Raw genomic sequence first — 71,269 nt, 5'->3', positions numbered from 1 at the left:
TTAAAGCCTCAGCACCTAGGGCTTGCCGATTGAAAGGTCGGCGGTTCGAACCCCTGTGGTGGGGTGCACTCCCGCTGCTCGGTCCCAGCGCCTGCCAACCTAGCAGTTCGAAAGCACCTCCGGGTGCAAGTAGATAAATAGGGACCGCTTACCAGCGGGAAGGTAAACGGCGTTTCCGTGTGCGGCTCTGGCTCTGGCTCTGGCTCTGGCCAGAGCAGCGATGTCACGCTGGCCACGTGACCCGGAAGTGTCTCCGGACAGCGCTGGCCCCTGGCCTCTTAAGTGAGATGGGCGCACAACCCCAGAGTCTGTCAAGACTGGCCCGTACGGGCAGGGGTACCTTTACCTTTACCTTTAAGGTGAACTCAGGATCCTTGTCCTCTACCAGGGATTTTAGACATAGAAGTTCGGATTCATTTGGAGATTTTTTGCATAGCAGGGGTAATAAATACCGAGCGTATATCCCCGTAGAAACGGCAGCGTAACAAGGCATGAGAGACAGTTTCTACCTCCATCAAGCCGCAGGGCCAGACTCATTCCACGTATGGGTTACCCTCGAATTTGCCCTGCAATAAGGCAGATGGCAGCACGTTGAATCTAGCGAGGGTAAATAACAGACATTGAACAGTTGTCAAAGGGCTGGCACAGGCCAGAGCTTTGCTTTGTTTTTAAGCTAGGCTCCCCCTGCCCACACACACACAAAAAAACCCCTCCACAGAATGGACATTATCTGAATAAGCCAGTTCTGCATAGAGGCACAGACCGCCTGCTGTCTTACCATTTTCCTTCCTCCTTGGCAGGAGATTTGCAGACCTTTTGAAGTCAGGTTCCTTCCGACTGAAGCAACATGCTCAGCCTGGGTTCTGAGTCTCCCTCAGACCCAACCGCCTCTCCAGAAGAACCTATTAATTGGCATCTATTCATGGCAACAATTATAAGGATATTAAATGTGTATTTATATCCCGTCACCTCCGTTCTGCAGCCACAGGGGGTTCCTCATCAAGAGGTAATTGAAAGGGAAGAGAAGAGGCTCAGGGGCTCCCTCTTAGGAGGCCGACACGAGCGACAGGGAGATGGAAACATCGTTGGGTGTTTCTGCCATTTATAATCATAATGGATTTTACCCTTCTTCTCTCTTTGCTGCCGAACACAAGTGCAAATGGCAGATCTGGTAGCGAATGTGATGCAAAGCAGGGAGGGGAGCGATTCCATTAACTTTGTTACTGACACTTAACGGATGGCCTTATGATATGCCATCATAACATATCAATCCTCATCTTGCCTTTGGGAGCGACTGGAGAAGGTTGGCGACGGAGGAAGAGTTTAGAGGAACATCTCATACCTTCCAACATGACGCAGCCCAAATCAGGGACGCCATCTTCTGGGTCTGCACTACTGGCTAGAGTCACATGACCCGTGCGAAAACACGGCCCTCCAAAAAGTGCTTTTTCAGGCACAGCACCCAAAAACATGTGTTGGGGGGCACCGTTCATGATTGCTGCCTCATAAAATGCCTTTTCGGGGCAGCAATCTTGCATGGCACCCCAAAACACATGTTTTCAGGCACCATGCCCGAGAAGAGTGCAGCCCAGAATCATGTGAGATTGTGGTAGCCATTTTGGTCCCTGTCCTCTGGTGAGAAAAACTGGAATGTCCTGTTTTCTTCCAGGGGAGTTGACAGGTATGACTTTTCTGGGTGAAAACAACGATGAGAAAACATAGCTCCGTGGGATGAAGGTGCTCTTCCAGGCCTCTCCCTCTGCCCCTGGGACACTCCTTTGGAGAAGTGTACACTAATATGCTGGTGAATGTGTGTGTGTTCTGTGTGTGTGTGTGTGTGTGTATTCCACAAACCGATGTGGAAATGTGGTTTAAGAAGAAAACTGAAAGCAACCCAAATGGAGACATTAGTGCATCCCTAGTCTCACACACAACTTGGCCTTTGCTTGAATGTACAGAACTGCTCTTCAAAAACAACCACAGATCTGGTGTTGCTCCTTCAGGTACTGCCCTGCTTGAGGGAAGTTGCACTTTTGAGAAGAGATGAAGGACCTCTTTCTTGGTCAGCAGTACTCACCTGAGGCAGTCTTGAGCAGAAGAAGGGGGAAGGGGAAAATGAGATCAATTTAGCGGCACTCTAGATAGCTAGTAACTGAGATTTGTGCTGTAACAAGACACCTCTGAAGCGAGCATTAAAATTAAAAAATGAGAGGTACAAGAAGAGGCTGGAGAAGGGGGAAAGGAAGACTTAAACCTAGGTCCTACCTGTACTATAAATTTAAAGCAGTATTATACCACTTTGTCAGTCATGGATTCCTCCAAAGAATCCTAGGAACTTTAAACCACTCTGCAAATTGTAGCTCTATAGGGGGGGGGGGATAGGGGTCTCTTTACAACTCTCAGCACTCTTAACAAACCATAGTTCCCAGAACTCCTTGAGGGAAGCCATGCCTGTTTAAAGTGGTATGATACTGCCTTAAATGTATAGCGCAGATGAGGCCTTAAGCCTGTGTTGCCTGAAGAGGTAGAGGAAATTGTTACCATGGTTTTCTGCCTTAACTTTGGTTAAGATTCTATACCCTAAAACTACTATTTAACTTGCCAGTTCAAGTCTTTCCCCCAGAGGATGCGTTCCAGGGTGACAACACCAAAATCTGCTTGTCATATGGGAGAAGAAAGGTTCACAAAATGGAGAAAGGAGATTGACCATAGTTTCCTCTATAGAGGATCTATGCTTAACCATGGTTAACACAAATTACAATTTGCAACACACACACCCTTCTAATAAATTAATTTCATATCTTGATTTGTGTCCAGTCCCTATTCAGTGTGGAATAGTGGTTAGGGTGTGAGCTTAGGACTTGGGTGATCCAGATTCCAAATCGCACTTGGCCATGAAGCTGGCCAAGTGAACCAGGGCTGATCAATATCTCTCAGCCAAGCCTACTTCACAGGGTTGTTGTGGGAGAAAAAGGGAAGGGCAGAAAGAACTGCCTTGGCCTCTTTGAAAAAAGGCAGACATCAATGTGATAAAGAAAGAAATAAAACCATGGTTCAGTATTCATGTCCTACACCTACATCATGATGGGAAAGTTTAGGAAACCATGGTTGTATCATTAGGAAACCATGATTGTCTCATGCTATTTATGGACATAGAAAAGGAGCCTGGATGTTGTTACAAGGGGGTATTTCTATATGGAAAAATATCTCTGCCTAATAGTCTATTTGGTTTTAACACCACGTGCTGGTTTTCATAATTCAGCTCTAAGTGCCAAGCACTGTAAATGAGCCCATTAATGACCCTTTAATTTACTTCACCGGGGCTGAATTCATAAAACATTCATGTTCCATTTACGCAGGATTTTTCCCAATAACTCCTCAGGGCAAGTCACTGTCGAGGAACGGCCGAGATGGTTTCTTTCAGATACCATCCAGTTAAGACTCTTCCCTCCCTCTCTTCCCCTTTCCATAAACTCAGCACGCAGCTTTCCCCTCCCCCCACACACAGGAAGCTGTCTTCCTAACAAGGGTAGCAAAGAGTAGAGGAGGCTTTGCGGAGGTCAGTTGCTCAACAAATGATGTGAACAGACTGCTGCATCCTAAGCTGTAGCATAATTGAGGCTAAGCAACTGCAGACCTTTGGTCAGTACATAGGCGGGAGATCACAGGGAGCTCCACATGAGGTGCAGAGCTTTCAAAAAGAAGAAAGGAATGTACATCATAAATAATACCTAGAGCAGGATGGGAAATATTTTTCACCTTGAGGGCCACATTCCCTTCCAGGGTCCACATGTTAGTGGTGGGTGGGGCCAGAAGCAAAAGTGGGTGGAGCAACCAAGGTTAATTTGACCTTTGTACAGAAGAATATAGGGACACCAGTGGTGCTGTGGGTTAAACCACAGAGCCTAGGACTTGCCAATCAGAAGGTCGGCGGTTCGAATCCCCGCGATGGGGTGAGCTCCCATTGCTTGGTCCCTGCTCCTGCCAACCTAGCAGTTCAAAAGCACATCAAAGTGCAAGTAGATAAATAGGTACCGCTCCGGGGGGAAGGTAAACGGCGTTTCTGTGTGCTGCTCTGGTTCGCCAGAAGCGGCTTAGTCATGCTGGCCACATGACCCGGAAGCTGTACGCCGGCTCCCTCGGCCAGTAAAGTGAGATGAGTGCCGCAACTCCAGAGTCGGTCACTACTGGATCTAATGGTCAGGGGTCCCTTTACCTTTTTTACAGAAGAATATATTCTACACAAGCTCCTCTCTATCCTCTATCCAGGCAAACAAGAGGCATTGTCAGAGTTCAAGGATATCATCCAGGCAGGCAGAAACACACTTTTTTAAAATAATAGTTTATTAGTTTTCCAAAAATAACAAAAAATAAAACAACAACAATACAAATTCATAACCAAATATAGAAAAATTGACCTCCCCCTGGTCCCTTCCCTGGTTTCATTGTTTATCATCATACCGCATGTCTATTGTAAATTTAAAAACCTTTAAAATTACTTATTGTCCATTCATAATATCATTACAAGTAGTTCTAAAATCCTGCTAATGTGTTAACCTGTGTACATTGCTTCTGTATATATGCAATAAAGTCCTTCCGGTCTTCCTTAAATTCATTGTCATCTCTGCCTCGTAATTTAATTGTCAAATTTGCCATTTCAGCATATTCCATTAGTTTGACTTGCCAATCTTCTTTAACTGGGACACCTTCTTCTTTCCAATGTTGTGCTAGCAATATTTGTGTGACCGTAGTTGCATACATAAATACTGGTAAGTCCTTTTGTGATCGTGGTATATCCACTCCCATAATACCTAGTAGGAAAGCTTCTGGTTTTTTACAGAAGTTATTTTAAACATCTTCTTCATTTCACTATAAATCATTTCCCAATATTCCTTTACAATTTTACACTCCCACCACATATGGAGAAATGTCCCTTCTGCTAATTTTGGAGTGCCCCATTCAGACCTGTGCTTCCCCATCTCAAGCTCGCAGCCCAGAAAGCAGTTTCTTGTGTCGGATCAATAAAAGACAACTGGCTTTCCCAACCTCTACAAATCCTCTGCTCTCCCTTCTTAAGGTTGTAGCTCACTGGCAGAGTGTCTCTTTGCATGCAAAAAGTCCCAGGCTCAACACACACACACACACACACAGCATCTCCAGTTGGGACTGGGAATGTCCCCTGCCTAAAACCCTTGAAAAACATGTCCAATCAAGATTGCTGAACTAGATGGACCAACGGTCTGAGATGGTACAAGGTAGCTTCCTATGCTCCTATATTTAAAACACAGAGTCCACCAAATGGAGCAGCCTTTTCCAACCTTGGTTTCCCAGATGATGCTGGACTACAGCTACCAGCCAGGAGAGCCCAATGGTCAGGGATGATGGGTATTGTAGTACAGGAACACCTAAGGACCTAACGCTACAAAAAATGGAATAGGGGATTCCTTCAAATAGAGGACCAACACATGGTTGTCCTAGTTCTTAAGATAACTCAGCCACAGGGAGGCGGACATCATTTAGGCTTCCTATTCTCCCTGTGACAACTAGGCAAATGAGCCAATCACAACCAGAGGCTTCACAGCCCCCATACAACAACAACAACAACAACAAAAGTAGAACAAAAATGTAAGCTCACAGTAGCTCACAGGATGCTGCTGTGCAGAGTTAATTGATTTGAATGATATTACTATTCTGGTGAAGTAGTCACATGACCTCAAGGCAGGTGTACAGAATGAGTTGCTAGATGCCTGAGGTAGTTGTGCCTTGTGTGTGTTTATTGGGGGGGGCACTTTTGGATGCTCTTCAATGCTAAAAATAAAAATCTGTGTCCATTTCTGGGTGCTGCATTTTAAGAAGGATATTGACGAACTCAGGCATGTCCAGAAGGCAATCGGCATGGCAAAAGGTTTTTGCACGAGCTTCACGAAAACAAAGCAGAAGCAGAAATGAAGCTCACAATCAGGAATACTCTGTCAACACATCATTCCCCTTCAGGATGTCACACCCCGACCCCCTGGAAGAAAGAAATGCCGCCCCCCTGCGTAATTCCCCAGTTGTTTATTTATTTTATTTATTAAACCTACTAATTGCTTTTCTTTTTACAAAGCTACTTACAAGAATAATTAAATAAAATTTACACTGAAACCACTGGCCGGAATTGGTTGGTGGGATGTGGAGTCTAATTTGAGCTTGATAGTCTCAATATATAAGGGAGCTTCCTATATGCCTAGGACCTCCATCAGAGATTTTTACACAGGGGATGAGAACCTGTTGCGTTCCAGTCGTAGCTGGACTACAACTGCTGCCGCCACCTGACCACTGGCCATGCTGGCTGGAGCTGATGGGAGTCTAGCAACACTGGAGGGCCTCAATTTTTCCATGCCAGGGATAGACTAGGCCTCATGGAGGCACTTGTGGCCTGATAGGCACATAAGCAGGGGTCAGCAAGGCTTGCCGGGCATGGGCCAGATCACTCCCGCGGAGATCCTCTGTGGGTCAAGTTGGCATAGTGCAGTGACAGAAATTGCTTCTGCACATGCCCAGACGCCCAAAATCGCACCTGCGCAGAAGCAATTTTGGGTGTCTGGGCATGCGCAGAAGTGATTTCCGGGCCACAGACATACACAGATGCAATTTCCAGCATATGGGCATGCGCAGAAGTGATTTCCGGAGCCACGGAAGAGAGTCCCCGCTCCGCGCCGCATCGATTTAGCACAGCATGTGGGGACTCGCAGAGCAGACGACTCAGCTCGGGAGCCGGATAAATGGCCTCCATGGGCCGCTTCTGGCCCATGGGCCTTAGGTTGCCTAGCCCTGCACATAAGCGATTCCACAAAGAAGACAGGAAGGACACATATTTTGAAATCAATATCTAGCATCACTATGTCCAAATAAGGCTTTGGACCAGATCGAGGAATCTGTGGCCCTCCCGATGTTGCCGGATTCCCATTGTCCCTTCCCATTGCCCATTCTGGTTGGGGTGGATGGGCGTTAGAGTCCAACAACATCTAGAGGGTCACAGGTCCCCCATCCCTGCTTTGGAGGCAGCAGCTGGCAGCTCTGCAGGTTCAGAAGACCTCCTTGTTTTCCATGAGGTCTCTGTTTTGCTTCAGAGCATGTGCTTGGGAATGGAGGATACGGACCTTAAGAGCGATAAGAAGCCTAAACAAGCAGACTGGCTGCTAATCTGACAATCAGAGGAAGACCTGAATGCCAGAAAGAGAAATGGAGGGTGCCCTACACCGCGATGAGAGACTCGTTGGCTGCAAGGAAGGTAGCACTTTGCATTTCTTAAGTGCTGGGCAAGCACAAATTAACTGAGATTTATTGGGAGTGCCCGGCACTTTGCTGACACCAGCAAAGTTCTAAGGGAAGATAGTGGCACAAGTGGGTCTTCTCCAGACACAAGAGAGAGTGGAAGGTCTGGAGCTACTCCGTCTTGTCAACTCTCAGGATGCATCACTGCCTTAAGCTAAGGACATCCAAAATTGACAGCTTGGGCCTACACCCAACTTTCCAATGCTCTCCAGTCCAGATTTATGACTCTATTACCATGTGCTCTGGCCTTTCAATGCCATTTAATCCTAATGCCCTGTAGTCTTCCTCTGGCCTTCAAACAAACAGGTTTCCCCACAATGTGAAATGATGAATTTTACATCAGGAGAGCCATAGCTCAGTGGCAGGGCATCTGCTTTGCATACAGAAAGTCTCAGGTTCAACTCATGGCATCGCTAGGTAGGAAGATGCCTGAAACTCTGAAGAGCTGCTAACAGTCACTGCAGACAGTACAGAGCTAGAAGGACCAATGATCTGACTATGTTCCTTCTTGCTTAGGACAACCTGCAGTTCTGTGGCGCAGCATCTACTCTGCCTACAAAAGTTCCTAGGTTCAATCCCCAGCATCTCCAGGTAGGGTTGGGAGAGTACCCTCTCTGAAACCATGGAGAGCAGCTGCTGTTCAATGTAGGCAGTACTGAACCAGATGGACCAATGGGTTGACTCCGTATATGGCAGCTACCTATGTTCCTATGAATTACTTGTTTTCTCAGTAGGACTGTTGTTTCATGAATGTGGACCCAAAGGTCAGGTTACCAAAATTGTCTCAAGGGGAAGTTCAGGGAATATCTTCAGAGGGAAGGATAAGATGGCTTCTCTACCAGCTGAAGGTTCAATAAGCAGCATAGTCAGGAGGAAATGAATACATGGTTATATAATTGTTGAACAACAACAACAACAACACAAACAACAACAACTTATTAAGTCATGGATCATGGGAGATGGAGTCCAAAAACATCTGGCAGGCACTACATTAGCTACCCCTATTCCAAGGGGCCCATGACAGACAACTGCAAGGGGCAAGTTGCCTCCGATCAGCTCCCAGGGGAGAAAAAGCACATGTCTGTCTGGTCACATGTGGCTTGGCGTATGTCTTATATGGAAATGCAAGCCCATTCCAACAGGAACCCAGAATGATTTTCTTTTGGCTGCCTAGCTAGAAACACATGAGTGTTCTTTGTTACATAGAAGGAGGGGATGAAGCCCAATGGTTTGAATTAAGAAGGAAAATATTTATAGAAAACCCCACAATTTTTCTTTTACAATAAAGGTTCTCTACAGCTCCATGGTGACTGAAATCTACTCTGAGCTTTAGCAAGCTGCTAAATAAACTGGATTTGGGGTTGCCAAGCCTCAGCATCAAGCTTTGGCAGCCTGGTTCCCCCTAGTTGTTTTGGACTAGAACTCCGAAGCTGAGCTGGCTGGGGCAGATGGGAGTTGTAGTCCACAATATTTGGAAGATCCCAGATTGAAAAAGTCTCTCTACATGCACCACAGGCAGTACAAGGTATTGCTGCCTCAGTTTACCAGTCCAGTTTGCCCAGTGGTCCACTTAACCTTGTGGAAGCACATTTCCTAGCTGACGTATTTGGCTGTTGCGCCTGTACTCCAATGTGATTGGCAAAGCACCAACTGTTTTCTGTCTCAAGCCAGTTCTGATGCAATATTTTCCATGCAATTTTTATTGATTTTCTATGGGAACTGAGTGAGAAAGACCAAGCTAGACACGACGGCGACAGGCCCATGTTTTTCAGCGAATGTAGAAAGTTCCCAAAAGAGGACCAATTGGGGGAGGAAGTGTTGGAGTACAATAACAGAGATCATTCCTTGTGCAATTAAGGGGTTAATTCTGTTGGTGTTAAAGTTAACTAGCCAATAGGAGTGTGAGTGCAAGTGCTGCTTAGCAACCAGGCAGAGTGGCATGATCCTTGCTGAGGTAATACATGCCCGCATTGGCCCATTAGCTCCTAATGGGGAGGGAAGGGAGGACACTGAATGGTGAAAGAGAAGGCAGAACTGACTTCTCTCTTGAGGTTACCAGTGTGTGAATCACTATGGCCAGGTTACCCCTGTCCATCCCTGGCCATTGACACACATATATCCACGCAGAAACACGTCAAAGGCAGATTTATGGAACCAGCTGGGAGGAATAAAAAGCATGTCTTCACATTTTTGGATGTGACACCAAAGTCCTTTTCCGGCATCTCTTCTGGAATGTGTCCCTGTCATCGTGGAAGCATGAAAAATGAACAAAACAAAACATGATCTCACACAAGCCGTGAAGTTGAAGTTTAAGACGTTGGCGTCCAAAACAAGTTATGGAGCCATGGACAGTCTCCTTACTGCTCCAACAAGCACTCTGCTTCCCCATGTGCTGTTTATTGCTAAACTCTTTTATGGAAGGGCCATAGCTCAGTGGCAGAACATCTGCTTTGCATACCAAAGGTCTCAGGTTTGATCCCTGGCATCTCCAGCTAGGGCTGCACTTGTTCCCTGCTGGAAAACTTGGAGAGGTGCTAGATAGACCATTGGCCTGACTCCATATGAAGCAGCTTCCCGTGTTCCTATGGAAGCAAACATGTACATGTACCACCAGTTGTTCCACCATTTGGGGGCCCATTTGGGCAAATGGCTTGGGGGCTGGATGGATAGATAAAGGTAAAGGTAAAGGGACTCCTGACCATTAGATCCAATCATGACAGACTCTGGGGTTGCGGCGCTCATCTTGCTTTATTGGCCAAGGGAGCCGGCGTACAGCTTCCGGGTCATGTGGCCAGCATGACTAAGCCGCTTCTGGCGAACCAGAGCAACGCACGGAAACGCCGTTTACCTTCCCGCCGGAGCGGTACCTATTTATCTACTTGCATTTTGACGTGCTTTCGAACTGCTAGGTTGGCAGGAGCAGGGTAGGGACCAAGCAACGGGAACTCACCCTGTCACGGGGATTCGAACCGCTGACCTTCTGATCAGCAAGTCCTAGGCTCTGTGGTTTAACCCACAGCGCCACCCAAGTCCCCTATTATTGTGAAATAGGATGTCCTTATTTTCATTGGACGAATGTTGGAGGGTATGCCATAGCTCACTGGCAGATCTTCTGTTTTGCAGGTCCCATGTTCAATCCCCAGCATCTCCAGGTAAGGCTGGGAATGTCCTCATACCTGAAACCCTGGAGATCGACTGCCATTCAGTATCCATGATACTGAGCTATGGTCTGACTCAGTATAAGGTGGCCTCTTACCTTTGCCTGCCTGATTTTCCTTCCTGCTTTGTTCTACCAGCCTTTCTCAACCTTGGATCCCCAGATGTTTTGGGCCTACAACTCCCATCATCCCTGACCACTGGTCCTGTGAGCTAAGGATCATGGGAGTTGTAGGCCAAAACATCTGGGGCCCAAGGTTGAGAAAGGCTGTAACCCTGCAGGGAAGCATATGGCTCATCTCCCCAGCTGCCAGTGGGGTGACCAGGCATCTCAGCCAGTCCAAGAGTCCAACCGTCACGCCACCTGCCTGCCCCTCTCTGGAGACCTGGGCCCTGCACTGGTAGTGAGGATCGTTAAGCTGAAAATTGTTCAGGTTCAGCGATCTCTGCCCCACCCCAGAGCCCCCAAGGATCTGCCACCTGATAATAAGGTTAGCCCCCCTTTTAGAAGCCTCCTATGGGGGGAGGGGATGCCAGTGCGGTGTTGCTATGAAGAGGTCTCTGTGGAGTACAATGTTGAAGGCTAAAGCTGGAGTCCTAAACACAGTGTTGTTTTTTTTCCTTTTAAAAATGTTTAGGGGTACTCTCATTTTCCTACTCATATTGAAATACTGCCCCTCAAGGAGGCCAAACTTAGATTCACAAAATTTTTAGGGGTATGTGTACCCCTGTTTCTCCCCAGAAAAAAAGCACAGCCTAAACACAAAGATTAAGGTGTAGGGGATGTGTGTAACTGTCAATTTCGGCTTTTCTCCATTTCTCCTTTTTCCATTCTTAAATCCAGTCCTCCACATTTTCATCTTGGTCCTTTTTCATCTTAGTTGCAAATTGGTATTACTCTACAAAGTTTTTGCATACAATTTCCCCTTGCAGACACATTTTTTGCAAAGCCATTTCTGCCAATGTACTGCATTTTTTTGTATGTCGCTTTTCACAAGTGTATGCATTTTTATGCACACTCTGGGAACACATTACTGGGGTGGAGAACAGCATTGCAAAATTCGGAGGAGTGCCAGTTTTCAAAGGATGGCTATGTTTTAGTTTGTGCATTGTTTTTTTAAAAATGCAAATCAGAGAGATTCACCTTTGAACATGAACGTAACTGAATTTCTCCCTCGTCCCTTCTAGGGAGTCAGCTCCATCAGCGAGAACGGAGTAAACATGCAAGGAATTGCATTGCCAAAATACTGTCCTGTGCACATTTAATGGAGACTAACCAGGGTTGTGGGGGACACTTTGGAAAGATGCTTTCAGTGGCACCCCTCCCTGAGTGTGCCCACCAGCTCCTGCTGCCCCTCACCACTGTTGCTGCTGCTGCTGCTGCTGCTGTGTCTCCTGGCTCTATCTGCATCATCCCCCATAGCAGTGGTGATGAACTTTTGGTCCGTGGGTGTAATTTGGCCTACCAGACCTCCTAATCTGGGCTGCAGGGTTACTTCAGTCAAGCCACACTCAGCTGCCCTACGTCTCATGCCATATAGGTGTAGATCAGGTAAAGATGCATCTGGGCCACAAGGGGTTTTCAGGGGCCACTAATCAGCTGGTCCCCAGCACCAGCAAAGGGCTTTGCGAACCCTCAAAATCAGGCAGTGGTTTGGGCTTGCAAAGCACAGCAGTGTGCAAGCCAAAATAGGTTACCTGACATGTGGTGAGTAACAGCTGAGGAGCCCCACCCACCTGTCCAACTTGACCCATTGTTTGTGGGAGGAGATATCTGAATTTAGCCGATAAGTGTGGGCAAAACATACAGAAGGCTGTTGTTCTTTCTTCTTGTTCATCTCTCTCAAAGAGGCAAGGTCAACAGATGCAGCAGCAAGGAGGAGGATCAGGGCCAGGAGGCTCAAGAGATTGTGTGGGGTGGGCATGGGGGGGCTTTACTGAGGCATGAGGCTTGGACAGTGCCCTGCAATGACAACTTCTGGTGCCAACCTGGGGAGTAATTATACTGTTTCACATTTCACAGACGAAATGTGCTTGTAACATCCCTGTTCTATTCTCAAAAGTGATTGCCCGACCTGAGGCTCCCTGTTCTGCCTGGTGCATTTGATGACTCTGCAATACACCATCCCTCAATTATTTAAAGGCTAAGAGAGAGTGTTTCTTCTTTTGGCTAAAGTTTTTTTTCCTCCCCCCAAAAATAATTGCCTTACGGTTAGAGTGCATTAGCAACAATTCAAAATACACCTTGTGGAAGGGAATGTTGGAACTGTTGCTGCACGGCACCTAAGTGTCATGGGTCCATAAATTTACTTGTGTACACATTTACAGGGAAGGTTCACAGCTTAGTGACAGAGCAACTGCTTTGCATGCAGATGGTCCCTGGTTCAACTTCTGGCACCTCCAAATAGGCATATCAGTGACCTCTTTTGCCCTTGTTTTTGATCCTCCATCTCCTGCGTGGGGTGGCTTCCGTGGCCAACCTTATTATGACCAGGTGGGCCACCTGGAGTTTAGTAAGTCTCACTGAACTCATTGTGGACTTTTTTCCAAGTAAGAATGTGCAGTGAGTAAACATCTCGACCAAGCCAAGTTGGCGGGATGGAGGACATCAAACCCCTCCCCCACTTCACAGGTATGGTTCCAGGTTAGGGGCAAAGCCCTATATTGATGTCTCCAGTCTCTGACCTTTAGCATCTTACCCCAAACTGCCAGTACACTCAGCCATAAAACCAGCTTGCCAGACCTGGCTCCATAGGCTAAGGATACCCAACAAGTTGGAGTGTTGGCCTGAGTTCTGTCAGCTGACCTTGCATCCCTATGGAGAAGCACCACTTCCTATGCTACATTTGGGAACTTCAGGCCGCAAGACTGAATGCAGACCTTCAGACACATCTGCCTGGCCCTCTGAACTTTCTCCAGGCCACTTTTCTCACTGGCCACATCTCATTTGGGTGTTTTTGCCTGGCTGGGATGTGTCCTTGAGCTCCGATAAAGCCTCTTATTGTCAGGAGTGCATGCAGGAGCCAGGCCCTGTGACCGGTAGGGCTTCGCAGGACTGGGGTTTTCCTAAGTTTGTTCTGAAGAGGCAAGGTGCAGCCGTACAGCTGAGGCCGATTGGTAACTCACAGCACCTGGTGGCAAGAGCCAGGAAGGGATATAAGGTCAGCATTTCCCTTTGGCTTTTTGCCACAGCAACACGCTTGCTGAGTTTGGTTTCTTGACTCCTTGCTTCCTGATCCTTGGACCCTTGCCTCCTGGTTTCTCGGACCCTCGGACCCTTGGCTTCCCAACACCCATTCCTGCTCCACCCCACCATCTTGCCCCCGGTCCCAATGTCCTCAGCTGGGACTTTGACCGCCCGTAAACCAGGCCGTGACACTTATTTCCCTCCTAGAGTGCACAGTTGGGTGTGTGAGCGGGTGCAGAAACTAGTCCACTGTCCTAAGGTATTTTTATTTATTTCTATTATTATTTCTGTTCGATTTATAAACTGCCCTTCGTCAAAGATCTCAGGGTGGTTCACAGGATAAATACAAGTAAATAAGTGAAACAAAACAGCAACATAATAACCTCCCCTCCCCAAAGACACATTTAAAAGTCTGTAGAATATTAATCAACCCAAGGCCTGGTTGAAGAGGAACTTTTTCGCCTGGTGCCTAAAAATATATAATGAAGGCACCAGGCGAACCTTCCTGGGGAGAGAATTCCACAAATGGGGAGCCACTACAGAGAAGGCCCGTTCTCGTGTTGCCACCCTCCAGACCTTGTTAGGGTGTGAAACCTAAGACGCTGGCAAGTTAGCAATGTCATGTGACTTTAAGTAGTCAAGCTCGTTAAGTTGTTAAGTTGCTCATTATATAAAGAGTGTTTGTTTTCTCTGCCTGTGGGGGCGTGAAGCAAAAATGTCTGAAAGCTCCGGAGGTGTTTCTGTTATCTTTCTGCAATAAACCTGTCTTTGGAAAGACAGGCTTCCCTGTGTCGTTATTTCTTTGCTGCTGAGACTCTGAAGCTTGTACTGCAACAAGAATCTCTGCACTGGACTTAATCAATGCTCTGCAAAGAGAACTGTTGCTGGTTGCGCAGTGGAAGCGTTTACTGGACCAGTACACAGACTCTCTTAGACCTCACATGGAGGAGGCATATGAAGAAGGGCCTCAGAGTCTGGGGTGGTTTATATGGGGAGATATGGTGGTCCTGAGCTGTTTAAACTTTACTGTCATTGCTCTGCCCATTTTTGCCTCTAGCCCTGCCCACCACAGACATGTGGCCCTCAGAAGATTGCCCAGAAGGGAACGCAGCCCCTTGGCTGAACAAGATTCCCCACCAAGCCCTATATAACACTTTCATACATGCTGCTCTGACTTTCCCATCGGTTAACAACACAGACTCACTCTCTCTTCATGCTTCTCCCCAGCTCTGCCTGGAATCATCTCACTTCATCTCATCTATCTAATCTGCTGTCAACGTCCAGCTGGTCAATGGCAACATCTCCCACCTCCAGCCCTTGAGTCCTGTTTGCCAGAACTCCAACTCATTCACAACCACATCACCTACTTCTGACGTCTGCGCCGGTAGCCCCGCATCCAGAATCCAGAACCCAGGACAGCCCCAAGCCTGGCAGCACCTTGAAACATCCAGACAAAACAAGCCTATAAAAATTAAGGCTGACGGCCAATTAAATTTTGTTCAGTTAATGAATCATCATTTCCCTTTCAAGCGTTTAAGCTTAAATGTGAAATCAATTTGCTTATTACTAAAACCTCGATCCAGGTGTCTTTTTAGAGGCGTTGAATGGCATGTAAGTTAAAAGACAAAGGTCGCCTCCAGATTGTCAGTGTTTTGCAGGAGGGATTCAATCACGTAAATTTAGGTTTCTGCACTTAAAGTGTTCTGTCACTATTGTTGTTGTTGTTTTCTAAAACCACACACTAGACTTTCTGTGATCAGCTTAGTTGGTTAGAGCATGTTTCTGATAACGCCACAGTTGCAGTTTTGATCCCCGTATGGGACAGCTGCATATTCCTGCATTGGACTAGATGATCCTCAGGGTCCCTTCCAACACAACAATTCTATGATCTTTGATTAGGTAAAACATAAAAGGTAAAGGACCCACGGACAGTTCAGTCAAAGGTGACTATGGGGTTGCGGTGCTCATCTCGCTTTCAGGCCGAGGGAGCCGGCGTTTGTCCACAGACAGCTTTCTGGGTCATGTGGCCAGCATGACTAAACCGCTTCTGGCACAACGGGATACCGTGATGGAAACCAGAGCGCACGGAAATGCCATTTACCTTCCCGTCGCAGCAGTACCTATTTATCTACTTACACTGGTGTGCTTTCGACTTACTAGATTGGCAGAAGCTGGGACAGAGCCGCAGGAGCTCACCCCATCGCAGGGATTCGAACCACCGACCTTCCAACCACCAAACCCAAGAGGCTCGGTAGTTTAGACCACAGCGCCACCCACATCCAGACATATTTCTCCGCCTCTCGTTATGCTAGAACCCAGGACCATCCACTGAAGCTGAATGTTGGATGATTCAGGACAGGCAAAAGAAAGCACTTCTTCACATGCAGCAGCAGCACCTAGTGGAGCAAGGGGATTTGCTCCCACATCACGTAGCAACAGCCACCAACTCGAACTGCTTCAAAAGAGGATTGGCAAAGTGGTGAAGATAAGGCTTCCTGGGGTTACTAGCCATGATGGCTATGCTCTGCCCCCCACCCGTGTTGGAGGTGCTGTGCCTCTGAATACCAGTTGCCAGGATCCAATCGCAAGTGGGGAGAGCGCTGTTGTACTCTGGTGCTGCTAAAGGGCTTCCCAGAAGGCATCTGCCTGTCCACTGTGAGCACAGGATGCTGAACTAGACATTGGCCTGATCCCCCTGGGCTCTTCTTATCTTCAGAGGAGGGGGAGAATGGAAAGGAGACATTGCCCAGAGAGGTGAAAAGAGCATTTACTCAGCTGAGCAGGTTAGAACAGTGTGTCATTTCATCCAGCAAATTATCTTTCTTTTGCCACATTCTCTTATTGAAGCCGGACTAGCAGAGCCTCAGGTCTGCTTGCTGACCAGAATTTGAATGGGGCTCATTGAGGGTTTTCGTGGAAAATAGCCTAAGAACGCAAGAATCACCCTGCTCGATCAGGCCAAGATACAGCTTGCGCTGGAGATGCTCCCAGAGCTCTGTCTATTCCTTGCTCTCCCGCTGTCAGCTCCAAGCAGAACGGCAGCTAACTTCATGCTTGGGCACACCAGTGTGGTGTAGTGGTTAAGAGCAGTAGACTCGTAATCTGGTGAACCGGGTTCGCGTCTCCGCTCCTCCACAAGCAGCTGCTGGGTGACCTTGGGCTAATCACACTTCTCTGAAGTCTCTCAGCCCCACTCACCTCACAGAGTGTTTGTTGTGGAGGAAGAAGGGAAAGGAGAATGTTAGCTGCTTTGAGACACTTTAGGGTAGTGATAAAGCGGGATATCAAATCCAAACTCTTCTTCTTCTTCATAGGTGGGCACAGCCTAGCTATCCATGTGGAGAAGCAACAGAGCTCACACACACATTCCCACCTGGGCAAACTTCTGAGGGGTGCATGCCAGGGTTGCTCAGGGCCAGAGGCAAGAGTCAGCAGGACAATGGATGCAGTAACATAGCATGGAAAGCCCACAGGAACAGTTGCCCTGGGTACAAGGTTGTTAGGGGCACAAAAATTCAACACCTTGTGCTGCCTCAATACAGTTGCATGTTTCTATCGCTGGACTCCTTTGAAAACGGCTTCTCCATGAGAACCAGGAAATGACCTCTCCAGACAATGGAAGGACTCTTCTTTTCTTATCTCTGCAGCTACAATCTTCTGGGACTGGGTGGTGTATATGCCGTTAGGCAGTTGAATGTGCATGTGTACTCCATCTGTTTTGCTCCCTCCCAACCCAGCCTCCTTGCAGCCCCAGGCACTGGCAACACAAGCTACACCACTGAATGGATGTGGCTCTTACTTCCTTGCAGTAAGCTACATTACAGCCGCATAAAAGTCAGAGGTCTCTACACCTGCATCCCTCCATCTCCCATCCAGGGAGGCAAGAAGCATTATGACAATTCAATGTCACATTCCAGCCAGGCAAAAGCACTCAATGAGGGTGCTGAGCTGTGTCCGTTCAAGAATTCTGATGGAAATGGGAATAGAAATTGCCAGCATTTACTTATTTGTCCCATGTCCGGAACGGAAATCACTCCAGTGAATGTGATGGATATTCACTGTTGTGGCCTTTAGTCCACAGAGAACACACAGTTTGCATTGTGTTTCCATTGCACTGACCTGAATGGGGTGGAGTAACATGATGACAATATAATCATATTGATGGTCAAAGTTACATAATTTCACCACAGTGGACAGCAAGATGAATAATGCAGTTTGGGGCAGAAGATGAGCTGCAGCAGAATGGAAGCATGTGGCTAGTACAGGGCAGAACGGGAAATGATGCCTTTCTACAGCCCTGCTAGCTGCCCAACAGGCGGAAATATAGAGTTCCAGTCACCAGGCATCTCCAGTTGCTCTTATGTGTTTAATTGGTAAGTGTCTTGTTGAGGAAAAGAGATTCTTTGCTTCTCATTCTTCCTAGTTCTGCCAAGAGATTTCATGTCTATTTGCATTACCCAATGGTGTAGTTGGGGGGAGTGGTAGAGGGGCTGTTGCCTTGGGTGAAAAATTTGGGGGGCTCAAAATTTCAGGGGGGCCCGCTTTGAGCAGGCACCCCCAAACTCGGCCCTGCAGACGTTTCAGGACTACAACTCCCATCATCCCTAGCTAACAGGACCAGTGGTCAGGGATAATGGGAATTGTAGTCTCAAAACATCTGCAGGGCTGAGTTTGCCTATGCCTGGCTTTGAGGCTTTTTAAAAAAAACCAAGTGGTGAAATAATTAATAATTATAAAATAACAAGCCACTGCCACTGTTGTCTCCTCAGCTTCCCTCTCTCTCCTGAGAAGACCCTTCCCCACCACCATCACCCAACCCTGCCAGGAAACACAAGATAGGGAACACAATATTTGCCTTGCCCCAGGGTACTGGCAACCCACGCTGCACCACTGGCATTAAAGGTAAAGGTGCCCCTGCCCGTACGGGCCAGTCTTGACAGACTCAGGGGTTGTGCGCCCATCTCACTCAAGAGGCCAGGGGCCAGCGCTGTCCGGAGACACTTCCGGGTCACGTGGCCAGCATGACATCGCTGCTCTGGCCAGAGCCAGAGCCAGAGCCGCACACGGAAACGCCGTTTACCTTCCCGCTGGTAAGCGGTCCCTATTTATCTACTTGCACCCGGAGGTGCTTTCGAACTGCTAGGTTGGCAGGCGCTGGGACCGAGCAGCGGGAGCTCACCCCGCCGCAGGGATTCGAACCGCCGACCTTTCGATCGGCAAGCCCTAGGCGCTGAGACTTTAACCCACAGCGCCACCTGTGTCCCTACCACTGGCATTACCTGCAAGCAAAAATTCAATTTGTCACCAGCATCACCCTGATCCCAACTCTGAAGGAATCTCCAGTTTCCATGCTGAGCCTCGGTCTGCTTTGACAGTTCCAGATTAATATTCATAAGGAAAACACAAACTTGCGGAATCGCAAGTCAGCGTCTTTCCACAGGCTCAGACCTACTGGCCTCACCTGACCCCGTCTGGAAGATCATTTCAAATCCCATTAGTGCCACAGGAACAGTCCTTACGCATGAAGGATCTCATTCACATGGGTCAGACTGCACGGCCTCCACCTCCCCGTGACCTGTGGCTATAGACTTGCGGCCAAGGGAGTGCACAAACACAGGCATCTCGGTGCGAATTCCATTCAAGATAAACTTGCCTACGAAAAGCAGGGCTAACAACAAGTCTGGTGCTGTTGCATTTCAAAGAAGGCTGCCATTCCATTGCAATAACAATAATGAAGTTAAAGCACAGCCATAGATGGCAGATGATATTGTTTCATTAAGCTGCCTTATACTATTGGTCCCTCTACCTCAGTGTCATCTACTGGCAGCAGCCCTCTGTGGTTTCAGTCTCTCCCAGGTCTACCTGGAAATGCCACGGACAGAAGTTGGGACCTTCTATATATGCCAAGCAGATGCTCTACTACCACTGAGCAATGGACCTTGCCCCAAACAGGCTGATCAGACAGTCATTTCAGGCACAAATCCACTCCTGATTCTCCCCTACTCCCCCCCCCCCCGGAAAAAAAAATCCATTATTTGTTTCAGCACCATAATTTAGTAAAAATGAAGCCTTTTCAGCTGTTGCTTTAGTCAAACTCTTGCAAGTCAGAAATCACCCCTCTGCACTATACATTTGAAGCAATATTATGCCACTATAAACAGTCACAGCTTCCTCCAAAGACTCCTGGGAACTATAGTTTGTTAAGGGTGCTAAGAGTTGCTAGGAGACCCCCCTATTCCCCTCACAGAGTGACAATTCTCTTCCTAGGGAACACTGGGAACTGTAGCTCTGGGAAGGGTATAGGGGGCCTAATAATAATAATAATAATAATAATAATAATAATAATAATAAAGTTGTAGGTGAACATATCAGAGGACACAGCAATTCTTCAAACAGCTCTTGTTTATTCACAGACCAGAACAGAACTGAACTGAAGGGTTCAGTCAGCCTGCTTATATTGAGCTCCAGTACAACGTAACTGTAACAATTTTCTAAAACTATCCAATCACTGAACGTCACTTTCAATCCCTTATTTGCATAACTATCTACAGTATCCCCCTGCAGGCCCAGGGTGAGAACTTCAGTACATAACAATAATAAAAAGGGATGCAATCAGAAGGTCAGCGGTTTGAATCCCTGTGACGGGGTGAGCTCCCGTTGCTCGGTCCCAGCTCCTGCCAACCTAGCAGTTCGAAAGCACGCCAAAAAGTGCAAGTGGATTAATAGGTACCGCTCCGGCAGGAAAATAAACAGTGTTTCCGTGCACTGCTCTGGTTTCGGGGTTTCATTGTACCAGAAGCGGCTTAGTCATGCTGGCCACATGACCGGAAAAACTGTCTGCGGACAAACACGGGCTCCCTCGGCCTGTAAAGCGAGATGAGCGCAGCAACCCCAGAGTTGTCTGCAACTGGACTTAACTGTCAGGGGTCCCTTTACAATAACAATAACAACAACAATAACTCTCAATGCCCTTAACAAACCCCCAGCTCCCAGAAGTCTCTGGGGGAAGCTGTGAGTTCTTAAAGTGGTATCACAGTGCTTTAAGTGTACAGTGTAAAATCGGGACGAATGCTGATAAAACAGGTGGTTGGAGGAGACCTTGGTTTGACTATCACTCAAAATGTTTCCTTGTCTGTTGTTTAATAATAATAATAATAATAATAATAATAATAATAATAATAAAATTCCTGTTGTGTTTAACATTTAATATCATCTGTTCAGTGCTTTCTCAGATCGGGAAGGTCCAACCCCTTCCCATATAAAGCAATGATTTCAATATGCACTGGCAGCTGGTAAACATAAGGAAGCAAAATAAGCAAACCATCGCCATTAAATACGTGTGCTTGGAAGGCATGCAACTTCTGCACAGGGGAGTCATGGCAGGCTGTGGGCACAGAGCATCTGATGTGAGGGGAGAGGGAAACGCAGGAAGAGAGGCCGACCTTTTGACACCCAGCTTATTCAATGCCTCTGTTGGGAGACAACAGGGCCGCCCAGTCCGGGGTGCTGGTAGTGGTTTGCAAAGCCTCGCGCTGGCAGGCTGCTCACGACCATGGTGCCTTGGCCAGCTGCATTGCTGCAGGCTGCTTCACAGCGGCAGGAGGCAAGGATGGCAGCAGGCTGGCGACGGGCCGCTCCGCCAATGCCAGATGGCAGATGAGATTACGAGAAATTTGATTTTGAAGTAATCCATAAACCTGGCTGAGCTAACGTCGTTCCGTATGCATTATCTTGTAATCCCGCCGAAGAGAACATTTTCAAGCAAAGAGACTAATTCCCCCCCATCCCTGCGAGGGCTCCGACAAGCACCAGATAATCCCCACTTTTCTGTTGTTGCTGGAAGTGCTTAGAGGGAACCTGCAATGGCAAGAAGGGGCTCTGCCAGCTCCACAACCGAGGTGACGCCTGTCCCCAACACTTTGCAGATCAGGGGTGATGCACTACACAGTGGACAAACAGATACAAAAGAAGGCAGGGAGACATAGGAAGTTGGCCTTTGCAGAGTCAGGCCATTAGGCCTTCTAGCTTACTACTGTCTACACTGACTGGCAGCAGCTCTCCAGGGTTTCAGCGCTCCCAGTCCTACATGGCAGACTTTTCACAATGGCAGTGTCATTGCTAACTGGGTTGCCATCCCTCTACCACCACCAGCACCCAGGGAATAATGGGAAGGTTAGACCAGAGCACTTGATCACACAGAGAAGTAGTGGGCAGCCTCCTCTGCAAATGGATACACTGAGCTAAGTGGGGGATTGATTGTTATGAACCACATCAACAATCATCACCATCATCTTCATCCACAGACAGCTCTCTCATGTGACATGCAGGTGTAATCTGACATACAGTTTGGGAATGATTACTCAGACACCCCCCCCACAAGTGTCCCTATTTTCCAGGGACAGTCCTGGATTTACAGAAGCCATTCAGGTTTCTAATTTGATGTCCAACATTTTCTTAGGACATCCCTATTTTCATCAGAGAAACATAGGAGGATATGGAGTTATGCGACCCCTGAGCCAAGGAGATAAGTAACCATACAGCCTTTAGAAGTCACCAGAAGGCAGCCCTGTATAGGGAAGTTTTTTTAATGTTCAATGTTTCTTTATTATTCTTTTATATGATGGAAGCTCTACAGAGTGGCTGTGGCAGCCCAGTCAGATGGGTATAAATGAAAAATTGTTGCTGTTGCTGTTGCTGTTGCTGTTGTTATTTTATTTTATTTTTTTATTTATTGAATTTATATACAGCCCTATACCCAGGGGTCTCAGGGCAGTTCACAGAATAAAATCAAGATATAAAACCACAGAATACATAATGAAAATAAAAACAACCTAATAGCCCCCCCCCCTAAAAACATAAACACATTTTAAAAGGGCATAGGATGTAAATCGGATCAACCAAAGGCCTGGTTAAAAAGGAATATTTTTTGCCTGGCGCCTAAAGGTGTATAATGAAGGCGCCCGGCAAACTTCCCTGGAGAGAGCATTCCACAGACCAGGGGTAGGCAACTTAAGGCCCGGGGGCCGGATGCGGCCCAATCGCCTTCTCAATCCGGCCTGCGGACGGTCCGGGAATCAGCGTGTTCTTACATGAGTAGAATGTGTCCTTTTATTTAAAATACATCTCTGGGTTATTTGTGGGGGATAGGAATTTGTTCATTTTTTCCCCTCCCAAAATATAGTCCGGCCCACCACATGATCTGTGGGACAGTGGACCGGCCCATGGCTGAAAAAGGCTGCTGACCCCTGCCACAGATGGAGAGCCATGGCAGAGAAGGCCTGTTCTCGTGTTGCCACCCTCCGGACCTCTCGAGGAGGAGGCGCAGGAAGGAGGGCCTCGGAACATGATCTCAGGGTCTGGGTAGTTTCATATGGAAAGAGGTGGTCATTGAGGTACAATGGTACCTCGGGTTAAGTACTTAATTCGTTCTGGAGGTCCATTCTTAACCTGAAACTGTTCTTAACCTGAAGCACCACTTTAGCTAATGGGACCTCCTGCTGCCGCCATGCAGCCAGAGCACGATTTCTGTTCTCATCCTGAAGCAAAGTTCTTAACCCGAGGTACTATTTCTGGGTTAGCAGAGTCTGCAACCTGAAGCATGTAACCCGAGGTACCACTGTATTGTTGAAGAGGACATCCTTATTTTCATCAGAGCAATGTGTATGTATGACACGGAGCTGTCAGGGATTGAACCTGGGATATCCTGAATAGAATGTATGTGACAGCTCCCCAAAACCAATCGCCCAGTGCTGATGCCAGTCTAGATTTACAGAGTTACTATCAAGCTTGGTTAAGATCAGCCAGAAACAAAGGGCCTTGCTTTAATCTTCTGCAGATCCCTCAGATCTTCTTGACCTCACAGCTCATCTTACTACCTTTCAGAGCCTCCCAGCATCAGGGCAGGAATTGGCTCAGTGGCTTCCAGTTGCCAGTTTAAGGGGCTCACAGCTGGGAGAAAGAGCTCATAAAACTTGTTTATTGAGCATTTAGGGGGTTTTCTCAGCCTGAAATCAGTTCTGGCACCTCTCAGGTGGGCACCATTGCCATTATAAGAGAACAAGGGATGTGTTCGTGGTGAGTTCTAGCACCTCTTTTTCTAGAAAAAAAAATAGCACTGCGAGCATTCATCCTGATTTATTGGAGTGAGATTACACAACACAAGCTCTTGAATGAGCATTCTCTCCGATTTGTTTGCAGAGAGGTTAGGCATCAAAGCAAGCATTATCTTATACTTTCCATTTCTATTTTCCCACCACATACCATATTTTTCACTCTATAAGATGCACCAGACCACAAGACGCACCTAGTTTTTGGAGGAGGAAAACAAGAAAAAAAATATTCTGAATCTCAGAAGCCAGAACAGCAAGAAGGATCGCTGTGCAGTGAAAGCAGCAATCCCTCTTGCTGTTCTGGCTTCTGGGATAGCTGCGCAGCCTTCATTTGCTCCATAAGACGCACACACATTTCCCCTTACTTTTTAGGAGGAAAAAAGTGAGTCTTATACAGCAAAAAATATGGTATAACAATTGCAACAAGTCCGACATTTGGAGGAACTGTGGTTTCGCTGCATGAGACTTCCACATAATTTCCATATAACTGCATAGCCTGAATCTGCAGTGAATGTGATTGGACTCTATCCGAAATGGCAAGAGTCTGGAAGCACCCTTAGATGCTGGAGAGAAACTGAGCTCCAACCCAAAGGAAACAAAGAAAGAAAAAACACCAGAAAGCAGCGAGAGAGAGTCAAGCAGCTCTGACATTGCCGGAGCAATTCTCGCCTCCCAGCCATGTGAGATCTGAATTATTCCTCCGCCAATAGTTCCTCCTCCGAATGCCATGGAAACCACCCCGTTCCAAGCAGACTCTTGGCTTGATGAAAGGAATAAAACATGACACTGTTTTCTGCAGGCAGCTACCACAACACCAACACTCTTTGCATGTGTGAATTGGGCCTACGGTGGGTCTGTCTGTGCCACAGCTGAACTTCCAAACTCCCCATGAAGCAGCCGTGAAAAGGGTCTTCTTGAACCCGCACAAGCATTTGCAGATTTTTTTTTTTGCACAAAGGTCTTGGTTTTTTGCACAGAAACCTCTACCTGGCAGATAAATTCTCCCTAGGCAAAAATGCAGGCATGTTCCTTAGAGTTGAGGTACATGCATTAACAGCTAGCGGTTTTGTTTCATTTTATTGCTCCTAAATGTGAAAAGCGTCGCGCTACTGTTAAAGGCACATGAGCGAGCCAGGAAGGTTTTCTGGCCAGTTGGTAACTCCACTGGCTGAGCGTGACCGGGGCTATGGGGTGGTGGCCCCGGGTGCATGATTCTGAGGACAATAAAGGTCACAACCAGGAGCCCCTGTGACAGGTGCCCTGCAAGGAGGCAAGCCGCACCAGGCCCAGGCCTTTGGAGCTGGGATGGCACCTCCTTCTAGAAAGAGAGGAGAGCGTAGCTCCGCGTTGGTCAGCCAGGCAAACCCCTGCATGGGTGCCAGGCAGGTACGTAGCATGGTCCTGCTTTGGCTCTGGTGGGGGGAGCCTGGACAGCCGACATGGAGTTCTCTTGGAGAAGGAGGCTCTATCCCAGCCCCAAAGGCCCAGTCCTGGTGTGATTTGCCTCCCCGCGGGGCACCTGTCATGGGGGGGGGGGGTGTGCTGTCTCGCACCCTCTCAGAATCCGGTGGTGTCAGCATCGGAAGACACGGTTCACCCACGGTTCACTATGGCACTGGCCAACCCTAATGTAGCACCCTGCTTGTGGTTAACGCTTAGCTGGAATGAAATATTCAACGCAGCAATAGAGAAATTAAAATAGTAATTTATTTGTCAGACAAATAAATATGAGGCACAGTGGTATATGGTTACCAAGCTCTGGCCTGGCCTCTTGCCATTCTGGCCAGCACTTATATTTCCTTAATCCAGCCCCCTTGCTCCTCCTGTGGCTGCCTCTGTCCAATCAGCCTGGTTGAAATTCCTATTGGCTGTTTGCTAGAGCCAATCACAAAAGATACACCCATTTCCTTCTTGCCCTTTTATGGAAATCAAAAAGCTATATATTCTTCTATCTATAAATGACAAATAAGTAGTAATATATCTTACATGTGTCTCAACAAGGAATCTTAATTACCAGCTCACCTCTTGCCCTCCTTGCCCTATTGCCTTCCAAAACAGATAATTATCTTGAATTTTTATCTTATGCATGTCAAGGATTGAGTTCACATCAACATTGAGATCTCCTTCATTTGAAGGTTTCTAAACAAAAGGCCTGACAACCATATTTCAGGAGTGCTCGATGGCGTCTTCTGTCTGACAAGGGGGGTCTGGTGGCTGATGGCCCCTGTGATCTCTTCCAACTATATGAAATAAGAATCTAGCATTTCTTAAATCCTTTGCATAATTATATTTAAACTAATATATTTAATACATAAATAACCTTTTAAAAGGAAAAGAAATCTTAAAAGGATCTTAGTTTAAGAAACAAACAGCTTTTGAAAAGTCTTCCCAGAAAATGTTCTGTTTCTACCAGCTAGATGCTTTTTCACTGCTCTTGACCTTCTTTAACCTTAGGAAGAAGATATGGCTCATTTTACTATTTATCCACCCTTAATTTGTAGGGTCAGTGTAACCTTGGCTGTCAGCCTGTAATTCCCTTTTTACGACTTTGAGAATTGTTTTCTGCTATAAATCAGGGGGGCCCCTTGTCTAGGAGTAAAAATATCTTGTCAAGGTTTTTAGGCAACTGGTCTTCTAAGACTGGTCTTTTAAGATACAGGCCCTGATTAAACATATAAGCTTTAATAAAAATGCAGGCTTATGATTAGATGCCTCATTCCCCCCTTTCAAGCTCAAGGACCTTCATCCCAAGTGTCCTTGATAGCTTGACCTTCATCATATTCCTGAGGTAAAGCTCTGTATAGGGCCATGATATGAGGTAGAGTTTCATTTGAAATCATCTTGCTAATTGTACTTCTAAAACATGAAATGATACATGGCACCATACATAAAACCATTATTACTACTGTCAAGAAAAACAAGCAAGACAATAGTATCCCTTTGAGTCCTGCGACATTAGGTAACCAATTGGTGAGCCATCCCATATCCCATCCTTCCCATGTTTGTACTGGGACATGTGCTATATTCTCCATCTTTGTGGCCAACACACGGATTGCCTCACCATTATCAGAAATGTTAAAGCAACAGGCATTCCCTGTCAAGTTCAAGACTCCACATAGGCCTCCCTGCCTGGCAAGTACATAATCCATTCCCATTTTCAGCTGCAAAATGGCGGCTCTACTTTCATCCAACTGTTGTGCAATAAGTCTCAAACTCTGGGCCGTTGCATTGGTTACAAGTTCCACTACTGCTTGCAATCGAATTATTCTGTTTAGATTATAAATAGGATCCCGTGCCCCTTGTATGAGCTCACCAGGATTCCAGGAGGCAGGATCATAATAGGCTATAATGCGCTCTGGTGGCCAATCATCAGTACCGCTCCAACTTTGGGTACTTCCTCCTGCTATATGAGAAATGTCAGCGTTTCTTCGTGTACGCTTGGCCGAACTAGTGGGCATAATCCACATTGGTGGTAATACCCATCCCAAGAAACAAGTCCCACTCCATTTGGAAGGGAGTTTCTTGTATGCCCATTCTCCACATATCCACCACAACCATCGGGTCTGAGGTTTTTGGTACGTGGAGTGCAGAAGGCGAAATATCAAAAGGGGTAGAGAGTTCACAGTGCAGTATGTTAGATTGCCTTCTTCCGTCACAGTTATGTTCCATACCATTTTCCATGCATGAATAAAAGGAGGTGCACAGGGCAAGGTATTCCGAGTTCGATACGTAGTACCGTTTGCCCAGGTTTGACTATTCTTAATATAATCCCAAGTATAGTGGCAATGAGAAGAGCCTATCATGGTAGGATCAGCTGCATCTGATGATTTATGCACACAGAATTCCCCTTGCACAGGTATAACTCGTATTGGTTTAGTTGAGTTCCATCCGGGGAAATTCTGTACTTCTGTTTGGTGTGGCATTTCGCTTACCATACCAATGGCATTTAATGGTATCGGTAATAAGGGCATACCTCCCTCTGAATCATCTGGCCCAAGAGAGCAAACAAGGCAATTAGTCCTATTTGCAACATTGGCTACCATCTCAGCTAAGCCTACCCACATATTGTGGTCATGGCGGAATCCATATTTAGCAAATTTGGTCAGATTCAAGGACCCTTCCCCTTCCCAAGGGATCAGGATTAATAATAAAATCATGTTGATGTCTAGCATATGCATTCCTTCCACAAAAAATTACCTTATTGTGACAGCAAATAAATATTAGCCCCAATATAATTCCCCCAGTGACAGAAATGGGGAACCACCAAGACCAAAACATATATCCCGAGGATCCCCAATGAGTAATATCCCTTATAATTGTTCCACAAGGGGGCAGTCAATCAATTGTATAAGAGAATCTTCCCGTCCACAGTCACTGGTTCAGACGCTCCTCAAGCTTCAGGCGTGCGCAGGTCAGCCAGCTTCCAGGTTGTGGCTGCAGCAGGCCGGTCGTCTAAATGTTGCCCGTGACCTAGCCCGTTCCCGGTAGGGCTAGATACAGGGGTTTTTGGAGAGAGTCAGTTTTAAAGGATTAGAGGGGTCACCTTTGCACGTCCAACTGCCTTCAGACTTCTTCAAACGAGAGTGATGAATCCAGGGGGTCACCTCAGCTACCTTCACCGCTGTTGGAGTAGAGAGCAAGACGGTGTAAGGTCCACGCCACTTAGGTGCAAGTGGATCGCGTTTCCACTCTTTCACCCATACGCTATCGCCAGCCTGGAACTGATGAATCGGCTCGGCAATGCTGCACGGCGTGCGCTCGAGGGCCCACCTGTTAAGAGAAACAAAAACACGGGAGAGAGATTGCACTTGTTCCTGTGTCACATGGTCTCCTATTTGTTTAAGGTCAGCTGGAATATCCTGAACAAAGGAGGGTGGCCTCCCATACAGGAGCTCAAAAGGTGACAACTTAAGTCTTTTTGTGGGTGCACACCGAACACGAAACAGTGTTATGGGTAGCACATCTACCCTTCTGAGACTTTAGACATATTAGTGGGCTTCTGGCATGCCCTGCGGATACCTTGCACAAGTGTCTGGCGGTAGGTGGTAAGTCTGGCCAGGTGAATTGCATTGTTTGGATCCCAGTTAGGATCTTCCAAGGGAAAGTTGTCCTGAAGATGACGATCAATATTAAAAATATTTCCCACTCTGGCCTGCTCACGCAAATATATCTGTGCCTTTTCAATTATGTCTCTCCTTTCCTCAGTGGTGAAAAGAGTATTTAGGAGCTGGCGACAATCTGTCCAAGTAGGACTATGAGTATTTACTATTGAAGTCACCAAGTCCATCATAGCCTGAGGTTTTTCTGCGAAAGATGGGGTGTGTGTTTTCCAATTCATCAGATCCGTAGTCGTGAATGGAATATATTGCAGGGTCGAAGTTCGAGGTGGCCGTGGTCCGGGTTGCCCGTTAACCAGCACAGGCTCCTCAAGTGCATCAAATACTCTTCTAAGAGGGGCTACTACGTGACCTTTTTCTTCACTTTGCTCTAGGGGCCTCAAATCATAGGGGATAGTATTTGTCCCAAGGCGTTCTTTTAGCAGCTTTATACGCCTGGCTGTATTGCTTGCTGACCGATCAAGGTCTCCCTGTAACTTCTGTAATATTTCTCTAGGACTTGGATGTACAGGGGTTTGGGGTAGGCAATCAGTTGTTCCACTAAAGGAGACTGTAGATGGAGGTCTATTAGGAGTCACAGGTGGAATAACCACTTCTGCTTGGGCTTTATTATAGGACTCCAATGCCTCCTGAAGATATTTATCATAATCTATCAAGGAATCAAGCTCTGTGACTCCACCCCCATTATTCATTCCAGTTTCTTGCCTTGGGGTTACAACTGGTGGAGTGTTTGGATTAGGCTCCCTTCGATGTGGAGCATAGGGTGGAGGTGGAAGCACCTCTTCCTCTGGTCCCTCAAAAATGGGTTTGAGTTTATTTGGCAAGATTCCTTTCCTAGCTTCGGCTTTTACAGCCAATAATTTGCATCGTTTGACTTTGCATTCCCTTATCCATGGAGGATTTTTATTTAATGTGCTCAGCCAAGAATCTATATATGAAAATTGTTCTGGGCACCCTCCAGTTTCTTTGGTGATATCAGACCAAAGTTTGCTTACTAAATTTATATCAAAGGTTCCCTGAGATGGCCATCCAGTATTGTATTTCGGCCATTCTAATTCACATAACGTTCTCAAGCGCTCTGGCGTCATTTTGACTCCATATGCCCCTGAGAAGGCTTTCTTAAAATTATTTAACATACATTCAAGAGGTGTATTTCCCCCCTTTGAACCCCCAACTCCCATTGTATGGCCCTGTGAAGTATCCACTCAGTCACACACACACACGCTTTGTGAGATTCCTTGCCCAGATGGAGTCGCCTCACTGGGAACCGAAGTACTACTCACTCCACACTCAGGTCAGCTACAAATTGCTCTGTACTTTCTCACACATACAATGCGCTGGATACTTCACCACACTCTACCTCCCAACCTTTCCCTACACCAGATCACCATCTGATGTACCCAGCCACCTAGCGTACTCAGTTCCCCTTTACTGAGACGCAGAAGTTTGATCAAGACTTCTCTTCCTCCCAATTAATTGGAGGGCCAAAACCCCTTTGTGCACTTACCCTTGGCTGGTTCCCCCCGGTCCGTCGCCGCCAGTGAGCAGGGTATCAGACAGACGAGTCTTCTGCGTTCCCCTGGAAAAATTTCCCAGTGCGCGCTGGGTAAGCAGTTTAGAGGTCCTCTCTCTTGTACCCTGCCCAGTAGGGCGAAGGGGCTGCGTTCCAGCAGACCACTTATCCGAGTCACAGAGGCACCATAAAATGTAGCACCCTGCTTGTGGTTAACGCTTAGCTGGAATGAAATATTCAACGCAGCAATAGAGAAATTAAAATAGTAATTTATTTGTCAGACAAATAAATATGAGGCACAGTGGTATATGGTTACCAAGCTCTGGCCTGGCCTCTTGCCATTCTGGCCAGCACTTATATTTCCTTAATCCAGCCCCCTTGCTCCTCCTGTGGCTGCCTCTGTCCAATCAGCCTGGTTGAAATTCCTATTGGCTGTTTGCTAGAGCCAATCACAAAAGATACACCCATTTCCTTCTTGCCCTTTTATGGAAATCAAAAAGCTATATATTCTTCTATCTATAAATGACAAATAAGTAGTAATATATCTTACATGTGTCTCAACAAGGAATCTTAATTACCAGCTCACCTCTTGCCCTCCTTGCCCTATTGCCTTCCAAAACAGATAATTATCTTGAATTTTTATCTTATGCATGTCAAGGATTGAGTTCACATCAACATTGAGATCTCCTTCATTTGAAGGTTTCTAAACAAAAGGCCTGACAACCATATTTCAGGAGTGCTCGATGGCGTCTTCTGTCTGACAAGGGGGGTCTGGTGGCTGATGGCCCCTGTGATCTCTTCCAACTATATGAAATAAGAATCTAGCATTTCTTAAATCCTTTGCATAATTATATTTAAACTAATATATTTAATACATAAATAACCTTTTAAAAGGAAAAGAAATCTTAAAAGGATCTTAGTTTAAGAAACAAACAGCTTTTGAAAAGTCTTCCCAGAAAATGTTCTGTTTCTACCAGCTAGATGCTTTTTCACTGCTCTTGACCTTCTTTAACCTTAGGAAGAAGATATGGCTCATTTTACTATTTATCCACCCTTAATTTGTAGGGTCAGTGTAACCTTGGCTGTCAGCCTGTAATTCCCTTTTTACGACTTTGAGAATTGTTTTCTGCTATAAATCAGGGGGGCCCCTTGTCTAGGAGTAAAAATATCTTGTCAAGGTTTTTAGGCAACTGGTCTTCTAAGACTGGTCTTTTAAGATACAGGCCCTGATTAAACATATAAGCTTTAATAAAAATGCAGGCTTATGATTAGATGCCTCACTAATACTGTGGGAATGTTCAAGGAGGCAGAGGAGGATACACTCTTTAATTAAATCCTTCCCAACTTGTGTTAACAAGTTCTACAATTTAGCAGAATAACATTCCCCCTTTTAAACTTACACAGCAGATAGGTCCTGGAAAAAGAGGACGTAGACATACCCCTGACAGAGCCATCCAGACTCTGCTGAAAATCCTCTAGCCAAGGAAGAGTCCACCAGTCAGTTCCCAGTCAATCTCTTCCCCTGTTGAACAGCAGCTCGTACCATTAGGAAGTTCTTCCAGAAAATCTGATTCTGCCAGGCTCTGCTCATAACCTTCCAGGTACTATCCTGGCTCTTCTGTCCAGGGCTCACTAGATTCTGCCTCACCACCACCAAATTACCTGATGGTTCATAGACTGCCATTCTACTATTTTTCATTCCAGGACTTTATTCAGGAAGCTGGGCATACACATTCATGGGTTACATACCCTCCAGCATTTCTCCGATGACAATATGGATGTCCTATTCCATAATAAGAAAGATAATAATTTTATTATTTATACCCTGCCCATCTGACTGTGTTGCCCCAGCCACTCTGGGTGGCTTCCAACACGTATAAAAATATAATAAAACATTAAACATTTAAAAACATCCCTCTACAGAGCTGCCTTCAGATGTCTTCTAAAGGTTGTATCTTACCTTCTTAGCTCAGGGGTTGCATAACTCCATACCCCCCAACATTTCTCCAGTGAAAATAGGGATGTCCTAAGGAAAAGTTAGGGATGCGGGTGGCGCTGTGGGTTAAACCACAGAGCCTAGGATTTGCTGATCAGAAGGTCGGCGGTTCAAATCCCCGTGACAGGGTGAGCTCCCGTTGCTCGGTCCCTGCTCCTGCCAACCTAGCAGTTTGAAAGTATGTCAAAGTGCAAGTAGATAAATAGGTATTGCTCCAGCAGGAAGGTAAACGGCGTTTCCGTGCGCTGCTCTGGTTCGCCAGAAGCGCTTAGTCATGCTGGCCACATGACCCAGAAGCTGTAAACCAGCTCCCTCGGCCAATAAAGCGTGATGAGCGCAGCAACCCCAGAGTCGGCCACAACTGGACCTGATGGTCAGAGGTCCCTTTACCTTTAAGGAATTTGGACATTCAGGGATCAAATCAGAAACCAGGATGGCTTCTGTAAATCCAGGACTGTCCCTGGAAAATAAGGACACTTGGAGGGTCTGGGCTTATGGTTTATGTGTCACTACCCCCAACAGCATTGCAAGTTCCTGATGCACAGGAATGCATTTGTGCAGTGATTTAAACACTGCAAACAAAAAGCAATCCTGATTCAATGGATCGATCAGGTCCATATTTAATCAAGGTGCTTTAATGCATGTGCCAGTGTGCTCCTTCACATCAGCAACTTGAAAGTTGGGGGTGGGGGGGTTGAGATAAAATAAAAATGTTGACAAATGGTGCCAGTTCCAAAATATACTTTGCAAATTTTCCAGAGTTAAACCTAGAAAGGCAGGTGGAAAGAAATAAGGGACCCTGTCAATCCATGGAAAGGTTTAAAAATAGGGAATGCAGAACACTGGCTCATTCATAAACAACATACAGGCCGGTTTACAACCCAACCTCCAAATGGCAGCCAAGTTATATATGTGGCTCATGTCAAACCCTTTAGATGTCAGCTTAGCCATGCGCACGATGCATTCCAAGCCAGAGAAACAAAGCAGGATGATGGCATATGAGTGTTTGCATGTGCTTCTAATCCTGTTCTAATTGGGAACTGCAACCAGAGAGCTTGGCGCATATATATATATATATATATATATATATGGGGAATTTTACAAGCACACTCTTTGCCAGTCAGTGCTTGCCCTCTAGTGGCCTAGACAGATTTGGTGTGCATCTTTCAGTAGTAACCTTCAGCAGAACATTAGGTCAAACTCAAAAAGCACTTCTCGAATCAAGCCAAAAACGTGCTGGAACCAGACATCTAATTCCATACAGCAGCGGTCTAAAAATAGGCCCCTAAGAACCTTTTAAGACAGTGGTTTTCAGTATTCCTCACTCTCCGCTGTAATATTAGAACTCAGGAGTACCCAGGAAAATTGACAAGTGTTGATAGGGCCAGGACTGGGCAGCGAGAGAGCACTTCTTCACACGACAGCTAATTATCTTAAGGAATTCAGTAGCACAAGATGGGCCGATGGTGACTATTAGCCTTTGAACGGGATGATTACAGCGAGTAGGTCTGCTAATGGCTATATGGAGCCTCCGGCTTCAGCCGCAGTATACCTCTAAACACAAGGTAAAGGTAAAGGGACCCCTGACCAGTCGTGGCTGACTTTGGGGTTGCGGCGCTCATCTCGCTTTATTGGCCGAAGGAGCCGGCGTACAGCTTCCGGGTCATGTGGCCAGCATGACTAAGCTGCTTCTGGTGAACCAGAGCAGCACACGGAAACGCCGTTTACCCTCCCGCCGAAGCGGTACCTATTTATCTACTTGCACTTTGACGTACTTTCGAACTGCTAGGTTGGCAGGAGCAGGGACCGAGCAACGGGAGCTCACCCCGTCGTGGGGATTCAAACCGCCGACCTTCTGTTCGGCAAGTCCAAGGCTCTATGGTTTAACCCACAGCGCCACCCGCGTCCCTGTTGGGGACCAAAAATAGAGGAAGGTTGCCACCTGCATTCTTGCGAGATTCCTAGAAGCATTTGGCTGGCTATTTGTTTTCATTATTATTATTCATTTTCATAACAAATCTAACAAAGAAAGAAAAGAAAAATTTAAGGTTGACCGAAGGTGTGGGGACTCCATAGGCTCACCTTGTGAATAGATCAGCCATCAATACATCCATCTTTGTTTATATGAAATAATGGATATTAATTCACTACAGTTCCCAGGATTCTTGGGGTGGGAAGCCATGTGCTTTTAATGAATGATTTCCTCGGAATTCAAACATGAATGGGATTTGTGGCCCATTGTATTTCCCAGGGAATGGGGGGAAATGGATGTGGAATCCTCCCCCCCCCCCGCCCCTTCTCTTGGAAATGAGCAGCGCTGACAGGTCACCAAACCAATTATTCAGGGCTCACAGATCACTAAGCTGGCTAGAGAAAGACATCTCGATAAATTCCCATTTGCCCAGAAAGAGGAGGGCGCTGGCTGTCCTTCCGAAGCTGTCCTGCTTCTTTACGTGCCCATTAAATGTGGATTAAATCTAGTTACTTTCCCAGATATTTCACTCTCCCACCCACCCGCCGTTTTAATGTTCAGGAATAGAGTGGCTGGGAGGGTAAAACCCAGCCAGATAAATGTAATGTGCGCTATTACTTTGATAAATGAAAGCGAGCGAGCGCGTGGCAAGCCGGGAGCTGCAGAGCCACAAAGATACAGTCTTTGGGAAGCTGAGGCTCTGATTCCACTTTCCACACATTCAAGGTGCTGGATGCGGCCCTCCAGGCCTCCCTATCAAGTCCTCAGGCCTCCTCCCCCACCCACCCCCAGCGACTTCCCTTTGCCTCAAGCCACACTGCTGCTTCGCACCCCAAATGTTTTTGCCCGGCTGGAATGTGCCCTTGAACTAATGCCTCTCGCTGGTCAGGACGGAGGATACAAAGGTGTCTGACTGTGTAGAAACTAGCTTACTTTTTACATTCATTGCTCCGCCTTCAGCTGGACAGCTCAGTCAGTTGGAGCATGGTGCTGATAATGCCAAGGTTGCAGGTTCGATCCCCGTGTGGGACAGGGGAATATTCCTGCTTTGCAGGGGGTTGGACTAGACAACCCTTAGTGTCCCTCCCAACTCCATGATTCTGCTTCTAAGATGATGTATGCAGCCTGGAAGTTTCAGCCCAGCAGCAGCAGCAGGCTGCAAATTATAGCATAGACATGCCGGGGGGGTGTGTCTGCCCTCATTTGTTCCTCTCTCCCAATCAACCTCAGTCTCCAGGACACACCCCATGACATCATTTAATGCATGTATTAAAGAAAACATAACAGACGTCTCCACCCCCATCATTCAGCCCAGACTCTGAGGTCCTTCTGGCTGTTCCCTCCCTGCGAGAAGTGAGGTTACAGGAAACCAGGCAGAGCGCCTTCTCGGTGGTGGTGCCCGCCCTGTGAAACACCCTCCCATCAGATGCCACAGAGATAAACAACTGTCTAACTTTTAGAAGACATCTGAAAACAGCACTGTTTAGGGAATTTTTTAATGTTGATGTTTTATTGTGTTTTAAATATTCTGTTGGGAGCTGCCCAGAGCGGCTGGAGAAACCCAGCCAGATGGGCGGGGTATAAATAATAAATGATGATGATGATGTTTGGGTCCTGACCTGGCATCCATGTTGCCAAGTGTAAGGATATACATCAGACTTCACCAACCTGGGCTGGATCTACATTGATCTTCTAAACATTATTAAATATAAGTTCTATAACACTTAATGGCATTTTCACATTGCCGGTGGCTTGCTGCTCTGCAGCGCCCTCTGGTGTCACATTTTAATAACGCATTTTAACTTTATAAATGACAGGTGTAGATTCGACCCCTGGTGCCCTTCAGATACCTTGAACTAAAACTGCCATCAGCTCAAGCCATCACAGCTGTCCTACCTTATGCAGGAGTTCCACATCACTTTTCCTGACCTGTGTATGCCCCCGGAACACTTCCCAGAATCCCCTGCATCATGCAAGTGTTCCGCCATCTTTCACGGACCGTGTGCCTCCTGGAACGCTTCCCAGAATCCCCTGCCTTGTGCAGAAATTCCACGGCGGACAAGCCACGATTCCTCTGCAGAGAACTTGGTGCAGATTCCATGAGACTGGAAAGTTCAGGAAATCGCTGCCTTAAACTGTTGTGCCACCTGGCAGCTGTGAGTGGGATTTATTTTCTGACAGCATCACAGGCCCCCGTCTTCATCAGACCATGGATGCCAACTCATGGGAGAAACAGCCAGAACTCTTGGACATGGAGAGCAGCAAAGCCATTGCTGTCCAAAACTCCTCAGGCTTCTCACAGGGAAGAATTTCCAACACAAATAAACTAGCAATTTTTTATTTTATTTTATTTTTCACATGAGGGAATGCCTGCCAAGACAGCTCGAAATCTTTCTTCCACCCCACCCCCACCCCCCCATTTTTGTTCCAGCAGAATGCATGCATTAAAGAAAACAAAACAGACAGGGCTTGATTGAGCTTGATTTGCTTTTAATAAGGAGATAAGGGGAGAAGGGGAGAACAGCAAAAGCCTAGCTAAAGTGTTCCCAAAAGTGCAGGCTGCTTTCTCGGAAGAGTGGGAACCTGATTCTCCAAAGTAGCAGATGAGGAGATTAACCTGTTTCTGAAGCGTATCACTTCACTTTGTCCATATTCTCATATATTTTGAATTGCCTGAACATGGAGAAGCGTCAGAGAGAAGCGTTCTGCTCCTCTCCCTGAGAGGCTCCTTTTCTCCTGCAGGTAAATGATTTTGTTACCGTATTTTGAAGCAAGAGCTTCCTCCTTCCACCCCCTCCTACCTGTTTAGCCCTGACACAAGTTTACCAACTCAGGCCTCAAAGTACATGTTATAAAGAATATGGCAATATACTCCCTTGTGGTACCACTCCAGACTGCAGCTGGGGAGAAGCTCAAGGAATGCAAATTCCCTGCATGCAGAAGATAAGCAGGTCAAGGAGACAGGTGGCTCAACTGGAACCCCTTTCCAGGATAACTGGGGTATTGTGCATGTGTAAATAATAATAATAATAATAATAATAATAATAATAATAATAATACCCTGCCCATCTGTCTGAGTTGCCCCAGCCACTGTGGGTAGTATATAAAAACATAATAAAACATTGCACATTAAAAAGCTTCCTTATACAAATGTCTTCTAAAGGTTATATAGCTACTCCTTGACATCTGATGGGAGGACCAAGTTTGTTAAAGGTGCTGGAAACTCTAGTTCTCTAAGGGTAAACTACAGCTCCCATGGTTCTTTGGGAGAAATAATGTCCTTTAATGGACGGGTGCAGCCATCAGGATTCAATATTAGACCGTGGAGAAAGGGTACTACTAAAATTAGCCATGCGGTTCTCTCCCCCCAGTACCTTCCGGCCCCCACAAGCAGAGCTTTAGTTACCAGACCTTGGGAAACTAATTTGCAGTTCTTTGGCCTGAGCTTCATACTCGCCTTTTATTTATTTTCCCCTTTGCAGCCTGCATCACTCTTGCCTGCCCAGGTCTCGGCAGCTGAGCTGACTCCCTGCCGAGGCTCCCAGGGTGGTTTCAGAACAGAGGAAGGGATGAGGAAGGGTGTGCTGCAAAAATCTATTTTATTTATTGCAAGCCTCCAGCTTCGTAGCAGCAGCCCGACTGCTCCAAAATAAAAGGCTGCCGTGCCGCACTTAAAGGCAGCTCGGCAAGTGATTAAAAAAATACTAGATTTTCTTTTCTTTTCTTTTAAAGTTTGAGGCCTCTAGCAAGACAGGTTCCCAAGGTGGGTTGGCAAAATATCTCCAGTAATCTTCAGCTCGAAGCCCCACGGTCTCCAGGTAATTAAAGAATGGGTCCTTCCTCAATGCTTGAGAAACTCACAGAGAGGAAAAAGCCACAAAATTGCCACTGCAGAAACTCAGGCTAATCCCACCTTGAAGAAAGCAGTGTTTCAATCAGTCATAGCTCCTGGGCACTTCTGGCATCAGAGAGAGATGGGTCAGGTATCTGCCAGGGCCACAAGATGACTGAAGGAAGAAAACCCTGAGGGGGAACGGAAAGAGGGGATCTCAAAGCTGCACTAGTAGCAATTGAGCATCTTAAAAAGCAGAGACATCACCTTGCCAACAAAGGTCCGTATAGTTAAAGCTATGGTTTTCCCAGTAGTGATGTATGGAAGTGAGAGCTGGACCATTAAAAAGGCTGATCGCCGAAGAATTGATGCTTTTGAATTATGATGCTAGAGGAGACTCTTGAGAGTCCCATGGACTGCAAGATCAAACCTCTCCATTCTTAAGGAAATCAGCCCTGAGTGCTCACTGGAAGGACAGATCGTGAAGCTGAGGCTCCTCATGAAAAGAGAAGACTCCCTGGAAAGGACCCTGATGTTGGGAAAGATGGAGGGCACAAGGAGAAGGGGACGACAGAGGATGAGATGGTTGGACAGTGTTCTCGAAGCTACGAACATGAGTTTAACCAAACTGTGAGAGGCAGCAGAAGACAGGAGTGCCTGGCGTGCTCTGGTCCATGGGGTCACGAAGTGTTGGACACGACTAAACGACTAAACAACAAACAAGTAGCAATTGATTGTAAGCCTACTCTGTAGGACAGGGGTCCCCCAAACTGGCACCTACCAGCACTTCATACGATCTCAGTAAATGTCACTTCAAAAATCTGCAATGTTAAGGGCCTTTCTTTCAGATGGAACTTGCAGCTCAGTTCTGGCACCTCTCAGGTGAGCACCGTTACTATCCTATGTCCTTTGAAAATGTGTTGTTTTTTTGCCACGCACAAGGAGGAGAGAGTTTGAATGCCTCATCTATAGGTGTATAAATCATTTAATGTGTCAGTACAAATGGAAGTCATTAAAACTGCAGTTGCGATTGTTAAAACCAGGAATGGGGGGGGGGGCAGTTAAATGTCCCTACCACATGTTATAAGTAATTTTAAGGTCTTAGATATATAATAAATGTTCATAAATGTACCAAGCAAACAGGTACATAAATATTTAAACCACATGTCTGAAGCAGCACAGGAAGACAGTCCTGAAACCATTTTGACTCCCAAACTGACCAAATCCTCAAACCATCAATTCTAGCACCTAAATTGTATAATTTGGCATCTCAATGATCGGTATTACTCATTGTATCATAATTTGGCATTGTTATAATGAGGCTAATATTGGATTGTTGAAATTGAAAACTAACAGAAATTATTATCAAAAATAAAATTTGGGCTGGGGGGGCATTATTGGGTTTTTGTTTTGATTATGTATTTTGTGGTTTTAATATTTTGATTTTATTCTGTGAACCACCCCAAGACCTTTGGGTATAGGGCGATATAAAAATTCAGTAAATTATAATAAGAGAACAAGAGAAGCATTCATGGTGAGTTCCGGCACCTCTTTTTCTAGAAAAAGAGCAGTGACGCCGTTTTGTATCCCTGCCCACTTTTCTGCTCTCTCAGGTGTGGCAGCCATTTTATGCTATGTCACACATCTCACGGAAACCATTTGGTGAATGTCACCCACACAGCCTCCAAATACCAAACGTTATCCACTGGCCCAAATAGTTTGCTAACCTCTGTTCACAGGGAGAGCTGTGAATCAAAGAATGTAAAATGAGCCCTGCGGGACCAAACCAAAGGTCCATCTAGCCCCAAATCCTGCTTCACACGATAACCAACCAGATGCCTCTAGCAAGCCCACAAGGAGGCAGTGAGTGCTATAATACTCCCTTATTGTTGACTCTATGCACACATGCGCGCGCACGCGCGCGCACACACACATACACACGGTTGGTAGGCAACGGTCAATTCCAGGGTTTCCCAAACTTGAGCCTCCAGCTGTTTCTAGACTACAGCTCCCATTATCCCTACCTAGCAGGACCAGTGGTCAGGGATGATGGGACTTGTAGTCCAAAAACTGCTAGAGACCCAAGTTTAGGAAACTTATTCCTTCTGAATAAGAAGGTTCTCTTTAGCTATTATGGTGAGCAGCTGCTGATAGCCCTTCTCCTTCTCCACAAAATTATTCAAGCTCCTTTTAAACCCATCTAAACTTGCGGTTGTGACCATGTCTCAGGTCACGAGCAACATTAAAGGCGCTTAAAGTATCAGTATGATGCCAGTTGAAAAGGAAAGATGCTCATATCTTAGGAACTCTAAAATGTCATTAAAAAAAAATCAATGCTAAAAGAATGAAACAGCAATGCCTCTGAACAGGCTAAACAACTTTTAAAAAATTGATATATATATATATATATATATATATATATATATATATATATATATTTAAGTTGCAGAAAATAACAATACAGTGGAACCTTGGTTCTCAAACGGCTTAGTTGACGAACAAATCAGCTCCCAAATGCAGAAAACCCGGAAGTGTTCCGGTTTTTTAACGTTTTTCAGAAGCCAAACGTCCAACGCGGCTTCTGCTTGAGTGCAGGAAGCTCCTGCAGCCAATCAGAAGCTGCACCTTGGTTTTCAAACATTTCGGGAGTCAAACAAATTTCCGGAACAGATTAAGTTCGAGAACCAAGGTACCACTGTATATGACAATCCAGTGTCCATTGACAAACACCAGATTTAGAGTAAAACAAAGAAAAGTAATGGGTTGTATTGTTAGCCCTATTCAGAGTAGACGTGTTGAAATTTATGGATGACTTAGGCCATATTTGCACTGTATATTTAAAGCACTATCATTCCACTTTAAGCAGTCATGGCTTCCTCCGCACCCAAATTCTGGGAGGTCTAGTTGGTTAAGGGGGCCGAGAGTTGTTACAAGACCCCTAGTTCCCTCAGAGTTACAGTTCTCCAAGTGATTTAACAACCAATCCCTCTTGCCAGGGAATTCTGTGAGAACAGGGACCACCTAACAACTCTCAGTACCCATAGCAAACTACAATTCCCAAGAATCTTGGGGGGGGGGAACCATGACTGTTTAAAGAGGAATGATGCTATTTTAAGCCTATGGTGTTAATGTGGCCCTAGGTACATTTATTTTAATAGGCCTACTCTTGAGAAGTACTAACTTTGGATACAACCCGTCCATAGAATTATGTTTTTGGCAAGGGGGAGCACTGTTTTGCCTTTTGCTTCAGGCATCAAGATGCCTTGGGCCAGACCTGTTCAAAATGCACAGAGACTTTATAAATACTCACTGTGCACAGAGCAGTCTCAGAGGCTGTAGGCACCGCAAGAGGACGTTCAATTTGTCGTCAGTGGCGTCTGAGGAGATTTCACCCCTCCCATTCCAAGAATCTACTGATGTTCTCTGCTGATTCTCCAGAGAGGAGGGGCGGTTTCTGCTCACTACTTATTCCGCTCCAGCCTCACATCAAAGAGAGAGATTGAGTGTTAGAGAGAGAGTGTTATTTCTGTATAGATAAGGTTGCTGCTAAGAGCAGCTGCAGACACTCAGTGCAGTCCAGCTTCTCCATTTAGCTCTGTATATAGTTTGTATTATAGCTGTAGATGGAATAAAAGTAGTTATTCTACAGAGCTGTTCTCTGAGTGGTTTATGCTCTGCTGTACTCTGCTGTGCAACGACTGTCTTCAGAAGTGAATCTGGTGCTCACAACTCTGAGTTGTGAGTCCACAGCACTTTGACCTGTTCCTGTGCGGGAGTTGGTCTCTGGAAGTGCTACCCCAGCTTGCCTGGCCCAGTCGGGGCTGAAGTGGATGAGTCCAGTCGGTGGCACTGGCTCAAGGGCGATGCTGACAGTGGCTGGGGCCCATTAGGATTGGTAGGGCAGAAAGCAGAGAGACTGACAAATAGGTGACGTGGGTGGCGCTGTGAGTTAAACCACAGATCCTAGGACTTGCCGATCAGAAGGTCGGCGGTTCGAATCCCCACGATGGGGTGAGCTCCCGTTGCTCGGTCCCTGCTCCTGCCAACCTAGCAGTTCAAAAGCACGTCAAAATGCAAGTAGATAAATAGGTACCGCTCTGGCAGGAAGGTAAACAGCGTTTCTGTGCGCTGCTCTGATTCACCAGAAGCGGCTTAGTCATGCTGGCCACATGACCCGGAAGCTGTACGCCGGCTCCCTCGGCCAATAAAGAGATGAGCGCCGCAATCCCAGAGTCGGCCACGACTGGACCTAATGGTCAGGGGTCCCTTTACCTTTACAGCCAATGACAGATGAAGCCCAATGCTTCTAGATTTGTCCCCATCCTTTTCACTGTGGAGTTCTGCAAGGGCAACACTGAGAGTGAGGAGAAGGAACTTGACAGCCAGGGGAAGCGCCTGGACTGGGTGTAATAAGGCAGGCAGGTGGGAGCTGGCAAGCCGAGGCTGGTGGGGCAAAACCCCATTTGCCCTAATTAGATCAGGTTCCTGTTTGCTGCCCCACCTCTTCCAAGTTAAGAGAACTCACTGAAGTAATCTTTGCAAAGGCCTCTAAAATTCCCTGTATTCTAGAGCCAACAGATACTTGGAAAATCAAGTTACAGAGAGAGCAAAATGAAAGGCACTAAATTTTGAATTGTTGCTGGAGTTGCAAGTGTATCGAACCTCCTCCAACCCTATAAATTTTGCAGTCCAAATATATTACAGTTTGCTTCCACAATCCAAGTGTAGAGGAGGTATCCCTTTGCCATCTGTGAAATGGAATTTTGAATTTTGTTAAAACATTTATATTTGAATTGTGGAAGGATGATTTTTTAAATAATTTTTGCCATTTCCATTGAGTACCACAATATTGCCTTACAATGGGCGACTAAAGAATTGGGGAACCAGCAGTCAAATCTAAAGTCTTCTCCCTGGCAACTTCAGCCCATCATCTGCTCCTGATCTTCCAGGTGCTTTAAAAAAGTAGTAAAACTCAGAACATCTATAAAAAGAGATGGGAAGACAGACAGGTGTTGAATGTGCCCAGAAACTGGAATAGGTGAGAAATCCAATTAAAGCCAATTCTGTTTGCATGTCCCATACAGAACTGTGCAAAAAGGAAGTGGCTTTCACCCCATTCACATATAAGTGACAGCAATCAGTGAGTGTGAGTGTGTGGACATGCAACAGGTACCACACTTGAGACTGTGATGCCCAAAGGAGAAAGGCTGTTTTACCCCAAGAGGGTTTTCTCAATTAACCTAAAGCCTCTCTAATTCTTCAACATGAGGCAGCTGTCTGTACTGTCTATTGTGCTGCGCTAGCCTTGCCAGGAGGTGTGTGTGTGTTTAAGAGCACACAGCTTAAACATAGGACAGATTCGTTGATTCTTGGACTCTTTTATTTAGCGAAGAGGAAAATATGCACACAAATGGGATCCTTGTCCAGGGCCAAACACGGCTCTGCAAACGTGAAACAAACACTGAACAAATTCTTCGCCCAAGCAGTAATCTTGACACAGGGATAAAAACACCATCTCCAGCACTCACAAGTCCACAAGAAAGCGAGCAACCTGGGAGTGGTACTTGGGTTTCAAGTAGTCCGCCAGCTCCCCTTTGCTGACCCAGACGTAGTCCACTTTCTCACTGGCCAAGGGCAAGTGGCTGCCCTGGAGGAGGGCTTTGAAGAAGAAAACCTTGGCTCCCGTGCCGTCTTCTGTCTGGGCTGCCTTGGGGAACTTGTACTTGTAAAAGCCGCATGGCGCATTGCCTAGGAACTTGGCCTCCGTGTGGGTTCCTTGGAGGTTCAGGAGTCAGGCAGGAAAAGAAACAAGGGAAGAAACATTTGTAAGATCAGGTGATACAGAGACAGCAAAATATACCTGGTGATGAAGACTTTTGCCCCTGCACCCCATTTTAAGGTGCCTGTCTTTGGCTGGAATATATAGACCCTGGCACCAACTGCCTCAAATATGCTGAATAATATTTAGCATTTGTACAACATGCTGAAAGTGCTTCACACACAAGATCCACAAACTGTTGGAACAGAGATTCCCAAACTTATTTGGCCTACTGCCCCCTTTTCAGGTAAAAAAAATATATTACTCAGCGCCCCTCTGGAAATCTACTTTCTTTAAGCAAACAAACAGAAATATGCAGTGACAAAGGTGCATTATTTATGTATCTTTATTTCTACCTACGTCCTACAACATAGTAAAGATATTGTTGTAAATAAAGACAACCTTGAAGCTTGAAATTATAAAATTATTTATGAAAATCAAGCATAGTAACATTTAACTCTATGTTACACCGGTAAGTGTCATTACACAGATGAAACACTTCCAAACGGCTTTTCAAAATTTTCTTCTTTCTTTATGCTTCCACTGCCCCCTTATTTTTATCCAACGGCCCCCGCCAATTGCACCCAAGGCTACTACCGCCCCCTAGATTGCTCTAGTGCCCGCCCCCAGCAGGCAATATAATTCACTTTGGGAAACAGTGGTCTGGAACTTCCGTTCTCTATAAAGTTTCCTGCTCTCCTAACCCAAAACCCCCACTGGGCCCAGAAGTAATTTAAGAGATAAGATTGGTAACAAGTTCCCCGTCCGAAGGGGATTGCAATCTACCAAAAAATTGTGATAAATAAGACACAAGGGAGGATATGGAGAAAGGAAAGGGAAATAGAGGTACCTATCAACAGGGGAAGATAGTGAGAATGTTTCAGATAAAGGTAAAGGACCCCTGACCATTAGGTCCAGTTGTGGCCGACTCTGGGGTTGCAGCGCTCATCTCGCTTTAGTGGCCGAGGGAGCCAGCGTACAACTTCCGGTTCATGTGGCCAGTATGACTAAGCCACTTCTGGTGAACCAGAGCAGCACACAGAAACGCCGTTTACCTTCCCGCCGAAGCAGTACCTATTTATCTACTTGCACTTTGACGTGCATTCGAACTGCTAGGTTGGCAGGAGCAGGGAGCGAGCAACAAGAGCTCACCCCGTCACGGGGATTCGAACCACCGACCTTCTGATCGGCAAGCCCTAGGCTCTGTGGTTTGACCCACAGTGCCACCCACGCACACCTTAATCACTGACCTGAGAGAGAGGCTAAAGCCCGTTCTGCTGTGGCTCGCAGAGTCTCCCCTTCTTGCCACTCTGTTTGAGGCAAGAGCCAAATGTCTTGGTCCCCAATCTTCTGCTTAACCAGGAGCAGAAGGTTCTGGTCTAACTTCCTGTTCAAAGATGTCCGGTCATTTTTCTTGTCAGCCTCTGCCAAAGAAAGAAGCCACGAGTCAAAGGAATTTAGCCTGCCAGTGATGAATGGGATTCCCAGAAGTCTTTGCTGAAAAGGCCACATGAAACCATGTCAAGTAGCAACACTCAGTTCAGGTTGCCTAGACAACACGCTAGGAAGAGTTTGGACGCCGCTTGCAACCTGAACAGCATACATCATATTTTGCACCTTTGGGTGACAAGCAGAATTGCGTATTCCCCCCACCTCTCTTTTTATTTTAAAAAAGGTCATTGAAGTAGTTCGGTGTCTAATCTTATTAGACTTATTAAAATTGGCTTTTAGTTTGTAGGGCTCAGACAAAAATACCTGCAGGGGGGTGCACAGATTCTGAAGTGCGTGACCTTTTGGCAACGTCTACCTCTAAAAATAAACTGCCCTTCTTTCTCCCGCTCAATTCACAAAATCATTTAAGGCAGAGAAGTTGGATTTAGCCAAATTTAACACTGTTTGTTTCAAACAGAGAGCTTGAATGCGAGCTTTCCACTTCTAATTGAAGAGTGGGCAGCTGGATGCTCAACGGAGGGTTGCAAATAGCCACTTGCCTTGCCTCCAGGTGAACAAGTGGAGGAATCATGACTACGTTGGTTCTTATGCCACATCTGATTATTAGACTGATTATTAATGAGTAACGTGGGCTCAAGCTGTTGTTTTCTTAAGGAAAGCGGAGAAATTAAAGGACTCCTTGCTCTGCTTACAGGATAAAAATCAAAACAGGAGCATTAAGAATCAAAGCCTCATTTCTGTGTCCATTTTTGAACAGGGGGTAGAAAACTTTAAATGTCTTTATAAACCATAGCTTTCCTCAGTACTTTGAGAGAGGTGTGTGTGTTTGCTGTACTCTTTTGAGCACCTGCTTTAAAATATTTTGTTTAAATGTTTTTAAAACTTTTTTTTTCAAATTTTAGTATTTCTGATAAATCCTGCAGAGGTTTAACTAGAATCAAGCAATATATAAATGTTGTTTAATTCATTAATCATTTGGAAGTGATATCATTGGGCTCTACTGTTTCCTGTAAAGAACATAACACTCCCTGTGGACACAATCCAGTTTCTCTTACTAAAAACATAGCTAATGAAAGCTTCCCCCTTCCTAGCACACTGCCCTGTATTTTATTCTCACCAGATTAGAATTAATCCAAGCCTAGTTAGAACCAGGCATCCCCAACAACAGGGCTAAGGGACCCTTTTGGACCTGAGGGCTATGTCCTTATCTGACCCCATCCCATGGGCCCACTTTGGACAGGTGAGTGGGACAAAACACCTGTCAATCACCTTGTCATCATGCCATCAGATGGGCAAGGCAACCCACCTGCCAGCCATCTGATGTCCTTATGCCACTGGCTAATTGACATGTGGCCCGTCCCACCCCCTGTCAAAGTCCTTTGCACAGAGCTTCCCAAGCACTCAGAAACTGCAGCACAAGTGGCTTTGCTGCTCCTGTAGCAACCAAGTGGTTTGCACTGAAACTGCTGCTAAACCACTGGTCTTCCCACCTCTGTTTTAGCAGCACTTTCGATGCATACCCGTTGGTGCTACTGGAGCAATATGCTCCTGTCTTGCCCATCAGCTGAAACAAGTCTTGCTCCAGCAAAGTAACAACCCAGAGCTCACTTCCAGCTGACATATGTTAGCGGGGAGGTGGCTGCAGCTTAAGGAAAATCCCCTGCCAAGCCAAAGAGGGGGGGGGGGTCTGATGGGCCAAGTCTGGCCTTCAGACTGGAGGCTCCCCTACCACTGGCCCAACACCACCCCAATGAGGTAGGTGGAGGCAGCATGGGCTTGAACCTGTTATCCGTGGGGCAGGATTGAACTTCCGGAATTTCTGTTCCCACAAGTCTTCCACATCTTGAATCAGCACGATCTCCTGCCCAGCATCGTCATCGTCTTTTTTCCTCCGCAGGCGCTCCTCCTCTGCAAAGCGGCGGAGTTCGTGGTCTGAATAGAGGCTTTTCTCCATCTCGACCTAGCAAAGCAAAATAAATAGAAAACTCTCTGATCCAGAGCCCAGCCAGCAGCCTTCTGCAAATCACTTTCCTGAGTGCTGCATTGTTTAAGATGAGGTTGGGGAATTTCTGGTCCTCCCACTCTCATCAAGTATGGCAAATGGTCCGAGATTATGGGGGAAGCCGTTCAGCAACATCTGGAGGGCCACATGTTCTAAGATGTGCAGGAAAGAGATTTTTGATTTCAGCATGCAAGATACAACACCAGTAACACAAGATGTAGCATGTTGAACAGAATCCAGGGAACCTCAGTCACCCCCCCCCCAAAAAAAACACACCTTGTCCCTTGAGTGGTAATTGTGAAAATTACCTCTTACAAAGATTAGATGTGCTATTTGTTACGCTGAAGGTTTTTTAGCCTTGTTGCTATCAGCCAAAGGCCCTCCAAACACAAGGCTTACATGCCTCAGAACTGTTGCCAGTGCTCAACATCTTTATTTCACCTCCCCTTCCTCAGACGTCCCTTATTCATATCTCACTAAACTGAGCTCTGCCGCACGATGAAATCAATTTTGGAGTGGCTTTCAGAAACAATCATGCAGGAAGCTGGCAGGATCTGCTCTGTCCTCCTTCTCCCACACTAGCAGCTGCTTCCAGCTGCTGGAACCACATGGAAGAACAGACACTAGAAATCACCAGCCCCTTGGGAGCCCCATCTGCGCAGCTTCATCCACCCCTTCACTATCTGGATTCACTCACCGGGACTTAATTTGACTCAGCTCAAGTGTCTGCCTTTCAGAGCATCTTTCTCGCTCCACTGAATCTCATGATAATTGTGTGTACATTTATCCTCCCCTTCCTCTTATTTATTTAAGATATATGTGGGAACCTTTGGTTCTCCAGCCATTGTTGAACTACAGCTCCCATCAGTCCCCGCAAGCATGGCCAATGGGCAGGGTTGGTGGGAACTGTAGTTCAGCAGCATCTGGAGTCTTCCACACCTGAATTAAGGCTATACCCAACTACACAGAATATACCCATTGAATCTAATGGACTCAACTTACTCGTGCCCATTGTTTTTAATGGGTCTAGGTAAGGTAAAGGTACCCCTGCCCGTACGGGCCAGTCTTGACAGACTCTGGGGTTGTGCGCCCATCTCACTTAAGAGGCCAGGGGCCAGCGCTGTCCGGAGACACTTCCGGGTCACGTGGCCAGCGTGACATCGCTGCTCTGGCGAGCCAGAGCCGCACACGGAAACGCCGTTTACCTTCCCGCTGGTAAGCGGTCCCTATTTATCTACTTGCACCCGGAGGTGCTTTCGAACTGCTAGGTTGGCAGGCGCTGGGACCGAGCAGCGGGAGCGCACCCCGCCGCAGGGATTCGAACCGCCGACCTTTCGATCGGCAAGCCCTAGGCGCTGAGGCTTTAACCCACAGCGCCACCTGCGTCCCTTTTAATGGGTCTACTCTGAGTTAAATAGGAATATAGCCCTAATTGGTTAAATTTCTGTTCCACTTTTCGTCCCAAAGAAGTCCCAGGCAGTAAAACAACAGATTTGTTTTTTTTAAAAGGGTGGAACTCTGCCCAAGACCCAGGATAGCTGCTGCCTTTTTAAGAGTAGGCAATGCTGGAATGCAACCTTTATTTTTTTATGATTGTTTTTTATTAAATTTGTATATCACCCTTCGTTTGAAAATCATAGGACAGTTATAAAACGGTAGAGTAAATAAATGCATAATTCCTTAGACATGGTATAATAATTTTCCATATTATCTTTTAGATAAAGATAATGGGACCTCTAAATTCCGAACATCAGACCACTGCATGTGAACACCAGTTACTGGGTTGGAGGGACAAACCAGGAGATTACAGTGGTACCTCAGGTTACATACGCTTTCAGGTTACATACGATTCAGGTTACAGACTCCGCTAACCCAGAAATAGTGCTTCAGGTTAAGAACTTTGCTTCAGGATGAGAACAGAAATTGTGCTCCGGCGGCGCAGCGGCAGCAGGAGGCCCCATTAGCTAAAGTGGTGCTTCAGGTTAAGAACAGTTTCAGGTTAAGAACGGACCTCCGGAACGAATTAAGTACTTAACCCGAGGTACCACTATACTGCTGTCTTCATCTGCGTGCAAGTAGACATCCAAGTAAACATCTCAGAGAAATCTGGGAAGCTGCTGACTGGGAGGGGAAGGAAGGGTGCTATTTGACCCTCCAGATGTCATTCAACTCCATCAGCCAGTGATGATAGGAGAAACCCCCGCTGAATTTAACTGTACTTGCTTCTGAGCAAAGCTGATTCAGATTGCAGCCTAAAGCAGCAAGAGGGGACCTGTGGTTCCTCCAGATATTACTGGACTCTCAGCTCCCATCACCCCCAACGACTGGCCACAATAGTTAGGGAAATCCGGGAAGGGAGTCCCAACAATCGCATCACTGCTTTAGGCTGCAAACCAAGCCATGCCTACTCAGAAGTAAGTCCAACTAACTTGTTGAGATTCCTGCGTTGCAGGGGGTTGGACTAAATGGTGGCCGATATCCTTCCAGGTCTACCATTCTGTGATTCTACACTCTCAGGTAAATGGGATTAGGATTGCAGTTTTATCAATCTGATCCAGCAAAATACCTTTTACAGTACAGTGGTGCCTCGCAAGACGAAAATAATCCGTTCCGCGAGTCTCTTCGTCTAGTGGTTTTTTCGTCTTGCGAAGCAAGCCCATTGACGGCTTAGCGGATTAGCGCTATTAGCAGCTTAGCGGCTTTTAGCAGCTTATTGACTTAGTGGATAAGCGGCTTAGAAAAAGGGGGGGAAAGGGGAAAAAAAACCCGCAGGAACTTGCAAGACATTTTCGTCTTGCAAAGCAAGCCCATAGGAAATTTGTTTTGCGAAGCACCTCCAAAACGGAAAACCCTTTCGTCTAGCGGGTTTTTCGTCTTGCGAGGCATTCGTCTTGCGGGGCACCACTGTATATGGTTTTGAATGGGGGTGGGGGAGAGATTGGCTGGCAATTTGTTGTTTAGAAAATTAAAAGCTATATCCAGTGGTACCTCGGGTTAAGTAGTTAATTCATTCCGGAGGTCTGTACTTAACCTGAAACTGTTCTTAACCTGAAGCACCACTTTAGCTAATGGGGCCTCCTGCTGCAACCGGAGCACAATTTCTGTTCTCATCCTGAAGTAAAGTTCTTAACCCGAGGTAATATTTCTGGGTTAGCGGAGTCTGTAACCTGAAGCATATGTAACCTGAGGTACCACTGTATGTATGTGTGCGCGTGTGTGTATATACATATATGTATATATATATATATATTGCTTTTATTTTTGTTGTGTGTGTGTATATATATATATGTGTGTGTTAATTATATACACTCTATATATATATATACACACACGCAATATATATATATGTGTGTGTGTATATATATATATATATATATATTTCAATTTTTGTAAGTAACAAATTATTACATCGGCCACTCTGAGGCTCCCCTCTCCCATTCAACACGCTGCTCCCGCCACCCGATGTGCGCATGCGCCCCTCTGCCTCTTTCACCTGCTGCAGCAGCTCCGTCATTTCTTTCTCCTCCGGACTCATCTCCTGACTGACTCTGGGCGGCCTTTGCAAGCAAAGCGCCCCGAAAAGCCTCCATTTCGGCCCGGCTGCCGCGGAGCCGCCGGAAAGGCCCCTCCAACAAGCGCGGGTCGGCCAGTTCGCCGCAACCCCGCTCAGAAGCACCCTGGAGAAGGGCGCCGCCATGTTTGTCACCGACGGACCACAATGCACCGCGGCGGCAACCCGACCGTAGAGGTAGGAATGAAGAGTTACACGCTGCCGGCGATTTCATTTTCCCATTTATAATTACAATTATTTAGCCTTTCCGCCAAGAAGTGCAACGCCCTCTCCTTATCTTATTTTCACAAGAACCCTGCAAAGTAGGTTAAGCTGAACAGGCAGTGACTGGCCCAAGGTCACCCAGTGAGCTTCATGGGCGAATGAGGATTTGAACCCTCACCTCCCAAGTCCTAGTCTGACAGTCACCATAATAGCTGCCCCTGCTTTATTTTTAGAATGGTTCTTAAAATTACTATTATTTATGTCGTTTTTCACACACACACAATAAAGTCTCAATACGACTCACAAGAAGGTAAAAGAACTTAAAAGAAATTTCTCCACGAAAATGGACCCGTGTCCGAACAATGATATGATCACTCTTCGTTAATATATTTATGACTTTTCGTTACGTTTACGTCCTGTAGCTCTAGGAAATTCCCATCTCCATGGTGGAAATCCGTCTCTAGTTTCCATTGCTGGCTAGCAGGGGGCGACAACGCACCATGGTCGAGGCCTGGGCGCCGTACGTCTCTCCGCCCACGCTTTCTCCAGGCCTGGGCGCCGCCATTTTAGGATTAGTCGTAAGCAGAGACTCTGTACGTAGAGAGGGCGCCGCCATTTTGCCATCGCCTATAACCGCGAGAAGAGCTTTCCGCTGTAGCTCCGCCCCTACCGTCCTGCGAGAGCTTCGCGGTGCCCGGCGAGAGGGATCCAGACGGTGGCGGGGAAGGATCATGCTTCCTTGGTTGGCGCTTGCCCGGCGAGGGCTTTTGGGGGGCGGCTTGGGGTAAGAAGTCGCAGGCCGGCGGGGGGAGGGCTGGGTTGGTCGAGGGGAAAGTTCTGGAGCTTCAGTTTGGGAGGGCTTCAGTTTGGGAGCGCATGCCAGGCGGCTTGTCTCCCTTCAGAGCTCTTCTGCCTTTGAAGTCAGTAGGTAAGGCAGAAATCCAACAGGTGGAGCATCTGCCATCACTGGGCAGGCTGCTGTTGGGGGTGCCAGGCGGCTTGTCTCCCTTCAGAGCTCTTCTGCCTTTGAAGTCAGTAGGTAAGGCAGAAATCCAACAGGTGGAGCATCTGCCATCACTGGGCAGGCTGCTGTTGGGGATGCCAGGCGGTTTGTCTCCCTTCAGAGCTCTTCTGCCTTTAAAATTTGCAGGGAAGGCAGAAATCCAACCGGTGGAGCTTTCACCCATGCCTCCATGCTGGGGGACGTCTGTACCCGGTGATTCTGTTAATGATTTGCAGCATCGTAGATGCACAAGCTAAAAAGGGACGCAGGTGGCGCTGTGGGTTAAAGCCTCAGCGCCTAGGGCTTGCCGATCGAAAGGTTGGCGGTTCGAATCCCTGCGGCGGGGTGCGCTCCCGCTGCTCGGTCCCAGCGCCTGCCAACCTAGCAGTTCGAAAGCACCTCCGGGTGCAAGTAGATAAATAGGGACCGCTTACCAGCGGGAAGGTAAACGGCGTTTCCGTGTGCGGCTCTGGCTCTGGCTCTGGCTCTGGCCAGAGCAGCGATGTCACGCTGGCCACGTGACCCGGAAGTGTCTCCGGACAGCGCTGGCCCCTGGCCTCTTAAGTGAGATGGGCGCACAACCCCAGAGTCTGTCAAGACTGGCCCATACGGGCAGGGGTACCTTTACCTTTACCTTTAGATGCACAAGCTAGTGGAAAAACGTTTCGGACTAAGACTTGGGAAGATCTAAGTTTGAATCCCTACTCGGCCATGCTCAATGACCTCCAACCAGTCTCTCGTATGTGCAATCTCTCAAGCAGGGATCTTGAGAGGCAGCTTTTCGGCTGGGTTTGTGGCCCACCAGAAATAGCTGAGTACCACCACCGCAGTCACTTTGGGCGCTGATCCCCAATTCAGAGGCCGCGGGCTCCCCGCTGCTTTAGTACAATAATGTGTTTATTTCAAGAACACGGGATGAAAAACCTCCTTTGGGCTTTATCGGCATGACTGAGAGAGTAAAGTGATTTACCGGTAGTTAAAGGGGACGCGGGTGGCGCTGTGGGTTAAACCACAGAGCCTAGGACTTCCCAATCAGAAGGTCGGCGGTTCGAATCCCTGTGATGGGGTGACCTCCCATTGCTCGGTCCCTGCTCCTGCCAACCTAGCAGTTCGAAAGCACGGCAAAGTGCAAGTACAGTGGTGCCTCGCAAGACGAAATTAATCCGTTCCGCGAGTCTCTTCGTCTAGCGGTTTTTTCGTCTTGCGAAGCAAGCCCATTGACGGCTTAGCGGCTTAGCGCTATTAGCGGCGCTTAGCGGCTTAGCAGATAAGCGGCTTAGAAAAAGGGGGATAAAGGAAAAAAACCCCGCAGGAACTCGCAAGACATTTTTGTCTTGCGAAGCAAGCCCATAGGAAATTCGTTTTGCGAAGCACCTCCAAAACGGAAAACCCTTTCGTCTAGCTGGTTCTCCATCTTGCGAGGCATTCGTCTTGCGGGGCACCACTGTAGATAAATAGGTAAGGTAAACGGGAAGGTAAACAGCGTTTCTGTGTGCTGCTCTGGTTTGCCAAAAGAGGCTTAGTCATGCTGGCCACATGACCCGGAAGCTGTATGCTGGCTCCCTCGGCCAATAAAGCGAGATGAGCGCTGCAACCCCAGAGTCAGCCGCGACTAGAGCTAATGGTCAGGGGTCCCTTTACCTTTAAAGGATGGGCCCATAGATCTGTGTGGGGAGAGCCCTGCAGAAAGTCCCAGGTTCAGACATCTTCCATTAAAAGCATCCTAGGTTTGGGGAAATGTCCCTTGCCCCAGCCTGTCTGGAACTACTGGCAGTAGCACACAGCATTTTAAAGACACTGTGAGAAACTGGGCTAGATGGGTCATTGGCCTGATCCAGCAGGCACTTATGTTCTTTTAAAAAAATCATTATTATTGATTTTCCAATAAAAAAAATCCAATTAATACATCCAATCATAATACTTCGATTTGGACTATAATTTGATCTTTTTATTTTAGTTTTTTATTTTAATTCAGACTCTTATGTTCTTAAAACCTGGTCAATGGGAATGCTGCTGCCACCAGGTTATCCCAGATGACCGTGTTGGATACATAGCAGATTCATATGTTCATACAGCTTTATTATTATTATTTATGCCCCGCCCATCTGGCTGGGTTTCCCCAGCCACTCTGGGCGGCTTCCAACAAAAGATTAAAAATACATTAAAACATCAGTCACTAAAAACGTCCCTAAACAGGGCTGCATCCAGATGTCTTCTAAATGTCAGATAGTTGTTAGTTTCTTTGACATCTGATGGGAGGGCGTTCCACACGGCAGGCGCCATTACCAACTTGGTGCCCTCCAGATGTTTTGAACTGCAGCTCCCATCAGCCCCAGCCAGCAGTTGTAGTCCAAAACATCTGAGGGCACCAAGTTAGGGAAGGCTGATAACACACAACTGCACATTTAACTTCTGCACATTCAGCTTTATGTGCTTGGCAAAAATAAAAGGGGGCAGGCATCTGGAGGGGGGGACGACTTTGGCAATCCTCACCCCCAACACATCCAATGTGTTCCAGCTATACACAAGTTTAGTTTACGTACTATCCTTGGAATGCAACCTTTGCATAAGCTGAGAATTGTCTGAAGTTCAGTACAGTGGTACCTCGGGTTACAGATGCTTCAGGTTACAGACTCCGCTAACCCAGAAATAGTACCTCGGGTTAAGAACTTTGCTTCAGGATGAGAACAGAAATAGTGCTCCGGCAGCACGGCGGCAGCAGGAGGCCCCATTAGCTAAAGTGGTACCTCAGGTTAAGAACAGTTTCAGGTTAAGAATGGACCTCCAGAACGAATTAAGTACTTAACCTGAGGTACCACTGTAGTATTTCAGACACATCTCTTTCCCTTCCAGATGCTACCAAATTTCTCGGCTGTTGGGGGAAAGGGGACAGAACCACTGTTTTGTTGTGTAGGTAGACAGACCAGGGATGAAGATATTACAGCCCAGGTCTTGTGAAGGCCACCTTGACTTGTATAACCCTGCCCATACACTTGAGATCTACCAAGGGTGCCTGCCTTTTAGGATGGTGAGCAAACGAGATGGGCGCTACTCAGCAAGGGTCCTGAAACAATCATGGACTTGCCCCTTCAGCTCTGGCACTTGGGAGGCCTTTTGAACACCTTCCACTTCCTGGCTGCCTTTAATTGATATCCATCCATCGCTTGCATCTCTGGAGCAGATTCTCCTGTTCTTCTGCTGCAACTTTTTATTAAGCACTCAACTCTTTGTGAGGGCACCGTTGCACTTATCAGCAGGTTAAAAAATATTGTTAAACCCAATCAAATATTTTAAAGTCCCCAGAGCTGTGAGAGGCATTGTTTTTTTGGTTGGTTTGTTTTTTAAAATCCTCCCAGCTCTTCTGATGCCACAGGAGTTGGTGGCTATTGCAGCAAGGCCGTTGGTTCACATGGAAACGCTTGCGATCTGCTGAAGCGATAGCAATCTCTTCCTCTCCATCCTGTTCAGCAAGGTTATAGATGAGCCCGTTTAATTAATTGCTAGGAGTGGTTGAACAATGTTGCGTGGTTGGACAAGGTCTGCAGATGAACTTCTTTTGTGGGTGATATTCTTAATTGTATACGCTCTTCATAACGTATGCTGTTGAAGTAGCAATACAGACTTGCAGTGAAAATGGCCCTCTTCCTATTGAAGTGACAATGCATGGGTTCCCCACCCCCCACCCCCACCCCATTCATTCTAGACATCCTTGAATTAAGAAGGTGTTTTCAGGGAGTGGGTGTTAAAATACACAACTGATTGCCCTTTTTATTATTCTTGACTAGTATTTCAAGTGTTGTCTGGTTTTTAATTCCCTCTTTTGGTGCGCTGGAATGACAATAGTAAATGTCTTGCAAATGTATTGAACAATTCTGATGGCCTTTAGAAAACCACTTGGGGGGGGAGCCTTGTGAGGTGGGTGAGTTTGAAAATCAACAGTGAGGCTTTGATCTATATATTTTCTCTCTATGTGGAAACCATTAGTTGATTTATTTACTACTTTAAAAAAACAAGAACAAACCCTTAAGCATCCTCCAAATTGTTCAGGGCAGTATATGTGAGTTTTCTTCTCTTACCCTTGCTCCTCCTTGTTTTATTCTCACAACCGCCCTGCATGGTAGATCATTTACAAGTACTTTCCTGCTCAATTGGACCAAGACAGCTATCAAATCCAGAATCTGATTCTCACAGTAGCCCCCCAGATGCCTGTAGGAAGTTCGGAAGCAGGACTTGAGTGTGACATCGCTCTCCCCACTTGTGATTTCCAGCAGCAACTGGTATTTGGAGGCTTCACCGCATCTTGTGGGAGCGAGTCTCAGAGTTTAGCCCAGTGCTGCATGCAGAAGTACTTCATGCCTTTCTGTCCTGAATCATCCAACATTCAGCTTAACTGGGCGGTCCCTAGGCTCTAGTATTATGCAATTGGGAGAAGGGGAGCGAAAATCCATCTATTTCCTTTCTTCACGCCATGAGAGAGTGTGACGGGCTTAGGCTACCCAGTGAGCGCCATTGTGGGATTTGAACCCGGAACCCGTTCTCCCACTGTGGCCTCCTGCGTAGACAAAATGGCAGTATCCACACTCGGGGAGGATGCTTTGGCGAAATTGGGTGAGCTTCAAAAGTACATAATAACTTGTGGAAGGAGGGAGATTGCTTGGTAGTCACAGAATACTCAGGGGTAGGGGAAAGAGGGGGATTCTAGGGGAGAGGAGATGGAACTGAAGGGAACCTAGAAGGGGGAGCATCCTGGAAAGGCATAGCTGGGTACCCTGAAAAGGAACACACTGCATGTACAACTTTTGCCTTTTAAAAGTGCCCCCATCCTTTAAATCCAGCGATTATCAGCAGGTGGAATTTGATTGGCCAGTCCTGAAAATTAATTTTTAAAACTCCATCAGTCTGCGGTTTTGTTGTTTTTTCCAGTCACTGCTCTAGCTATGCTAACCTGCAACCTCCGGCTTCTCTCTCCTTATGGCAACTGCAGGGTTACCCTGTCTCGTGGTGTGCAGACAAGTATCCAGAGACTTCAAGGGCAAACTGGGAATTCCGCCAGCCCAGCTGCTGAAGAAGAGGCAGAAGCTGCGAACAACAGCGACTTCAGGTGAGGTGTCGTTTCACGCGGTTTCGAAAAAAGGCATGAGGCACTGCTGTTGTGACATTCAGAGGGCCCAGTATCCTGTGACCCAAAGGGACCACCTCAAGGAACACGCAGAAACCGTAGGAAATTTGAAAACAGATTTCTGGAGTCCCTTTCCAGAAGATTGCTTATTGATCTCGGCTCTTTTGGAGTTGCATCTTTCTGCCTGTGGTTGCAAACTGCCTTTAGAATTGTGTGAAATGCTTTGAAATTGTTTTGTTTGCAGCTTAGTCTCACATGTTTCAAAATTGAATTTCGGGGGGAGAGAGCCAGTGTGCACCCAGGAGGTCCCAATTTGCACACATCCCTCCCCTCCTTCAACCAGTGTTTGTGGTCCTGGCAGTGACTTCGCTCCTGCTGTGTACCTGTTCTTCTTTTGTGTCCATGCAAAGACAGAGGGCGAGAAGGACTGCCCTCACTCTGATGTGGCTTCAAGTGTCACTGTGCTGCCAAGCCTCTGAACTTCGCAGTGTGATACAAAACCACACTGAGGGGTGGTACCTATAGGATCCTTATACCAAGTCAGAATATTGGTCCATTTAGCTCAGTATTGTCTGCACTGACTTCCAGGATCTCATGCAAGGGATGTTTCTGGCCCTACCTGGAGATATCAGGAATTGACCTTGGGGACTTCTGTATGCAGAGCAGACACCTTACTTCTGAGTTACTGTCCCTCCCCTAGATTTCCTGCCTTTTTTTTTTTTTTTTTTTTTTGCATCTTCAGGTAAAGAAAAATAAAATAGCTGGCTCATATTTGGGTATTGTCTCCACCACCACCACCTTGAATTTTAAAGGTGCGGCTAATTTGCAGGTGCAGCTTACAGGAAAAATCTCAAAGCAGTTTACAGCACATTAAAACCTCAAATAAACCAACCGAGAATAAAAGAAATTCAAGCTTCAAGGAAAATATTTGAGATCCTTCTCTAAGTGACATTTTGCTTTCCCTATATATTTTTTTAACCTACGTGATTTATATAGCTGCCCCGAAACAGAAGTACTGTAGGAAGCCAGTATGGTTCAGTGGTTAGAGTGTCAGACTAGGACCTGGGAGATGAGGGTTCATATCCCCACTCAGTCATGATGCTCAAAGGGTAACTTGGGGCCAGTCACAGCCTCTTAGCCTAGCTCACAGAGTCACTGCAGGCATTAACTGTGGAGGTGGTGTACTCCTTGGAGAAAAAGATGGGCTGTAAATGCAAAATATATGCTCTTCTGCTTGCCTGTTTAAGAAAGCTGGAGGCTGCAGCCAGATAGAGATGTCAGTCGCTAATCTGGTATCCAGAGATCTCCACAGGGTTGCAAGTGGACCCATGCCAGTTGCAGAAATGCACCGGGCACCTGGCTAATTTCTAACACTGAGTGAGGGGGCCTCTGAGCCATCTGTGAATGAGTTAATGAAATTAGGGTGAGGGAGATGCCTGCTTAGTCCCAATTTAATTTTACTAAACCTGAGCATCTTAAAGGTAGGAGAATGGGCAAGGTGAAGCAAGAGTAAGCCAAGTGCACTGTTTGCTGTTAAGACTTCTTAAACCTCCCCAAGCCACACAGAGGTTCTTCTCTGAATGCCCAGACCATGTTAAGTTTTGCATCAAAACTTCACATTCTCCCTTCCCATTTCACTTTTCAGCTTTTACCCCCCGGCACCAGGGAAAGGGAGCACTCTGCGGTGGGATGGGAAGAAGTTCGAAGAGATCCCAATAGCTCACATCAAAGCTACATATAACAAGTAAGTGGCAAGTTTCTCCTGTGGTGGATTTGCCCCGAGCGTGCAGTTTGGGGTGGGGATCTGTCCCCCTTTAGCGATGGGGCTGAATAAAGACAACATGGAAATGTCTGAGGTGAGAGCCAACCTGACTTAGCTGTGGATGGTTTTACACAACGTTTTGCAAAAATAATAATATCAAATGCCATTAAAGTTCTATATGATTCGGGTGGCGCTGTGGTCTAAACTTGTCGATCAGAAGGTCGGCGGTTCAAATCCCTGTGACGGGGTGAGCTCCCCTTGTTCAGTCCCAGCTCCTGCCAACCTAGCAGTTCGAAAGCACCTCAAAGTGCAAGTAGATAAATAGGTACCGCTCCCACGGGAAGGTAAACGGTGTTTCCATGCACTGCTCTGGTTCGCCAGAAGCAGCTTAGTCATGCGGAAGCTGTTTGCAGACAAACGCCGGCTCCCTTGGCTTATAGAGCAAAATGAGTGCGCAACCCCAGAGTCGTCCGTGACTGGACCTAACGGTCAGGGGTACCTTTACATTTACCTTTAAGGTTCTATATAAAGAAAATTATGCACCGGTTCACACTAATTCCTATAATTCTGTGAGACTCATGAGCAGGGCTAAAGAGGGATGCCCCCATCTCCTTCCCCACAATTATTTGCTATATGTTTAGAGCCATTGGCTGTAGCCCTCTGTAATATTAAAGATCTACAAGGATATTGAATTACAGTGGTAACTCAGGTTAAGAACTTAATTCGTTCTGGAGGTCAGTTCTTAACCTGAAGCACCACTTTAGCTAATGAGGCCTCCTGCTGCCGCTACGCCACTGCTGTGCGATTTCTGTTCTCATCCTGAAGCAAAGTTCTTAACCCGAGGTACTATTTCTGGGTTAGCAGAGTCTGTAACCTGAAGTGTATGTAACTCAAGGTACCATTGTACAGCTAAAATTAATACATGTATGAGACTGGAGTTATTATTGAATATATTACTCCCTTTGGCGGACATTCGAGGGTTAAGTATATGACAGTCAGACTGTGAAAGCTGACTGGTAATGTCTTTACAATCTTCAGCCATCTCTCTGATTTTATTATTTATACCTCGCCCATCTGGCTGGGTTTCCCCAGCCACTCTGGGCGGCTCCCAACATAATTAAAAGCACAATAGAACATCAAACATTAAAAACTTCCCTAAACAGGGCTGCCTTCAGATGTCTTCTGAAAAGCAGATAGTTGTTTATTTCCTTGACATCGGGTGGGAGGGCGTTCCACAGGGTGGGTGCCACTACCAAGAAGGCCCTCTGCCTGGTTCACTGTAACCTCACTTCTCGCAGTGAGGGAACCACCAGAAGGCCCCCGGAGCTGGATCTCACTGTCTGGGCTGAACGATGAGGGTGGAGACGCTCCTTCAGGTATATGACGAAGGGGGTGGAGCAGTTTCCGCTGTGAGGTTACAGCATTTGGGGTTTTTTTAGTCTAGAGAAAAGGCAAGCGAGGAGTGACGTGACAGAAGTGTGGAAACCATGCCCTCTTCTCTTCCCTCCTTGCAGCACTCACATCCTGATCACCTCGCATGAGAACGCCGCCTTGACCCTGTCGACCTGCGGTAGCGAAGGGTTCAAGAGCGCCAGGAAGGCCACCGCCATTGCAGCACAGACCACGGGGATCGCAGTAGCAGCTGTGAGTGAAATCCAAGTCGCGGCACCTCTGGAGGCAAAGGTTTTCCCCAGGGGGGAGGGCGAGGGCCAGTTTTCCCGCTTGGACGGATCTTCTTGACGCAGGCGGGGAATCCCAGTGTGTTGGCTCTGTGTTATTTGCACAGAGCTCCTCACTTGCGTCCTGTACCTAAATGATGGCCACAAAACTCTTTGCACATTTAAATATATGCTAGTATTTTTATTAGATGTTAAACTTACTGGTCACTTGTCATCCAAAGAGTCTCTAAGTGACATTGAAAAAAATATGCATAAATACAGTGGTACCTCGGTGGTTTTCGGACATCTCCATTGACGAACATTTCGGTTTTCGAACGCCATAGACCCGGAAGTAAATGCTTTGGTTTTCGAACACACATCGGAAGTCGAACAGGAAACACTGAGTGCAAGATCCCGAGGCCTAGCTGTCAGTTATTGAGTTTTGGGTTTTTGACCGTTTCAAACTCGGACGGTCTTCCAGAACAGATTACGTTTGAAAACTGAGGTACCACTGTACATTGTACTGTAGAAAAAGTGAAGGAGGGGGTCATATAACACGTTAATGTTTGAAGGAACGTATGAGGGGGGCAGCCCCCCAATAAAAGTGATAGAAAACATTGGCAGCATGCCTCCAAGAAACAAAACAATATTCCCACCCAGTAACCAGCAGATAATAATAATAAAAAACCCACCTCCATTAGCTTGTCAACCTGTGATTTTGATATTGAAATCTTCCCCTCTCCACCCAGAAGACATTGGAGCCCTCAATTCTCAGCAAGATCTTGATCACAAAGATGTTTGCACAAGCAATAGAAAACATGCCGTTGGTTCAGTGGCAAACCCAGGCTTGTGGCTGCATAGTGTAAAAGGAAATATCTGAGTACAGCACTAAGGCCAGTGAGAAAAGGCCTGCAATGATCACTCTTTCGTTGAAACAGAGCCCCCTTCTTATTTGGGGGCTCGTTCCCTCACTTGATTGACTCATTAACCCATTTAGTTTTGCACATTCTTTCAAGATGGAAATTGGTTTTCTCCTACGTCTAGTTCAGTCCAGAGTGCTTGTGAAGAGCTTCTGCGCAGAGATGATGGATGTGTATTGTCAGTTCTTGGTGTCCCAAGGGTCTTGCTAACAGCTTTCTGGGTGTTGGTGTATGTTTTAAGTGGGCTCAGAAAACGGGAATGAGCATTATAAAGGGAAAAGTTCCTGTGTGCCCTGAATGAGCACTGGTCCTGCTCATTGAAATTAATGGGCCTAAGTCAGCCACATTCATTAAATTCAGTGGGCTTACTCTGAGTAGGACAAACATGTGACTATCACCCTAATTATTTATTTCTAAGATTTGTATTTGCAGTATTGCTGTAGAAGAAAAGACAACTAAAATAGCCACTAGATGGCAACCTTCCCATATTATAGTCAGGGTATCCCATATTCTCTCTAGAAAGTTGCCAGTAGCCAGTTTGGAAGTAGAATACATTTAACAATGCCACTGCGGTAGGATTAAATGCCCTAGAACGTAACATTTCAGTTTTGCAAATGTAGCCAGTTCTCTCACATTACAAGGCCATAACTCTCATCCGCAGCCTGCTTTTTATCTCTCTTTTTTTGCATCTTAATTCATAGAATCATAGAACTGTAGTGTTAGAAGGGACCCGAAGCATCACCCAGTCCCATTCCCTACAGTTCCCTTCCTCCCAGAATGCCCTTTTCCCTTTAACGCAATATGGCTGATAGAGAGGAAACCACTACCACTTAGAGCCTATTTGCACAAGCCCCGTCGGTACCTCTGCAACTGCAAAGCTCTTTTCCTGCAGTTTCCAATCCATCACCATTATTTTAAAAAAGAAGATAATTCTCTTATTTGTGGTTTCTTAGAACAGGCCAAGGGCCCATCTAGTCCAGCATTTTTGCCTCCAAGGGGCCGGTCAGATGCCTCTGGGATGCTCACAACCAGAACTTGGAAGGCATGACTTTTCCCATCTTCAGTACCCAACCACTCTTACTCAGAGGCAATATGGTCTCCGACAGTGGAGGCACAACGTGGCCATTGTGGTTTACTAGCTGTCAATAGCCTCCATGAATTTGTCTACTCTTCTAAAGCCATCCGAGGTGTTGGCAATCCCTGCCTCTTGTAGCAGTGAGTTCCACAGCTCAACTGTGTGAAGAAAGATTCGCTTGCCTTCCGCCTGCCAATGTTCTGCTTTGTTGAATGGCTCCGGAATGTAACATTACCAAAGAGGGAGGAGAACGATTTCTTATCTACTTGGTTCTCAACATCCCATCGTCTTATCAAGTTGCTCCTCACCCACCGTTTTACCTAAGCTGAAAAGGGTTGTAACCTTCTCTCGGACGGCAGCTGCTTTCCTAAGCCACATTTGTTGCGATTCTCAGTTTTATGCAACTCCAAAAAGCTTCTTTGCAGTCAAGATCTAGCAACTCTGCTCTCTCTCCCTCTTCACCACCAAGCAGCTGCTCAGTTGCTGACTTCCCATTCTTCCTAAGGAAATCATTAATCCAGTGTGCCGTAGTGGTTAGAGCATTGGACCCAGACCCGGGTGACCAGGGTTCGAATCCCCACCAAAGTCACAAAGCTCATTGGGGGATTCGCTCTCAGCCTTGCAAGGCTGTTGGGAGGTTAAATCAGAAGAGGAGGAGAACGATTCACTGCACCTTGAGCATTTTGGAGGAAAGGTGGGGTATAAATGCAATAAGTATGTAAATAAATATATAGAAAGAAATGTGACCATCAAAATGACAGACACAATCCTAAAATTGTCTGCGTCCCCCCCCCCACACACACCATACTATTTCCCCCCTTCATCCTTCCTGCTATGGAGAGAGGTCTCCTCGCAAGCCACTGTATTCTAGGGCGGTGTCTCCCAACCTTGGGGCTCCAGCTGTTTTTGAACTACAACTCCCATAATCCCTAGCTAGCAGGACCAGTGGTCAGGGATGATGGGAAGTGTAGTCCGAAAACAACTGGAGACTCAAGGTTGGGAAACACTGTTCTAGTGGCATGTTATATTTATAATAATATATAATATATAATAATAATATAATTATTATTATTATTATATTTCAGGTACTGACCCTAAACAGGAAGGTTTGTCTCTAGGAGGCTGCCCACCTCAATGACATTCAAAGCTCATGCTCTTGTTGCAAGCCTGAGGGACTGTCTTTGTATAGATTTAGTAAGCTGCTCCGGTGGGGAGGGGTGATTTTTGGCTCAAGCACAATGTGAAGGTGCTTAAAAACCAAGCAAGACACAGACCAACCTGGCCCCATCCACCGACCAGAGAAGGAGCAGCTTGCTTTCCTCTTCCCTCCCTGTTCCATTTTCCTTTGATGAGATGTCTGTGAGAGCATGACCTTGCTGGCAGGGACAGTCTTTATATATGCAGCGCTCAGAAAATGTCAGGTGCTTGAGAACTGTTTAATAGCAACAGCAAATGTGGAGACCGAACGTGGGGGTGGCTCTTTGGCTAAATGTGCAAAACGTCTTTGTTTTCCCCACTCAGAAAGCTTCGGCGAAGGGTGTGTCCCACGTCCGAGTTGTGGTGAAAGGCCTAGGACCTGGCCGGTTGGTAAGTGCCTGCGTTTCCTTACTGAGGATTCTCATTGGTCCTGCTGTGCTCATTGAAATTAATGGACATTACAAGCTTAAGTCCATTCTATTTTATTTTTTTATTTTTTTTTATAAATATTTATTGAGATTTTTTTAAATACAAAATGCAAAAATGATAAACAATGTAACATGTATCATAACACATTTTTCAAAACTTCTTTGGACTCCCTCACGTCTCCCACTCCCACTTACATCATTGTGAACTTTTTCCAGCAATTTATCATCTTATTTACATTCTTAAATCTCGTTCAATTAATTTAATCTAATAATTCTCCAAAAATTTTATATTTTCCTCAATCTCACTTATCGTCAAATTCAAATCTAATTCAATGGTAGGCAGTTATTTATGATCTAGCATCCTTCTTAGCCTTCGACCAAATTACAATACTTTTGTAAATAAATCTTGAATTTCTTCCAGTCTTCTTCAACCGTCTCTTCTCCCAGGTCTCGAATCTACCAGTCATCTCGGCCAGTTGCATATAGTCCATCAGCTGCATCTGCCACTCTTCCAGTGTGGGTAGATCTTGAGTTTTCCAGCTCTTAGCGATAAGTATCCTTGCTGCCGTTGTTGCATACATAAAAAATGTTCGGTCCTTCTTTAACACCTTCTGGCCGACAATGCCCAGAAGGAAGGCCTCTGGTTTCTTAGTGAAGGTATACTTAAATACCTTTTTCAACTCATTATATATCATTTCCCAGAAGGCCTTCACTCTAGGGCAAGTCCGCCAGAGGTGAAAGAATGTTCCTTCATGTTCTTTACATTTCCAACATTTATTATCAGACAAATGGTATATTTTGGCAAGTTTAACTGGGGTCATGTACCATCTATATATCATTTTCATTACATTTTCCTTCAAAGCATTACATGCAGTGAAGTTCAGCCCAGTGGTCCACAACCTTTCCCAGTCCTCAAACAAGATATTATGCCCAATATCCTGAGTCCACTTTATCATAACCGATTTAACCATTTCGTCTTGTGTATTCCATTTCAACAGCAAGTTATACATTCTTGATAATACCTTAGTTTTTGGTTCTAACAATTCTGTTTCCAACTTCGATTTCTCCACCTGGAACCCTACCTTTTTGTCATTTTTAAAAACTTCTTTAATCTGAGCGTAATGTAACCAGTCTCGCACTTTATCCTTCATTTTCTCCAAACTCTGCAATTTCCAATTGTCTCCGTCTTTTTCTAATATTTCCCAATATTTTGGCCATTTGGCCTCCATATTGGGTCTTTTTCGGGCCTTAGCTCCCAGAGGTGAAAGCCACCTCGGAGTTTTGTTTTCCAATAAGTCTTTGTATTTTGTCCAGACATTAAATACTGCTTTCCTGACAATATGGTTCTTAAAGACCTTATTGATCTTAACCTTATCTGTCAGGGAACTGCCATCGGAAGAACAGGTGGTGGGAAGGCTCCAGGAGAATAGGAGAGACACTTCAGCAGAAGAGGGAACCAGTAGGGGGAGAGCAGGAGCTCCAAGGGAAAGGGAGTCGGAGGGGAGGCTCTGGGATACTTCCAGTGAGAACAGTGAGGAGGTATCAGGACCCCCTTTAAGGACCCCCACCCCTCGCCGGAAACTGTCACGCAGAGAATCCAGGAGACGCATTTCCGTCAAACAGCTTTTATGTTGGAAACGTTTCCGCAGACGCCCACTGTCAGATTCTACCAGCGACTGACGGAGCCATGCCAAAGGGCTCCGCTCAAGGCAGAGCTTCACTACACTGAGTAAGCTCTGAGGGATCAAGCTTTTACGCACAAGCAGCTCATTATCCCACCACATTATCGTACCATAGGTATGCATGCCAACCAAAAGCATTGTTAAAACCTTCCAGGTCCAATACGTCAGTGTCTTCGAGAAGTAGCCAGTCTTTTAGCCAGCAAAAAGCTGCGGCTTCATAGTACAACTTTAAGTCCGGCAGGGCAAAGCCCCCTCTTTCTTTCGCATCAGTTAGTATCTTAAACTTAATTCTGGGCTTTTTGCCCTGCCAGACAAATTTAGATATATCTCTCTGCCACTTCCGGAAGCACTCTGTCTTATCCACAATCTGCAATGTTTGAAACAAAAACAACATCTTTGGCAATACATTCATCTTAACAGCAGCAATTCGGCCTAACAAAGAAAGCTTCAATTTTGTCCAACTATCCAAGTCTCTCTTAATTTCAGACCAACATTTTTCATAGAGTCCATTCTATTTTAATCCACCCTGGGTGCTGTTGGTGCAGATGGCACATTATAGGGTGGCAAAATAGAAGAAGGCAAGTCTTGCCCTGCCTCCAAGGAACACACAGCCTTTTAAATTTTGAAAGCAGGAGAGTTGCAACAATTAAAAGGTAGAAGCAGAAACAAATGTGGGGGACGGACATTAGCCAATTGTTTCAGTTGATGATGAGGACTAATGGGGATTGTCAAGAACTTACATGGCTCAAGACACAGTTCTGGGGTGAAACTTTCCGTAAAACGTGCCTTTGCTAATTTATATGCATAGGTGACTCTGGGAAATGAAGGGTCAAGCAATTTTTCCATTGAGAAACTGACCTGTGGCAAAGGAAGTAGCCTCAATTTGGAGTCTTGTTTCTGCCTGAACTTGCAGGCCACTGAGCCTCCCCATCTCTCCTTAGCTGCTGTTCGTTCTCCCTGGGGAGGTTCATCAGGCACCTTCCTTATAAATCTTTAGGCGCCAAGCAAAAAAGCATTCCTCTTCAACCAGGCCTTCAGCTGATTAATATTCTACAGCCTTTAAAATGTGGGTTTTTTGGGGGGGCGTATTGTAAGGGACGCGGGTGGCGCTGAGCCTAGGACTTGCTGATCAGAAGGTCGGCAGTTCGAATCCCCGCGACGGTGTGAGCTCCCGTTGCTCGGTCCCTGCTCCTGCCAACCTAGCAGTTTGAAAGCACATCAGAGTGCAAGTAGATAAATAGGTACCGCTTTGGCAGGAAGGTAAATGGCGTTTCGGAGCGTTGCTCTGGTTCGCCAGAAGCGGCTTAGTCATGCTGGCCACATGACCCAGAAGTTGTACACTGGCTCCCTCGGCCAGTAAAGCGAGATGAGCGCCGCAACCCCAGAGTCAGTCACGACTGGACCTAATGGTCGGGAGTCCCTTTACCTTTACCTTATTGTTCTCTTGCTTTTGTTTTAACTACTTATTTGTGGTTTGATCTCATGTTTTTATCTTGTGAACCGCCCTGAGATCTTTTGATGAAGGGCTGTATATAAATCTAATAAATAAATACATCTCTTCCCCCCCCCACCACCCCTGAAGCAGTTACGCGAGGGGGGGGGGGAGAATAGACCCTTCTACTGGGAACCTATAGAAGAGTTGCGTCCCCCACACTAAAGCCTAATTGCCATACAAAGGGTGCCATTTTCACAGGGGCCACAGCACATGGGGAGAAGCTTTCCCTCTCCCACTGTAGCCCCCCCCCCGAAAACATCCCCGCCTACCCCCAAGCTGTAATTAAGCATGGAGAGAGGGGAACTTTCGCTTGGCTCTAATAGAAGGGTTTTTCCCACAAACCGAATTGCAGTAGTGGGAAGAGGATGGAGAGGACACCACAGACCGGATAGGAAGGTGGTCAGGGAAGGTCTTGGGTTCAATATGCAGCATCTTATTCATCTATTGCATTTATATCCCTCCTTTTTCTCCACAACAACCCTGTGGGGTAGGCTAGGCTGAGAGGCAGTGGCTGACCCAAACCTCATGGCCAAGCGGGGATTTGAACCCTGGTCTCCCAGCTCCTAGTCGGCCACTCGAACCACTACACTACACTGGCTCATCTCCAGGTGAGGCTGGGAGAACCGCTGCAAATCACTATGTAGACCCAGGATTCCCCAACCCATGCCCTCCGTCTGTTGTGGACTACAGTTCTTATCATCCCCAGGCAGTATGTCCAGTGGTCAGGGATGGTGGAAGGTCTGGAAAGCCTGATTTCGACAACAAACTGGTCTGATTCCATATAAGGCCCAATCAGCACTCTGCTTTAAACAATCATGGCTTCCCTCCCAAAGAACTCTGGGAAGTGTAGTTTGTTAAGAGTTGTTAAGACTCCTTAATTCTTCTCACGGAGTTGCAGAGTGGTGCAACCATCGTTCCCTCTTCCCAGAGAACTCTTGAGAATTATAGCTCCGAGAGGGGAGCAGGGGGTCTCCTGGCAACTCTCAGCACCTTTAACAAACAGCATTTTGAGGGGAAGCCATGACTGCTAAATTGGTTAAACCACAGTGTGTTTTAAAGGTATAGTGCAGATGGGGCCTGAGTCAGCTTCTTGTCTTCCCATGCAGGAAGCTAAATGTTGTGTTGTCTGAAGGGTGGAAAAAAACACTCATCTCTTTCTCTTTCAGGCAGCCATCAAAGGACTTACCATGGGTGGCTTGGAGGTGATTTCCATTACAGATGACACCCCGATCCCACACAATGGCTGCCGGCCTCGAAAGGCACGAAGGCTGTGAACCGGGAGCAGAGGGTCGAAAAGAGAGAGGAAGAGAGACTGTGTTTGGGGCTCGTGCAAGTCTGGTTCTGATGCGCCTCCTGTAGCCATCTTGAGGGGGCAGCGCTACCTGCCCCTCATTCCTCCATCCAAATGTCAAAATAGAGATGGCCTTGAGCTTAGCCCAGTCACAGAACAAGCAAGTGGCTGTTTTTATCATCCAAACAAATTTTGCCTATAAAATCTGTAGGTTAAAGTTCCCACCTCTAAATGTCTCCTTTCTCAGGCTGCCATATTTTTATTTTACTCTATTTTCTCTCTGGAATTCCCCAGGAAGAGGGATTGATGACCAAGCCACTCTGTCACCTGCTGCTGTGTGAAGGAAACAGGGGGTCATATCCCTACGTTTAAAGCCCACGGCTTCACCCCCAAAGAATCCTAGGAAGTTTAGTTTGCCCCTTCTCAGAGCTGCGGTTCCCAGAACCTTTAGCGAACTACACTTCCCAGGATTCTTTGGGGGTGAAGCCGTGTGCTTTAAATGTCTAATGTGGAGGAGAATCTCTTGTCCAAAGAAGACCGGAAGGAGGTAGGGCTGTTCCTGGAACTTCTCAGGGGAGTGGGTGGGTGTGAGAGCATGCCACAATATGTTTCCCTGCACCCTACCACACAGCTCGGAAGGTAGGTTGCTCCCAGTCCCCCCTCCCCAGTTCCCCAGTTTAAACAGCCCTGTTATCTGTTCCCGATAACCTCGCAGCTGCGACCCACAAATGTTGACCATTGCAGCTGGGAGGTTGGCTGATTACTCAAAGCCAGCCTTGCAAGAAAGCTGAGCAGAGCCGATGCTTATAGTTAATGAACAGCCAGCAAACATACTTTGTTTTGTCATGAGCGCTAATGGGGCGTAGATTGCTCCCCTTCGGTCCAGCTGCCAGCTCCAAAGTGAATGTTGTTGTGTCTGACTCCCTCCCCTTGATGCCATTATTTTTCCTTCTTTGGTTCCTAATGTTGTAATCAACTCTGCTCTTCTTTAAAAGAAAGGGTGCCATGGCAACCAGGCAGCCATTTTAACTCCTGACTGCCCTTGTTATGCATTGCTGAAAAAACGACTCTTTTCCCTCCCTCCCCAACTTTTATTGCTTCTCTTTTTTCATTTATTTGTGTTTGCAGAGAGGGGGAGGATTGGAATCAACTTGTTTTGCTTTAAGGCAGTTACAGAGATGGGGGTTGGATTTGAACCGGTTAGGAAGAATGCAAAATGAGCCCAGTGGCTCACCCAGTCAGGACCGCAATATCACAAGGACCACCTCCCCCCAGATGAACAGACCTGGACCCTGCAATCATTATCTGAGGCCCTTCTTCATGTGTCTCCTCTGCGACGGTCTGGAGCACAGCAACACGAGAACAGGCCTTTTCGGTGGTAGCTCCCCGCTTGTGAAATGCTCTTCCCAGGAAGGCCTGTGCGGTGCCTTCATTACATCTTTCTAGGCACCAGGCAAAAACATTTCTCTAAAACCAGGCCTTTGGCTGATTCAACAAGACCTGCACCCACGATATGAAACCTAAGTTGCCTACAGGGGTGCATGTCAAAATTAGAACGCAGTTCTATTCCTGAAAACAACCCAAGTGTCTTTGGGCTCCTTAAAAGACAAAGGACTACATTTGATCAGATGTGTGATTTTCAGGTACATATATACACATCTGTGGGAAGAAGGCAGCAATTGTAAGAAGTGAGGTTGGAGATGCAGAAAAGTACAGTGATAATCTTGCACTTGACAGAAATAATTCATAGAATGGTACACAGAATTCCTGGCATTGGAAAGCCAATTAACACACAACATAGGCTAAAAAAAATTATTTATTTATTGTTCTATCCAGAGCTTTTTTTGCAGCTCAGGTGGGCGCCATTGCCATTATAAGAGAACAAGGGAGGCATTCATGATGAGTTTTGGCAGCAGAAGTTTGTTGCAGAATAGGATGCGCAAGCTGGTTGCCTTTGAATCTGTTCCACAATAGCACAACTTCCTGTAATGAGTTTCTGCTAGCACAGCTGTCACACTGGATTCCTCTGTTACACAACATCAAAACGTGTCCTGCCACAACTGGACAGAAAACCCAAGTTTCTCTTCAATCCACTAGCATCGAAACACCACACCTTTTTCAGAGGTTAACGCATGAACATCCCCAAGATACAGCCCTTCAGCTTTCCCCTTTTAAAATAGCACCATTAACATTTGTGTAAGCTGCAAAGCTTGGCCTGGCAAGCCAGCCCGTCTCAGTGAGGAATGTGACCCATTATTGGCTGGGAGCAATCTGATGCCTGCCCTTCTATACATTTGTGTTTGCTTTGCTCTTCAGATCCTTGTGCATCTCTCGCTTGGGCAAAGGCGGGCTTGTTACCTTTCCAGCTGCCCATTAGGCCAGGGAAATGTAAC

At 46.5% G+C, this 71,269-nt stretch overlaps 2 protein-coding genes across 3 annotated transcripts; one reads left to right on the top strand and one right to left on the bottom strand.

Moving 5' to 3' along the window:
* Positions 1–43,561: 43,561 nt before the first annotated feature.
* On the bottom strand, positions 43,562–51,195 carry MRPL46 (mitochondrial ribosomal protein L46). Its single transcript, XM_079954399.1, has 4 exons — positions 50,965–51,195; positions 47,252–47,429; positions 45,268–45,441; positions 43,562–43,974 (listed from the first exon to the last, which is right to left on the bottom strand). Exons 1-4 carry the CDS (start codon positions 51,166–51,168, stop codon positions 43,724–43,726), a joined length of 807 nt encoding a protein of 268 aa, XP_079810525.1. The 5' UTR covers positions 51,169–51,195; the 3' UTR covers positions 43,562–43,723.
* Positions 51,196–51,731: 536 nt separating this feature from the next.
* Positions 51,732–69,093, top strand: MRPS11 (mitochondrial ribosomal protein S11). 2 transcript variants are annotated; one of them, XM_079954401.1, is made up of 7 exons: positions 52,108–52,285; positions 55,103–55,163; positions 57,234–57,350; positions 59,014–59,112; positions 60,645–60,774; positions 64,305–64,370; positions 68,752–69,093. In XM_079954401.1, the coding sequence occupies exons 1-7, from the start codon at positions 52,123–52,125 to the stop codon at positions 68,857–68,859; spliced, it is 744 nt and encodes a 247-aa protein (XP_079810527.1). In that variant the 5' UTR covers positions 52,108–52,122; the 3' UTR covers positions 68,860–69,093. The 2 variants fall into 2 exon arrangements, with proteins under 2 accessions (XP_079810526.1, XP_079810527.1); XM_079954400.1 differs by lacking the exons at positions 52,108–52,285; positions 55,103–55,163 and adding an exon at positions 51,732–52,030.
* The last annotated feature ends 2,176 nt before the right edge of the window (positions 69,094–71,269 follow it).

The sequence above is a fragment of the Podarcis cretensis genome (genome assembly GCF_951804945.1).
Source record: "Podarcis cretensis genome assembly, chromosome: 14".
Taxonomy (NCBI): Eukaryota; Metazoa; Chordata; class Lepidosauria; order Squamata; family Lacertidae; genus Podarcis; species Podarcis cretensis.
Note: the sequence above shows the minus strand (reverse complement) of the source record. Positions and strands in the feature narration are given on the sequence as shown.

Coding starts and splice junctions, on each gene's coding strand:
- MRPL46 (XM_079954399.1), bottom strand. CDS start 51,168: ATGGCGGCGCCCTTCTCCAGGGTGCTTCTGAGCGGGGTTGCGGCGAAC. Junction 45,442..47,251: donor TCCTGCCCCACGGATAACAG/GTTCAAGCCCAT, acceptor TTTCTTTGGCAG/AGGCTGACAAGAAAAATGAC. Junction 43,975..45,267: donor GGCTTTAGCCTCTCTCTCAG/GTCAGTGATTAA, acceptor TGAACCTCCAAG/GAACCCACACGGAGGCCAAG.
- MRPS11 (XM_079954400.1), top strand. CDS start 51,747: ATGGTCGAGGCCTGGGCGCCGTACGTCTCTCCGCCCACGCTTTCTCCA. Junction 59,113..60,644: donor ATCAAAGCTACATATAACAA/GTAAGTGGCAAG, acceptor CCCTCCTTGCAG/CACTCACATCCTGATCACCT. Junction 64,371..68,751: donor GCCTAGGACCTGGCCGGTTG/GTAAGTGCCTGC, acceptor TTTCTCTTTCAG/GCAGCCATCAAAGGACTTAC.